Genomic DNA, 54,131 nt, shown 5'->3' on the forward strand with positions numbered 1-54,131 from the left:
GACGGGGGATATGGGAAATTTGGGGAAAATGAACGATTTTGTTTAGGTGAAACCGATTTTGCTCATAGCCAGATTTTGGTCCAATTTGTTGGAAAGTGGTCTGCCACGTTACCAAATACAAATTCCTGTAATAGTTTTATATTTATTTCCAGTATGTATAGACTAACTCATTTTCTATGGAAAAAAGTTACATTGAATTCTTAAAACCTTTTTTCTTCTCCCATTCATTTTTTTTTTTGTGAATTATCATTTTATATTAAATTATAAAATTTCATATAGCAAATTTATAATTAAATTTAACTATATTATTTTTTATTTACTTTTGAAGGTAAATTATATTCATAATATTGAATATTGAACTTTTTTTATCATAGGGAAAGGGAAAGGAAAATTGTGGAAATCACCACCTCGTATATAAGAATTTCACATTATTACATTAGATCTACGTGAATTCTACTTCAAATGAAAGTTTTCAAAAGTCTTTTGAATTTTACAAAAGTTTATAAAAGTTTTAAAATGAAAGTTTATAGAAGTTCATGAAAGACTTTTACTAATTTCATATAAATCTACAAAAAATCCGAGAAATCTACAAAAGTCATCACTTAAAAAAAAGTTCATCAAAATTTTTAGAAGTTTCAATTTGAATACACCCTCTAAGATAACAATAAAAACTTTTTGAGTCTTTCATTAATTAATTGCTCGTTTTAAATTAATTTTTGAAGAGATTCAAGGATAACAAGTACTTTTTATTTACTTTAATACTGGGAGGTTCGGTATAAAGCAACACTATAGCCCATGTTGGTACCAATAGAAATCTAGATTTTACTCTAAGTCAAAATAACAATTTATTTTAACCACATATTTTAAATGAGTCATACAACTTTTCAACCATATGTTTCACCAACTTCCATCAAAATCTATTAAAATTTTGATTTTATCCCCACCAAACAAGGCATACATTATAGGAAATAGATGTGCAATTTCTTGTGATATTTTTGTTTCTTACTTTTTCCAATTCATCATAGAAATATAGTTGGATTGTAAGTAAAAATTATTTTAATTTTTATCTGGAGAGAGAAAATTAAAATATAAGGAATATATAACATAAAGTAAGTATTGATTAATAACAGATAATTAAGGATTAAAGTAGGTAAACAATGGTGGATAGAGATTTAGTACCTTTCATGCTTAAACTCCAAGACTTTGTTGTTTAATTTTAGTGGATAATTAGATATTCTCAAAATCATTAATTGTGTGTTCTATAATTTAGTTCGGGAATTTTAATTGGTTTTTCTCAAAATTTTTTACCTTTTCCCACTAAATTTTTCATTTTTATTATCCCCAATATGCTGTATGAAGGTTTAAAAAAAAAAAAAAGAAAAAAGAAAAAATGCACTTACCCCGGAGTTTACATATATTGGTACAGCATATTGGGGGATAATAAAAATAGATTTTCGTATCCCACCATTATCTGAACTCAATTTCCATGTTTTTAATAGAAAACTTTTATATCAATAAACAAAGAAATTAAAGGCTAGCACGCCACTTCGCATTCAATTCGTATCATGATGGGATCTTTGTTTAATTATTTGACTAGCTGTAATTGTGAAGGGTCTTCTTATGAGTATATGGAGGTTTACATGTTGGTTGACACAGGTTCACCTCCCCTCTCACATAGGGAGGTCGGACCCACACATTTGGGCGTGGACCCCGATCTCTCTCATGTGAGAGGTCGGGTGAGACCTTGTCTACCAACATGTAAACCAATAAGTACAAATGACATAATCCAATTGTGAATGTGTAATGCTAAAGACACGGGAATTGGAAACAGGGATTTGATCCAGGCCGATTGTGAATACCCATAAGCAAAAGACAGAATGGATCTAATTCGATCCCCAAATACAAGCAGACTCCATTTACGGCAAAATCTAACCAAAACACTGAATCTAACCACCTGACATTGGAAAAAACACAATAATTACCGATCGCTATAAATCCATATTATATTACCTTTCCTATTGGACGAAGGAGAGGTTGGTTGGTAGTCAACTCTAAAGTCTGTCATCTGGTACCAATATATATTAAAATGAAAAACATGTGTGGTCCATGGAGGCCTCACCTTCCAGCACCTAGTCAAACAACAATATTTCAAAATCACACGAGGACGGAACCAGTCTATTTGTCTGTAGGTTATTGCCCTGTGGCACTCTTCTTATACCTTCCCAAGATTGCCGAGTATCTTAATGTTATTTAATAGATCTGATCTAACAGATTTGATCCCCTGCCTACAGTCGACAGGATAGAAATTTGTCACAACTAACGTAGTAAGAAAACTTTGCTTATGATTATCTGTAACAGTCATACATTCAGACATCAGAATTGAGAAGTTTTATCAATTCTATGTTATTTTATGTATCTTAGGCTTTTTATTCTTCTATATCCACCTTCCACGTTGTTTCAAAGGTAATACCAACCAACAATACATCCTGAACCTACTGATGCCATTCCACCGCCGGCCTCCCTTTTATAATCCATCACTCGTCTTTTGACCTCAAAGTTTCCATTCCAATTGGCATTGTTTTCACTTCAAAGTTTCCATAGCAATTGGTGCATAGACATTGTTTCTTAAAGAACTCTCTGTCATGTGTCTCGCGTCGTTTCTTAAGTTCCTCAAATTCAAATTGAGGCGTAAACGCTTCGTTGATAAAGTTGCATCCATTAAAGATGGCAATCATCTAGAAGGAAATGACAGCATCAAGTCTGGCGCCAGGAGATACACCTGGGACCAGATGCAGAAGTACACAATGAATTTCTCTTCGGTGATCGGGTATGGAGGATTTAGTACTGTCTATCTTGCTCAATATCCCGACTCAACTATGGGGGCCGTGAAGATCCACAGCCAAAGTGACCGTCTCAATCAAGCGTTCAAGCAGGAACTGGAGATCTTGCTCCACCTAGAGCATGATAATATAGTGAAGCTGCTTGGTTATTGTGATGATCAAGGTGCGGTAATTAATTAAAACTTGGACATTTTTTCTTTTTGTAATACTAGTTCTTGGACCTTAGCATATACTAATACTAATGACTTGCTTTTGATTTTGATTCCAGATGAAGGATTTCTGATACTCGAGTACGCACCCAATGGAAATTTGCAGGAGAAACTTCACTGTATAGGCAAATCGACGGGAAGAAAGACGCCAGTGCTTCCTTGGAAGAGACGCATGGCAATAGCATTCCAACTTGCTCTAGCAATCGAATACCTCCATGAAAAATGCGCTTTACAAATCGTCCATGGTGACATAAAATCTTCGAACATATTGCTGGACGAGAAACTGAATTGCAAGCTATGCGATTTTGGGTCGGCAAAGATGGGATTTTCTTCCACAGTGCTTCCACAATCTTCCCATGGAAAAAACAGGATGATGCTTGGTTCTCCGGGCTATACAGATCCTCAATATTTCAGGACAGGGCTTGCCTCCAAGAAAAATGATGTATACAGCTATGGAGTCGTTGTATTGGAACTCATAACGGGAATGGAAGCCTTCAGTGCGCATAGCGGAGAGAGATTGACAAGAAAACTTGACCCAATGCTGCGAGACGCAGAGAAGGTGGTGGAAATTGTGGATCCACATCTCGGTGGGGACTTTGACTTGGAAGAAGCCAAGGTCATGACTTCCCTCTCAGCAATGTGCCTTTGCGATTCTCCCAGCCTCAGGCCTTCTGCATCAGATATCTTAAGAACTATGAGAAATGGAATTCCCTCCTTCTCCTTCTTGCTCAGAGGAAAGGCTTGCGATTATCCTGGGTGTACAAAAAGCTGTGAATAACTTCACAATTTGCTATAGTTTGATTGTAGATGAAATTCTGTAACTGGATATATGTAGCTAGGTTGTTAGGAACGTAATTTTTGATCGGACTGGTCAAGGAGTCTTATGGATTGTTCATTGGATCGTATCGAGAATTAAAAAAGTCTACTAAATGTTAATTATTTAATATGCAGCGAGCCCATTAGAATAATACATACATATAACACCAAATGACTTATCTAGTGTGATAAACATGTGCTCAAATAGAAATAAAGTTTACATGAACTGAAGAAATGAGTCATACAACTAATTCTAACATGTATCTTGAGTCGGTGGATTAATAGTTTCTAAATGTTGCTCAACGTAGCTACTATCTGATACAAAAAGCGTGACAGAATATATGATCTTTATTAACCTCAAAAAATACACCAACGAAATCTCAACCACCTTCCTCTGACATAGACATTACTAGCATATTCAAACACCTCATTAGGAAGCAAATGCCGTTAGTCCAAAGATTGTTAGCACTTCAATGGTCAAATCAACGACCAAAAGAGATAGAAGTGAGTGCAAGAAACGGGAGAGGAATTTGGCTAAGGTTTAAAAACATACCTTATATATATATATAGAATGCACCCAATCCCAAGACCGATTGCTTAGTTTAATAAGCCTAATCCAGTTAAATAATAGATGTCGAGTCGAACAATATGAGACCTCCTCCGTCATGCATATGCCACATAATTTATAGGTATAACAATAGTTCCTGATGCAAACCCACATAGCAATTGTAACTATGGAACCCACATGAGATTGATAGGAAACCCAGAAAAGCCAATTAACCGGTTTGTGAGTTTGAACCCAAGAAAAGTGAACCAAGAAACCCAACAATAACGGTGATTGAAAGACCCCTTGATTACAGGATCAACGACTCGCACCCGGATTTGAGAACGTCACAGAATGTAATCCTTGATAAGTTCAAAGTGTTCACTGTTCAAAGAAAAACAAGAGTTGAAAGCAAATAATCTTGCTATTGAATTCTCTCAAAGTAATAATGTAATGTTTGTTTACAATGAAAAAAGGTAACATATTTATACTAATCTCAAAAGCCCTAAAAATCTACAAGAAAATGGAAAATAATCGTCCAAGATTACAAGAATTTGACCAAAATTAGAATTCTACTAAAATATGGCAACTAGAGAAAAAAGGAAATTTTGGACCGGAGTTTGAACCATGCGACCACATGGTTGTTTTCTGTGCAGCCGCACAAATCAATCAAATAGCCCCCTTTGGCTCTCGGACTGCCACCATGCAACCACATGGGGTTTTGCAATGTGCGGTAGCACAGTTCATTGTGTGGTCCCATGTTCGTCCGCGCATATCGAGTTGATCTAATCGCCTTCGGCCTTCGACCCCAACATTGAACTTGTGTTATTTTGCACCAAGATCATTGCCTCATCAATTGTTGATTAAACTGATAGCCCTCGAACGCGATATCGATCCACCTTCGATAATCAACGGGTCTCGTCCTGGACTTGTCTTTGCTGGGTCAGCTCTTGGATCACATTATCCCCTCCCTCTTCAAAATGATTCATCTTCGAATTTGAACTTGCATAAAAAAAGAGAGAGATCAGACACATTGAATGTAGCTGAAATATTATATTCACCTGGGAAATCCAGCTTGTAAGCATTGTTGTTGATCTTCTCGATAACTTGAAATGACCCATCTCCCCGTGGCTACAACTTTCCTTTCTGAAATGCACCCAAACTCAATCACCTGGTTCGAAAGTCACACGTTTCTTGCCTCTGTTTGCCTGTGATGCAATAAACTTACTCTTGTTCAAATTTGCAACTTAACCTTTTCATCGAGTGACTTTACCAGTTCAACCTATCTTTTACCATCTAAACTACTATGTTCATTCACAGGTAACGATATTAAGTCTAATAGAATTAGTGGATTAAAACCATAAACAATTTCAAATAGAGAAAATGAAGTATAGAATGAACAGCCTGATTATATGCAAATTCAACAAAATGTAAACACTCCTCCCAACTTTACGAGTTCTTATTTATCATCTTGCACAACAATTAAGTCATAGTTTTATTGACTACCTCAGTTTGCCCATCGATTTGTGGATGACAAGTTGTAAAAAACAACAATTTAGTGCCTAACTTACCCCCACAAAATTCGCCGAAAATGACTTAAAAATTTTACATCCCTATTATTAGGGACCCCATATAAGTGCACTATCTCCTTAAAGAACAAATCCGCTATGTGAGTGGCGTCATCAATTTTATGACACGGTATGAAATGTGCCATCTTACTAAATCTATCTACCACCACAAAATGTGAATCTCGTCCTTTCTTAGTCCTAGGTAAACCCAATATAAAATCCATTAAAATGTCAATCCATGGTTTACTAGATGCAGGTAATAGTGTATATAGTCCTTGGGATAAAACTTTAGACTTAGCCTTTATACAAGTTATGTATCGACTACAAATTTTCTCAACGTCACTTTTCATCTTAGGCAAATAAAAATGCTCCCCTAACATCTCTAAAGTCTTTTGTACCCCCAAAGTGCCCAATTAGTCCAACACTGTGTGCTTCCCTTACTAGCAACTCTCTCATTGAACAATTAGGAATACACAACCTATTCTCTCGAAACAAATACCCCTCATGTTTATAGAACTTATTTATAGCCTCTTTACCACATGATTTGTGGATTTTGAAAAAGTCCAAGTCATTTTCTTACATATCCTTAATACATTCAAAACCAAGTAATTTAGCACTTAGTGAATTTAACAATACATACCTCCGAGATAAAGCATTTGTCACTACGTTTTCCTTACCTTCCTTGTATCGAATGACGTAGGGAAATGTTTCAATGAACTCCATCTATCTGGCATACCTTTTGTTTAACTTTCCTTGACCCCGCAAGTGCTTTAACGACTCATGGTCGGTGTATATCACGAACTCCTTAGCCCGTAATTAATGCTGCCAGGTCTCCAATGCCCGAACAAATGAGTGTAGTTCCTTATCATACGTTAGGTAGTATAGTGCAAACTCTACTAAGCTTTTCACTGAAATAAGCTACAAGCCTCATTTCCATTAACACTGCTCTAGTATCTATTCCTGATGCATCACGCTTAATCTCGAACATTTTGTCAAAGTTAGGTAATGCTAAAACATGTGCTTTACACAATTTATTTTTAATGGTGTTAAATGCATGTTCTTGTTCATTGCCCCAATGAAAATCCACACTTTTCTTAACTACTTCCATAAGTGGTGTAGTGATTGTACTAAAGTTCTTTACAAACCATGATGTGATCTGGAGAAGTTTTATTTTGGTCCAATTTTTTATTTTTGGTAATTTAGATATTTTAGGACTCTATTTCCAGTTTTACTAGATTTCTGGGTATTATAGAATTTTATTCCATTTAAACTTTATTCTAGGTTTTTAGTATGAATAGGCTTATTTTTCTACATTGTATTTCAAGACTTTTGAGATTAAATTAATGGAGATTTTCTCTGGAGGCTTTATGTTTCAAATATTATCAAACTTATCGGGATGATTTCTCGTGGCGTTCAATCAATCAAAGTGAGATTCGTGGATTGTGTAATCAATGGGTCAAGGTATTCTTGTAATTGTTTTGGTTTCTTAGTTCATTTAATTTTCGGGTCGATCTTTAAATTATCCCAGTTAGATTCATTAAATTGTGTGATTAAAAGGTCTACATGTCCTATTGACTGTGTGGGTTGCTTAATCCATCGTTTTTTAGTCAAAATTCATAAACCTTATTGTTTGAAACTTTCTTGGGTCCGATTTCATTCTTCTGCAGGTTCCGTAATGTTCATTGCTATGTGGGTTCGCATCAGGTGGTATTAGAGATTGTGCTCCAACAAATCAAGGTTATACCCCTTTGTTTTTGTGTTTGAGTTTTTGTTCTTTTGTTTTTTGCGTTTTTTTGTGTTCTTCGTGTTTTCCATTAGTTTTGAGTTTTAGATCTAAAATCTTAGGTTGTTTAATTGTATTTGTGTTTTTCTAAAAAAAAAAAAAAAAAAAAAAAAAATTTTTTTTTTTTTTTTTTTTTTTTTTTTTCTTTTTTTTTTTTTTTTTTTTTTTTTTTTTCTTTTTTTTTTTTTTTTTTTTTTTTTTTTTCTTTTTTTTTTTTTTTTTTTTTTTTTTTTTCTTTTTTTTTTTTTTTTTTTTTTTTTTTTTCTTTTTTTTTTTTTTTTTTTTTTTTTTTTTCTTTTTTTTTTTTTTTTTTTTTTTTTTTTTCTTTTTTTTTTTTTTTTTTTTTTTTTTTTTCTTTTTTTTTTTTTTTTTTTTTTTTTTTTAATTTTTTTTTTGTTTTTTTAAAAAAAAAAAAAAAAAAAAACTGTTCACGTTGACAGTACTGTTCATAAAAAAAAATTTTAGTCCCTCTAAAAAAAATCTTTTTTAATTCATTTTGAGTCCAATTCAAAATTTGTCTTGATCTTTAAGGTTAGAAAATCTCACTTGGTTTGAATTCTGCGAGAATAACTCCTGGTTGAGTTTTGATTGTTCTTGAAGCGCTTTGGAGAAAGTTTGAGTGGTAAAAGGCTGAGTGGTGAGAACAACAGAGGGAAAAGGCCAAATTTGTGTGATTCCAAGTGAAATTTGTGAGGCAGAAAATAAATTGAGAGTTAAAAAAAATGTTGGAAAGAATGATGAGGGGGTTTGAGATGACGATTGAGAATATATGGAAAATAAGATGGATAGGATTGACTCGAAATTGGCTAAGTTACATAGGGATCAATGTGATGAGGTGCAAAATGTTAGGAGACGGGAGACTAGAATTAAAATGTGTGATGCATATGGATATGGTTGTGGTATTGATGAGGTACGGAGATTGAGGAATAAATATAATAGGTTCGAAGGAAGGGATATGAGAGATCGGCGTGAACTGGAGTTTAGGGAGAGACCTAGAAACCATTATGGGAATTATCCAGTGGAGAAGAAAACATCCTTTGTGAGAAAAAAGAAGATGAGCCACAAGAAAGTGAAAAGAAAATAGAAAGTGAAAGGGGCAAAGTGGTTAAAATAGAAGTGGAGTCACATAATGAAAATGAAGTAGAGTCTTTGGAGATCGAAAAAGAGTTGGGAGTGAACTTGCATGAAGAAGAGGTTAAAATTGAGGAGGCGTTGGCGAACACTAACATTTCCCTCCCTATTTTAGATAATTTTGTTTTGCAGGTTAACGACAACTTAATTCGAAAAATTAATTCAATTGGAATCCTTTACAATCCGGGTATTAATTACCAAATGGTGGTTACAATTCAACAACAACCACATCCTAGTTTGGACATCACTATATTATCGGAGATTGATTTTGTTATCCCTGAAGAGACGAAGGAATTTCAAAAGCAATGGAATGAATTAATATGCAAGGAGTTGAGCTACAAATTCAATATGTTGGGAAACATGCATCCAGTGGAAGTAATATTGTCACCATCACCTGGACCGAGTAAAGCATGGAAAATGAACGGTGATTTATCAGCTGAAATCATTCTTGGAGCATCAAAAAATGGCAAAAAGAAACCGTCAAGGCGTACACACTTTGATCTGTGTAAGGGTGATTGGGTCTACATTCAAAAGAGGAGAGTTTAAGGTCAAAAGAGGTCCAAATTGTATCCAAGAAGTGAAGGGTCATTTCATGTGCTTGAGTTGATTGAAAGTAAAGGCTATAACTTTGATCAAGATTCGAGGACGAATCCTCTTGAAAAGAGAAGGTTTGATGTGATCTGGAGAAGTTTTATTTTGGTCCAATTTCTTAGTTTTGGTAATTTAGATAATTTAGGACTCTATTTCTAGTTTTACTAGATTTCTAGGTATTGTAGAATTTTATTCCATTTAAACTTTATTCTAGATTTTTAGTATAAATAAGTTTATTTTTCTACATATATTTCAAGACTTTTGAGATTAAATTAATGGAGATTTTCTCTGGAGACTTTATGCTTCAAAAATTATCGAACTTATCGGGATGATTTCTCGTGGCGTTCAACCAATCAAAGTGAGATTCGTGGGTTGTGTAATTACTGGGTCAAGGTATTCTTGTAATTACTTTGGTTTCTTGGTTCATTTAATTTTTGGGTCAATCTTTAAATTATCCCGTTAGATTCATTAAATTGTGTGATTAAAAGGTCTACATGTCCTATTGACTATGTGGGTTGTTTAATCCATCATTTTTTAGTCAAAATTCATAAACCTTATTGTTTGGAACTTTCTTTGGTCCGATTTCATTCTTCTGCAGGTTTTGTAGTGTTCGTTGCTACGTGGGTTCGCATCAAACCGCCTATAAAAACTAGTCAAACCGTAAAAACTCCTAACTTCAATTATGCTTTTAGGTGTCGGCCAATCCTTAATAGCTTTAATTTTCTCATCATCTACTTCTACCACATTAGCACTAACCATGAAACCTAGGAAGACAACTCTTTCCATGCAAAACGTACATTTCTTAAAATTAGCGTATAGTTGTTCTTTCCTTAACACTACAAGCATACATCTTAAATGTTCCACCTACTCAATTAGATTTTCGCTATAGACTAAAATGTCATCAAAAAAACCATAACAAACTTTCCTATAAAAGTACGCAAAACATGATTCATTAAACGCATAAAGTGCTTGGTGCATTAGTGAATCCAAACGGCATTCATATAACCCATATTTAGTTTTGAATGGTCTCTCATGTAAATTTGATGGTAACCACTCTTAAGATTAATTTTGCTAAATATACAAGCACCATGAAATTTATCTAACATGTCATCTAACTTAGGGATAGGGTGACGATACTTTACCGTTATGTTATTGATAGCTCTGCGTCCATGCACATCCTCCATGATCCATCTTTCTTTGGTACAAGAAACACTGTACAATGCATGGACTCATGCTCTCCCTTATATAACATTTGCTCATCAACTCCTCTACTTACCTTTGAAGCTCTTTTATCTCATCGGGGATTGCTCCGATAAGCTGGTTGATTTGGAATGACAACTCTAAGTATGAAGTCAATTTAGTGCTCAATGCCTTAAATGGGCGGTAATCCACTAGGTATGTTCTCTGAGAATATATCTTCAAATTCCTATAGCAAAGATTTAGCCAAACTAAGGATGAGTGGGTTAGATTCCTCAAAATTGAGGAGTGATTCTTTATACAATAGTAAAATCAACTCTCTCTTTTTTCAACAATTGCTCTCTTCAACTCACTCCCTTTCACAAAAAAATTCGCTCTCAATTTTTTCCTCTTCTCGGAAGTCTCTCTTTCTTTTAATTCTTGTGGCTACACTTTCTTTAACTCTTTACAAACCACCTCACTATTTTCTCTCTTACTCACAACCTTACTATTTTCCCTCATTTTCTCTAACTCTCTCACTATTCTCTCTTCTTCATTTTTAAATTTGATTTGGTCTTCATACCCTTGTGCGGCTTGTTAATGGCGCAAGGGTAATGAACCTCCCGTCCTTGACAAAGCTGTAACAATTATTGCTTTCGTCATGAATAACCTTCCTATCATTTGCTACGGTCTTCCTAACAAGAGATGCCTTGCATGCATAGGTACCACATCACATACTACTTTATCACAGTAACTACTAATTGAAAAGTTTATTTGCACCCTTTTATTCACCCTAACCTCTCTACTTTCATTCAACCATTGTAACTTATAAGGCCTAGGGTGTCTTAACAATGTTAATCCTAATTTCTCTAAAAGTGTTGTGCTAGCAACATTCATACAAGTCCCACCATTAATGAATACGCTACATACCATATCGTTAAAATGGCATCAAGTATGAAATATATTTTTCCGCTACTACTCCAAGTCGTCCGCCTTTATTTGAGTGTTAAGAGTTCGTCTCGATACCAATAGCTCTCCAACAACAAATTTCAATTTCTCACCATCGCCAACCTTGTCCAACGCTGACATGTCGTTCTAATTTTCTTCACTTTCGCTCACCACTTCTCCATTGTCCTGTAACACCATTTCCCTTTTGTTTGGACATTGAGAAACGATGTTCTCCGATCCAAAGCAACTAAAACTTTGATGTCCCGACTTCTTGATTATTGTAACTCCACTTTGGGTATGGTTTTGCTAGCGCCTTTCTCTTTCCCTTTTTGCCATTCATTATTTCCTTTAGGTATAGCTCCATCTCCTATGTTATTATCCCACTTCGGTTTTCAAGATGAATTAGAAGCCGAAAACCCCAATAGCTGCCTAGCTATCTTCTTCCTCTTCGTGCAACATGTCTTCTAACTCCACATAATACTGCAACTCTACTACATTAGCAATTTCCTTATTTAACCCATTCAAGAACCTTGCCATAGTAGCTTCCCGATCTTCTTCTACATTCGCTCTAATTATTAGTATTTTCGTTTTCTTGTGGTAATCTTGAACACTCTCTGACCCCTGATACAAACTCTACAATTTTTTATGGATTTTCCTATAGTAGTGACTAAGAACGAACCGTTTTCTCATGATCGCCTTCAATTCATCCCAAGTATTAATTGGTCTCTCCTGGTTCCTACGCTGCGAAGTAACCACTTGATCCCACCAAGTTATTGCATAGTCAATGAACTCGAGAACCGCTATCTTCACCTTTTTCTCCTCCAAGTAGTTATAACATTCAAAGATCAATTCAACATTTCTCTCCCATTCTAAATACGCCTCAAGATCACGTCTTCCCTTAAATTGTGGAATCACCATTTTGATGTTTTTCATGTTCCTATCTATCTCATCTCCATGATTATTCCTACCCTGACTTTCGAACCTATCACCTCTATTCCTCATCTATCCCATCCCAACTCCATTAAACTCATCCTCATCCTCATCCTCATCCTCATCCACATCACTACCATACTCATACTCCTCTTGCCTTTCTCTCTCAGTCTCCCATCTACCCAGTCCCCCAGCATTAGATAATTCAACTCGTTGTCCTCTACTAAGATTAGCCACCAATGTACCTAACCTTATCTTTCAAGCTTCCTGCTTACCCGTCCAAGCTTCCTGTCTATCCATCATATCTCTCACATCCCCAAGCGCCCTTTTAAATCGCAATATCAAATCTTTCGACGCGCTGTTGTGATTGCCGTTTCGACTTGAATTAGAATCTTATCTTTTAGACATCCTAATTCTAGAAAAAAAATTTTGCCTCACCGATATTCACTCGGAAGCACACAATTGGCTTTTACCCTCTATTAATCTCACCACTCTACCTTTTACCACTCAATATTTTCGTTCAAGTGATTCAACGAACAAGGTGAACTTAAAGAAATTCAAACCCGTGGATTCTCAACCAGATGAAAAAAACAAGGAATGTGATTTAAAGGAACTCGAACGATTGTATTGCAACTAGAATGGAAACTAGAGAAAATTCAAAAGATTAATTGGCACCAACTTGAACTAATTGACACTATTTTTAAAGTGATTAGAAACAATAAACTTGACTCGAGACAAAATTAAAAGATGTTGGTAGTAAATTTAACAATAACAATAATAATTTCCTTTTTTCGGCTCTTTCCTTTTCTTCTTTCTTTTTTGAATTTCCCTTTTTTTTTTACCTTTTTCGTTTCTTTTTTTTCTAAATGAATTAAAAGACTCAAATAACGAAAGTAAACAAGAATGCGAAGAAGAAACGAATGAAACAAGGGTTAAAAGACTCAAACTTAACGAGTCACAAAGAACACAAGGAAAGATAGGATAAAATGCGGCAACAAAGAATAAAGACTAAATAAGAAAAAATAAAAGGATATAACTTGTTAAGTTGAAGCCTATGTTTTGATACCAACTGATGCAAATTCACGTAGCAACGGTAACTACAAAACCCACAGGAGATTGATAGGAAACCCAAAAAAGTCAATTAATCGGTTTGTGAGTTTGAACGCAAGAAAAGTAAACCAAGAAACCAAACAATAACAAAGATTGAAAAATCCCTTGATTACACGATTAAATGTAGTCATTGATAAGTTCAAAGTGTTTAATGAAGAACAAGAGTTGAAAGCATCAAAAGTATCAACTATAATTTATCAAAAATTCGACAGCATTTCCTCTATAATATGGACGAAATCAACATTTAATACAATATATATCCACTGCAAATATACAAAATAAATTGGGGTCCATTTGCTCCTCCAAATAAAGTAAAATGATGATTGATAAGTGTGTTTTTACACACTTATTTAGCTCACAAACATGATTTAAGTATGGAAAAAGTAGTTGAATTGTGACTTAATCTCATTAAATTCATGCAATGTAGGTGTTTCTATGGAAAAGATGGAATTCAAAAGAAAAGAGCCGAAAAAGGACCCAAAATGGAACAAAGCGATAGTTCGGGGACCAAAGGTGCAAATATTGAAAAGTTGAGCTAAAGTGCAGAACTAGAATGAAAATATACCAAGTATGAGATTGAGGACGATACAAGAAGATTGGAGGAAGAAAAAAGTAACATTGGACTGAATTGAAGAAAAGTGAAAGATGAAGGACTAAATTACAATTAATCAAAAGATGAGCCGAACAAGTGATCAAGGAATTGATTGACCCAAACATCAATTAGGATAATGGAACAAAGGAAAGAAAGAAAAGAGATCAAGAAAAGAGAAAACGGAGTTTATGGACTAAAATAGCAAGGTTGTAAAGTTACAACCTTGCGGCAGCATGTAACAGTGCCATGCAGCCGCACATGAACTAGCAGGGATTTTATTGGGGCATATAACTTGAACCATGCGGTCGCATGGGTTAACACCATGCAGCCGCATGGATTAAAAATTCGACGAAAATTTTGAACTTCCGTTTTTAATTGAAACTCTTTCGGGGCTCCGTGAGGACATGGTATAAAAGTCAAAATTCATCAGAAAAAGGGTACAACATCGAGGGAGAAGAAAAATATAACTTTTGGAGGCAAGGAACACGAACTTAAAGCCGATTTCACAAGAATTCAAGCGAGTTTTCAAGATTTTATTCAAGATTTCAAGGAATTTTCATATAGGTGCTATTCTTTCTATTTATTAATTTTGTTTTTTCTGTAATTATGAGTATTCTAGGCTAAGTTTTAAATTACTAGGTGATCGATGAACCGTTGTTTGTATTTTAATTCCATATTTCATGAATTTAATATAAAGACTCGTTTGGATAATTTGATTAGTTTACATGCATTAATTTTCTTCCGCAATTAGTGGCCAATGATTGTGTGAGTGTTGATGACTTATTTTTTACATTCAAGAGAAGTGGAATAGTTCGATAAGGTGTAAATTAACATAGGGTCCTATAGGGGATAGAGATATACCCCTATGCTTTATGCAATTCTTAAATTGTTTACAAAACCACATGCATTCTTATATATTTGCATCATCCATAGAGATATAGGCTAGTGGTGTGCAAGAATAGGTCTAATATATATCGAGAGAATATATTGGATAGAATTAGGAACATTGAATTAGCAAATTTCCATCGGGTCATTAATTTTATGAAATTAGGATTTTTATAACTTCAATTGGGGATTCGTGATCCTAGTGACTTTAGTTTGATTAATTTTCATAAATTAACTTTTGAATTTGCATAATTTCATTTACTTGAGTGTTTGAGTCGTTTAATTAGAGAAATTTCGAAATTAGAGTTTCTAATTGAGAAATTAGGGTTTTCAATAGAAATTAGGGTTTTTAATTGAAATTAGGGCTTTTTGCATTTGGACCATATTTTCACTCAATTAGATTCGATTAAGGCTAGATTATATAGAATTGAACTACTCAATCTCTGAGGGACGATATTCAGACTCTTAAAAATTCACTTTATTACTTGTTACGAACCGTACACTTGCGGTAGTTTTAAATCGAAAGAATTATTTCGTGACCAAGTTTCTGGCGCCGTTGCCGGGGAATGAGTATTCGTTTAATTTTATTCAATTTAGCACTAATTCAAAATTTTTTATTTTTTTAATTTATTTTAGTTCATTTTATTTTATTGCTATTTAGTTTTATTACATAAATACAGATTTTAGTTACTTAAGTTTTTAGATTGAATTCTATTGCAGAAGTGCATGTCAAGATCTGCTGAAGGAGATCTACTCCCAGCCGACCCAGAGATTGAACGAAGCTTCAAAAGAAGGCAGAGAGAAAACAGAGCAGCGAGAAATCAGATGGAGAACGTACAACACAATCCTGTTGTACAAGCCAATGAAAGAGGGGAAGAAGAAGAAGGAAACATGCTCGTTGGAGAGTTCATGACCCCTCAAATCATTCAAAGCCAGTCCAGCATAGTGTATCTACCATTCGGACAGCCAAATTTTTAGTTGAAGACAAATGTGATACAACTGTTCCAGAACGGACATCAGTTTTATGGAAGAATTGAAAAGAATCCGCACACGCACGTCTCGCGCTTCTTAGAGATGTGCCAGCACTTCAGATATCAAGGAATCTTTGAGATGCCATAAGATTAAGACTATTTCCACATACTCTGCGGGACAAGGCGATTGAATGGCTTGATTCTCAGCCGATAGCGAGCATTACTACCTGGAATGACCTAGCTCAGAAGTTTTGTACTAAGTTCTTCCCACCGGCCAAGATTGCAAAGCTAAAGCATGACATATCTATCTTCAGGCAAGGTGAATCTGAAAATTTTGATGAGGCTTGGGACAGATTCAAAAATCTACTAAGGAAGTGTCCACACCACGGGATTAGCAAGGGACTTCAGGTCCAATATTTCTATGCAGGGCTACTTCCAGCTTTCAAGAGCATGGTCAACTCTTCAGCTAATGGGTCATTGTCCACAAAAACAATTGATGAAGCATTGAAGTTACATGAGACAATGGCTACAACCTCAGCAATGTGGACCATGGAACGAGCAGTACCAAAGAAGATACCAGGAGTTTATGAAGTGGATGTATATTCAGCGTTATCCGCTAAGATTGATTCCTTATTTCACAAGGTGGAAAATATTACCCAGTCAGCTAATGCAGCGCAGACAAAGAAGGCAAATTGCGAAGAATGTGGAGCTGAGCATGTGACAGCAGAATGCCCAATTTTGATACAAGGAAAAGAGCAAGAAGATTTTGCTCAATGGGGACAACGCCAGTAGAATAACGTGTATGGAGAGACCTTCAACCCAAGCTGGAAAAAGCACCTCAATTTTTCTTGGAGCAACCAAAATCAAAACAGGCCACGGGGGCAATATCAACAGCAAGAGAAGAAGCCTCAATTGGAAGAAATGTTTGGCAAATTCATGGAACAGACCAACCAATATATGGATGCGAACAACCAATTCATGAAGAAGACAGAAGCCACTCTTCAGGACTAGAATGCAGCCATTAAGAATTTGGAAACTCGGATGGGACAGATGACAGTTGCATTAACAGGTAGAGCACCAGGCAGCCTGCCAAGTAACACAGAAGTCAATCCAAAAGAGCATGCAAAGGCTATAACAATGAGAAGTGGAGTGGAATTACCTGAGAGACAAGTGAATAATCCCGTGGCAAACAGAGAAGATGTGTCTCCTGAAGTAGAAGAGATTTTGGAGCAAGAAGAACAGACAGAAGAGCCAACACCGAGAGCAAATAAAGGAAACTCAAGGGATAAAGAAACTGTAGCTGTGAACCCCTATGAGCCACCCATACCGTTCCCACAGAGGCTGAAGAAGCAAAAGACGGAACAGCAATACAAGAAGTTTCTCGAAGTCTTCAAGAAGCTCCATATCAACATCACATTCGTTGAAGCACTGGTTCAGATGCCTAGCTATGCAAAATTTCTGAAAGACGTCCTATCAAACAAAAAAAAGCTAGGAGATCACAAGACAGTTATGCTAATAGAGGAGTGCAGTACCAGGATTCAGAGAAAGCTCCTACCAAAATTGAAAGATCCAGGGAGTTTCACTGTCCCTTGTACCATTGGTGAATTTTATTTTGATAAAGCCTCATGTGATCTTGGTGCAAGTATTAATTTAATGCCTTGTCTGTTTTCAGGAAATTAGGATTGGGAGAAGCTAAAGTTACCACGGTGACCTTACAGCTGGCTGACAGATCATTGACACATCTACGAGGAATAATTGAAGACGTATTGGTTAAAGTGGAGAAGTTCATATTTCCAGCAGATTTTCTAATTATGGATATGGAAGAAGATAAAGATATTCCTTTAATACTGGGCAGACCATTTTTAGCCACAGGCAGAGTTTTGATCGACGTTCAGAATGGGCAATTGATACTGAGATTGGGAGAAGAACAGGTTTTATTCAATGTCTTCAAGGCCATGAAACTGCCAATAGAGACTGACAGATGTTTCAGGGTTGACATGATTGATAAAATGATTGAAGAGTCATTTACACTGCAAAATCCATCAGATGCATTGGAGGCCTGCATTGCACATTCTAAATCCACAAATTTTGATTCTGTAGACATAGAAATGTGTGCAAGATTTTTGGAATCCAACCCACCTTACACGCGGAAACGATACTTTGAGGAGCTTGGGACAGGGCCAGAGAAATCACAGCCATCTATTATGAAGCCGCCAAAGTTGGAACTTAAGCAGCTGCCCCCACACTTAAGATATGCATTATTTGGGAGAGTCCAATACACTTCCAGTGATAATTTCAAACATGGTTAGTGAAGTGGAGGAGGAAAAACTGCTTAGGGTGCTTCGAGATAACAAGCAAGCCATTGGGTGGACCATAGCTGATATCAAAAGGATCAGCCCTTCCTTATGTATGCATAAAATTCTCATGGAGGAGAATTTTCAACCAACAGTTGAAAGTCAAAGGAGGCTAAACCCAAACATGAAGGAGGTAGTAAGAGCTGAGGTGATCAAACTTCTGGATGCTGGAATAATCTACCCGATATCAGATAGTAAATGGACTAGTCCAGTGCAAGTTGTGCCCAAGAAAGGAGGAATTACAGTGGTTCAGAATGAAAAGAATGAGTTAATTCTGACAAGGACGGTAACAGGGTGGAGAGTTTGCATTGATTACCGCAAACTAAATACCGCTACAAGGAAAGATCATTTCCCTCTTCCGTTTATAAATCAGATGTTGGAGAGATTGGCAGGCCCTTCCCACTACTGCCTTCTGGATGGGTATTCGGGTTATAATCAGATACCAGTGGCACCGGATGATCAGGAGAAGACCACCTTCACATGCCCCTATGGTATCTTTGCATACCGAAGAATGCCATTTGGACTTTGCAAAGCTCCTGCCACATTTCAGCGATGCATGATGGCAATTTTCTTAGATATGGTAGAGAAATTCATTGAAATCTTTATGGATGACTTCTCTGTCTTTGGGACCTCATTTGATGAGTGTTTGGATCACTTAAATTTGGTTTTGCAAAGATGCAGAGAAACGAACTTAGTATTGAATTGGGAGAAATGTCATTTCATAGTTCAAAAGGGAATAATCTTGGGACATAGAGTATCGGCAAAGGGGATAGAGGTGGATAAGGCAAAAATTCAGGTTATTGAGAAATTACCACCACCTACATCAGTAAAAGGAGTTCGAAGTTTCATTAGGCTTGCAGGGTTTTACAGGAGGTTTATAAAGGACTTCTCCAAAATCACCAAGCCTCTATGCAACTTGCTAATGAAAGAGGTATCTTTTGAGTTTGATGAGGAATGTTTGATAGCGTTCAATACTTTGAAGGAAAAACTCACAACAGCGCCTGTGATTGTGTCACCTGATTGGGATTTGCCCTTTGAGCTAATGTACGATGCGAGTGATCATGCAGTTGGTGCGGTATTAGGACAAAGAAAGAATAAAATCTTTCATGTGATATACTATGCAAGTAGAACTTTGAACGACGGCCAAATCAACTATGCGACGATTGAGAAGGAATTGCTAGCTGTGGTTTATGCATTCGACAGGTTCAGATCGTATCTTGTTGGGTCTAAGGTCATCGTCTACACAGATCATGCCACTCTGAAGTATCTTATGACAAAGAAGGATGCTAAGCCGAGATTGATCCATTGGATCTTGTTGTTGTAAGAGTTCGATATTGAGATCAAGGATAAGAAGGGCAGTGAAAATGTGGTAGCCGATCACCTATCAAGATTGGAAGGAATGAACCTGAGATGTCAGTAGACATAAATCAAATCTTTCCAGATGAGTAAATTTTTGGAGTAGAAATAGTCCCATGGTACGCTGATATTGTTAACTACCTTGCTAAGTCCATCCCGCCACCAGAGTATTCTAGCCATCAAAGAAAGAAGTTCTTCGCAGAGCTGAAATATTACTTTTGGGAGGATCCCATTCTCTACAGAAGAGGCGCAGATCAAATAATCAGAAGATGTATTCCTGGAGATGAAGTACCTGAGATTCTAGAACATTGTCACTCTTCTGCATATGCTGGGCATTTTGGAGCTTCAAAGACGGCTGCAAAGATGCTACAGTCGGGTTTCTATTGGCCTACTTTATTCAGAGACACGTTCGAGTATGTGAAGAGATGCGATAAAAGTCAACGAACCGAAAATAGCTCAAGAAGAAATGAGATGCCACTAAATTACATCTTGGAGGTTGAAATATTTGATGTATGGGGAATAGACTTCATGAGACCTTTTTCCCCATCGTACTCAAATCAATATATCCTGGTGGCCGTTGACTATGTCTCCAAGTGGGTGGAAGCTGTTGCATTGCCTACTAACGACGAGAAAGTGGTGATAGAGTTCTTGAAGAAGTACATATTTACAAGATATGGCACACCGAGGGTAATAATAAGTGATGGGGGCAAACACTTCATAAATCGTCAATTAGAGCAGTTGTTGAACAAATATGGGGTAAAACATAAAGTAGCAACTCCATATCATCCACAAACCAATGGGCAAGTTGAAGTTTCGAACAGGCAGTTAAAGAGAATATTGGAAGTTACAGTGAACTTATCCCGAAAATATTGGTCTAAGAAGTTGGACGATGCACTGTGGGCATACAGAACAGTGTTTAAGACACCAATAGGAATGTCTCCATACCGCCTGGTTTTTGGGAAAGCATGTCATCTACCATTGGAGTTGGAGCATCGAGCATATTGGGCTATGAAACAGTTGAATATGGATCTCAAGGCTGCTGGTGAAAAACGACTGCTGCAACTTAATGAATTGGATGAGATGAGAATGGAAGCTTACGAAAACTCAAAGTTGATCAAAGAGCGCACCAAGAGATGACATGATTTAAACATTTAGAGGCGAGAGTTTGAAGTTGGGCAGAAAGTGTTATTGTACAATTCTAGACTCAAACTCTTCCCAGGAAAGCTAAGAACAAGGTGGTCGGGTCCCTATACCATAACTAAGGTGATGCAATATGGGGCTATTGAAGTGAGTCACGAGACCAAAGGCACTTTCATCGTCAATGGGCAAAGACTGAAACACTATTGGGGCTGTAATTTTCCTAAGTAGAAGTCCATTGTACAACTCAACAACCCAACGTGAAGAAGATACAGGAAAGTCGAGCTATCAACTATAAACTAGCGCTGGGTGGGAGGCAACCCATTGTATCCTTCAATTTATTTTATTACATTTGTTTAGGAATTTGTTTACATTTCATATGTTTTATTAGGTCATCGATCATTCACGCATGATAGTCTAGGCACTACACGTTTATAGTTGCATGAGTCGGAGTTAAAGAAAGTGTTTTGGGTGTTTGAGTGTGAAGTAATGAATTTCGTGGTTCAACGTCATTCGTTTTATTTTTCAAGATTTAAAAAAAATTAATTTTCGGAATATGTAGAGTCGAGTCAATTTTGAAATTGAAAACCAATTTCGGGGGATTTTTAAATTTCAAGGTGTGTTTGAGGTATAATTTTAAGTTTGCTTTAGATTAAAAAAAAAATTGGCTTGGTCCATGCGGCCGCATGGTGTCAAAGTGACGGGTTTTAAACCCGTCACTTGCTAAAACAACCCATTCCCCCCTCCATAAACACCTCCACACGAACACACTTCTCCCTTGTCCATGGGGGGAAATGGGTTGTTTTAGCAAGTGACGGGTTTAAAACCCATCACTTTGACACCATACGGCCGCATGGTGTAGGAAGTTTGGGGGATTTGATTTTCGGTTAGGGTCCATGCAACAGCATGGACCAAGCCAATTATTTTTTTTTATTAAAACTAAAGCAAACTTACAATTATACCCCAAACACACTTTGAAATTTAAAAATCCCCCGAAATTGGTTTTCAATTTCAAAATTGACTCGACTCTACATATTCTGAAAATTAATTTATTTTTTTTAAATCTCGAAAAAAATAAAACGAACGACGTTGAACCACAAAATTCATTACTTCTCCCTCCCCCCAAATCCACCTTCACACACAACATAAATCACCAACACACTTATCAAATCCCGACACCACACTACACTACTCACATCATTGGCATTTTTATCAAGAATTGTGAAGCATAATTATCCACCTTCCCTTCACAAAGGTCTAAAGGTAAGAAATTTAATTTCTATACAAAGTTTGAAGCTATTCTTTGATTTTATTGCCATTTTCGAATTGGGTAAGTGTTGAATTGTGATTGAATTGTGATTTGTGGACTAGCCCTAAGTGTAAATTAAAAACAAAGTGAAGGAAATTCCCAATGTACACAACGTGTTCGATTAAATGTCAATGAGACATATGATTCGAAATTTTGAACTTTTCATTTGTGCGATGATTTACATTGTTAATGTGAGGCGTACTAGACGAGAAATCTCATGGAATTTCATTAGCAAATGTTAGCCTCACATTCTTGTGCACATAACCACATAATTGCTAAGCCATGTCAACTCACGTCACTAAATTCGTCCATGTATTTTTCTAACCAAACAACATCCGATTGTAGTGAAATTTGGATATATGCTAGACCATAATGAGTACTTTCATATGCCTGGACCTTGTCCGGGGAAATTTTAATATTTCTCTGTGATGCTTGGGGCTGAAGTTGGTCACTTAATCATGGGTCGAATTTTCAAAAAGTGCATGTTAGAGCCATAGTTTTGAGTTTTTCTCATTAATGCAATATTGATGTTACATTGACTTCCATGCGTTGAATATTGCACACATTTTGAAGAAAGTTTGGGGGATTCTTGCATGAGAATGATATTCTTTATCGTTTTCTTATTTCAAGAACTTGATACACTTTGTTCCTTATTTGTGTAGGATGCCGCTGAAGAGAACATCAAAAGGTAAAGAAAAAGTTGGTTCCTCCTCCGGCACAGCCCGCACCAGAGAGCTAATAGGAGGTGTGCGAAGATTCCGTGATGTAGAAACATTAGCTCCGTGATGCAGAAACATTAGCTCGATATGAGAACATAATACGCCATTGGGGCATGATACCAGAGAGACAGGTCCGGTTAGATGATTTTCGTGGTTTTGAGTTGACAAATCTGATACAAATCTGTGGATGGGAGAAGATTGTAGAAAAGCCACACCCGGTTTATGAAAGTATAGTCCGCGAATTTTATGCAAACTTCAACAGTGAAATTGAGACTCCGGATTCTGAACACTTACACCAAACGTGAGTACGAGGTAAGTGGATAATGTTCTCCCAAGCCGTCATTTATGACTTCTACAATCTTAATTTGAACAATGTGGTCCCGATTCCCACTCAAAGATAAAATGTGCAGGAAGAAGGACAAGCTGCTGAAGATTTACACTTACCACAAGCCTCGCCACAACCAGTTGAGATGGATTCATAGCTACTTCGACAGATATTTGCCACAGCCACTGGAACTAGCAGGGATATACAAAATCTCCAGCAGAGGTTCGAGACGATGACCACCACTATTAAAAAAGTACAGAGAGACCTCTACTCTTCCTGAGACTACACAAAAAGGTGCTTTGAATGAAGCTACAGCCGTAAGAAGGGAAGTAGAGACTATGAATGGTAGGTTCAACATGTACGCTGGGAGAATAGATGGCATACAGTGGCGTGTGAATGAAACTTGGGATCGCTTGGGAAATATGGAAAGTAGTCTTCAAGCCATTCAGGCCGAGCAAGCACAGCAGTTCGAGTTGCTGAGACAAGTCCTATCTCGCCTCCCACCTCCTCCTGAAGATGATGCTGCGGGTCCCAGCTTCACACCACAGCCATCGAATTGATCAGGGGAGTTTTGTTAATCTCTTATTACCAAGTTGTGTCCATGTTTTAAATTCTGCCATTTTAACTTTGCATTTTACATTGAGGACAATGTATTGTATAAGTTTGGGGGATGGTAGCATAATTTCAAACAAGTATTCGGCATGTAATTATTCTGCATATTTACAATTCATCGTTAATTTTGACAAGTTTTTGAATGATGCATGCTTGATGAGTGAATCTTGATGAACATTTGCATGCTTGTGTGGGTTTGGTAGCCTTGCCGACTATGATGTGATTATTGGACATGTATAAGCTAGAAACTGTGGATTTAGTGCAGGATTTAATCTGCTAATACTTGTTGATGATTGCTTGACATTCTTTTGCACACCACTCATGCTTCACGTGTTAAGTTATTGATTCGAATTTTAGAATAAATTAGGAGAAACCTAGAATAACCCTCTATAACACTAACCTGTAATACCACTTTAAGTTAGTTTGGAGATGATTGAGCCATTGTAGGGGAACATGGAGATAAGTGGGGGCTCCGTGCATGAAATTATAATGTGTGGATTGTTTAAATCCAGAAGGTGAGAAATAGGTGAAAGCTTCAAGTGAGGATGGTTTTGGAAGTCAAATGTCTAGGAAAACAAAGAAGGGGCATAAAGTAAAAAGTGGAAAATTATCACTTCTCTCAAAAAGCTTTTATGACTCGAGCAAGTAAGTCTGTAAGGGTTTAAAACCTGATGCCCTAATACCAACTGGTTTGGGAGTCATCAGCCTAAAGCTCGTTACAAGGGTCATATAGAAAGCAAGAAAAAGGAGAATTGATAAAAAGTCATCTTATCGAGCCTTTATAACTCGAGTGAATAAGACTACAAGGGTTTAAAACCTGGTGCCCTAAAGCCAACTGGTTTGGGAGTCATCGCCTAAAGTTCGTTACATGGGTTATATAGAAAGCAAATGAGAAGATGACAAAAAAATAAAAAATAAATAAAAGCCCTCGTTCGACATTTGGTTGATAGAACTATAACCTCAATGCGAGGCAAGTAGCTTAGTTTAATCCCAAAGGTTGAAGCAATCAAAATAAGGAGAGTCTCTACTTGTTGATATGTGAACTTGTAATGGTAAAATCTATTCAAACTAAGAGAGGGTAAGAATTAGAATTGTTTAAATTCCTAACCTTAGAATACACGTCGGAGAAATTGTGTGAAAAGAATACATTTGGGGATTGTGTATCTTTCGAGTGACGTAAGGATAAATTTGACCACTATGGGTCAGGAATAAACTAATCATAAACTTGATATGTTGGCATGAGTTCACACACACACGTTGAGTATTGGATTTGATGAGTAAATGTTAATTCAATTCTCGCACTCTTGATATTGTTTCTATTATTATTACTAAGTCCAATCCTAAGACACGGCAAGCTATTAAGCCATGTTTGTTTGGCATTAAGTCACTACATTGTTTGAGGACAAACAATAGTTTAAGTTTGGGGGATTTGATAAGTGTATTTTTACACACTTATTTAGCTCACAACCATGATTTAAACATGGACAAAGTAGTTGAATTGTAACTTAATCTCGTTAAATTCATGTAATGTAGGTGTTTCTATGGAAAATATGGAATTCAGAAGAAAAGAGCCGAAAAAGGACCAAAACGGAACAAAGCGATAGTTCGGGGACCAAAGGTGCAAATATTGGAAAGTTGAGCTAAAGTGCAGAACTAGAATGAAAATATACCAAGTATGAGATTGAGGACGATACAAGAAGATCGGATGAACAAAGAAGTAGCATTGGACTGAATTGAAGAAAAGTGAAGGATGAAAGACTAAATTGCAATTAATCAAAAGATGAGCCGAACAAGTGATCAAGGAATTGATTGACCCAAACATCAATTAGGAGCCAATATTTGATAATGGAATAAAGGAAAGAAAGAAAAGAGATCAAGAAAAGAGAAAACGGAGTTCAGGGACCAAAATAGCAAGGATGTAAAGTTACAACCTTACGGCCGCATGTAACAATACCATGCGGCCGGACATGAACTAGCAGGAATTTTATTGGGGCATATAACTTGAACCATGCGGTCACATGGGTTAACACCATGCGGCCGCATGGATTAAAAATCCGACGAAAATTCTGAACTTCCATTTTTAATTGAAACTCCTTCGGGGTTCCGTGAGGACATGATATAAAAGCCAAAATTCATCAGAAATAGGGTAGAACGTCCAGGGAGAAGAAAAATACAACTTTTGGAGGCAAAGAACACGAACTTGAAGCCGATTTCACAAGAATTCAAGCGGGTTTTCAAGGTTTTATTCAAGATTTCAAGGAATTTTCATACAGGTGCTATTCTTTATATTTATTAATTTCGTTTTTTTCCTGTAATTATGAATATTCTAGGCTAAGTTTTCAATTACTAGGTGATCAATGAACCATTGTTTGTCATTTTAATTCCATATTTCATGAATTTAATATAAAGACTCGTTAGGATAATTTGATTGGTTTACATGCATTAATTTTCTTCCGCCAGTGATTGTGTGAGTGTTGATGACTTATTTCTTACATTTGAGAGTAGTGGAATAGGTTCGATAAGGTGTAAATTAACATAGGGTCCGATAGGAGATAGAGATATACCCCTATGCTTTATGCAATTCTTAAATTGTTCACAAAACCACATGCATTCTTGTATATTTGCATCATCCATAGAGATATAGTCTGGTGGTGTGCAAGAATAGGTCTAATATATATCGAGAGAATATATTGGATAGAATTAGGAACATTGAATTGGCAAATTTCCATCGGGTCATTGATTTTATGAAATTAGGGTTTTTATAACTTCAATTGGGGATTCGTAATCCTAGTGACTTTAGTTTGATTAATTTCCATAAATTAGCTTTTGAATTTGCATAATTTCATTTACTTGAGTGTTTGAGTCGTTTAATTAGAGAAATTTCGAAATTAGGGTTTTTAATTGAGAAATTAGGGTTGTCAATAGAAATTAGGGTTTTCAATAGAAATTAGGGTTTTTAATTGAAAGTAGGGCTTTTTGCATTTGGACCATATTTTCACTCAATTAGATTCGATTAAGGCTAGATTATATAGAATTAAACTACTCAATTTCTGAGGGACGATACTCGGACTCTTAAAAATTCACTTTATTACTTGTTACGAACCGTACACTTGCGGTAGTTTTAAATCGAAAGAATTATTTCGTGAACAATGATCAAATTTCTACGAAATATAATATGCAGAGAGCCTGTCATGTATCATAGTAGATCATATGCTTGAACAGCTTAGTCTAACAGTGTTACTATATAAAGCAAGTTACAATCTGGAGAAAATAAAATGGTGATGTAGATAACGTGTCATACGTACTAGCTGTAATCAATAGTGTCATGGCGTGCTAATAGTGATGTAGCTTGCATATTTGGCGTTAATCCTAATAGGCGAGGCCTTACGAATTATCTTGAGAAAATATGCCACTCCAATAAATAAGGATTTACGCACTGCATTGATAATATCTGTGTGAGCTTGAATAAGCGATAATTTACAGATTACCTCGAAAGATGTCACATATAATTATCAAAACTTCGACAGCATCTTCTTTGTAGTATGGACTAAATCAACGTGTAATGCAATATAATATCTCCACTGCAAATATTCAAAATAAATTGGGGTCCATTCGCTCCCCCAAATAAAGTAAAATGACGATCAAATTTCTACGAGATATAATATGCAAAGAGTCTATTATGTATCTTAGTAGATCATATGTTTGCACAACTTAGTGTAACAATATTACTATAGTGAAGCAAATTACATGCTTGAGATAATAAAATTGTGATGTGGATAATATGGCATATGTACTAGCTGTAATCAATAGTGCCAGGCATGCTAACGTTGATGTGGCTTGCATATTTGGCAGAAATAATATAATGTATATTCTAGCAGTAATAATGTATTTCTAGTAAGATAATAGTATCATAATAATCTTCCGAGTTCACATAATAAATGGATTTTTGGGTAGAGACGAGGCTCTAAATATGAGCAGTTGCGATGAAACTAATGCAATGGCATGGCTTTGAATATATGCAACTATGATAAAATCAATGCGAATGTGAGACTCTATATATAAGCGGCTTGTGATAAAGTGAGTGCAAAGGCCATACTCTGAATAAAAGAAGTTGTGATAAAACTAATGCAAATGCGAACTCTGAATATAAGCAGCTGTAATAAAGCTAACGCAAAGGCGAGGCTCTGAACTAAATATAAAATCCTTGTATGAAATTGGTACATTAATGTTAAGGACTTCTTCCATGGTGGATGGTTCATCCATGGAATACATCATCTTCGAGGGAATCAAAGGTGACCCTCTATGAAGGTGTCACACATCTTGTAGTTTGAAGTGGACATCCTCACAAGAGGCTGACATGCCTCTTCAAGGGCTTTTTTCATGGTGGATAGTTCATCCATAGAAGGCACTATTTTTGAAGGAATCAGAGATGACCACATGTGAGGATGTTACGCACCTCATCAAGGGTTTCCTCCATAATGGACAGTTCATTCATATAAGGCATCATTTTTAGAGGAATCAGAGGTGCCGTTCACCTTGCTATTTGAAGTGGACATTCTTACAAGAGGCTGATGCGCCTTGCTAAGGGTTTCCTCTATGGTGGATGGTTCATCTATGGAAGGCATAATGAATAGTAGCCCAACTAAACCGATGCCCTTAGGAGAATATAAGCTCGACTAAGTGAGTACGCTTAGGAAAATACAAGCTCGATTAAGTAGGTACACTTAAAAGAATACATGCTCGACTAAGATGATGTACTTAGGAGGATATAGGCACGACTAAGTCGGTGCAATGAAGAGAATACTGGCTGGCGAGGTACTTTTGATTGGGTTGCAGTTGATGTAGAGGCATGATGAACTCTGAAAATAAATGTAGCTGTGTTTTGCATGAAGGTGCGTCTCGGACTATCAAAGTCTTATAAGCTAGCCTCTAAAGGACGAGGTGTCTAAGTTATACTCGAAGATATTGAGAATCACGGATTGGTGGCATAAGTATAACCACCTCGTGTGGCGAGTCATCTTGCAGAACAAGGAATAAACATCTTGCGTGATGTGCATCTCGAAGAGTGAGTAAACAATATTAAGCTGGTGGCTCGTCTCGAATTATCAAAGAGTTATAAGCTAGCTTCGAAATGCTATACTCAATGATAGTGAAAAACAAGGGATAAGCATCTCACAAAGCTAATGAATTTGACTGGGGAAGTGGGGAATAAACATCTTGCACAACGAGGAACAAACATCTCGTGAATGACTCTCTCAAACTATTAGGTACTTATAAGCTGTCCTCAAATGGACGAAATCTTATAGTTGTGCTCAACAATTGTGGGGGGTGAGGAATAAGTATCTCATGAAGCCAAATCTGTTTGGTGAATCAAAGAATATGAATCCTGCTGGTGGCTCGTCTTAAACTATTGGAGACTTATAAGCTGCCCTTTGCTAATCTGGTGTTGCAACCTCCATACGCTAAACTTAACTTTCTTGTACCCTTTGCTAAATCTGATGTTGTAAACATTGCATATGAGGGTAAAGCCTTATAGACCATGCCATCAACAACAATTCATCCACTGCATCTGCGAAATACTAAAAACCATCCCTATCTACTGCTAATAAATGAAACTTTAGGCAAATCAGCATCCTTAACATCACAAAAAAAGATTGACCTTGATTCATTCACAACATATAATGAGTCTCTGTATCTTGCGTATTGCAAAAGGGCAAGAATTGCTAAAATACGAGTCATGGATGATTCGTGAGAGAAAATGAATTTTTTCCAATAAAACGGTCCAGCATTCTCTATACGGCCAAATTAAAGACTTCACCGTTAGGATACAAAGCTTGTATCCTCCGTCCACTCTATGATTGAAATTTAAGATAACTAGGATAGTTAAAAGCGATGGAAGATTCATTTTGGTTTGAGTTAGGAGATTAATGACAGGAAAATTGAAGAGAATTCATCGATGAGAGCTAGCCGTGTGGTGGAGTTGAGGCAGCAACGTCCTTAGGAGGCTTCTGGTAGCGTGAGGAGGTGAAATTTATTACTAAGAGCATTGAGGAAGCCACATCGTTGATCGAAAAGGCTCATTTTGAGGGAACATGAGTCGGGGCAGGGACAGATAGGGGGGAGGGAAGATGCACTGAGCTTCAGCCCCGTACAGCCTTGGCTCAGATCCTATTTCGATTTGTAACTTTTTTCTTAATAGGTCATATTTTGGGTCAAATTTAGGATTATCCCACTATCCGCTTTCTCTAATATTTGCCTTCCAGCCTAATTTCTTAAATGGACCAAATTTTAGAATTAGACCACTTCCAAATCTCTTGCTCAAAATAATAGAACTTCTTTCAAAATATAATACTAAGGAAAAGCACAACCTTATTTTTGCTGCAGTAGACTAATGAAATAAAATCCAAAATTAATTATACTTATAAGTTAAAAAATAATTATTGACCATGAAATAGATGTTATTATCGAAAATGGTTAACTTGCTCTACATTTAATTTTATTGGTGAAAATAATATTTCTTTAAAATTTATATATTTATAAATTAATATTATTAAAAGTATATCATTGAAGTATTAAAGTGAAATAAATCCAATTTCTTTGAACTCTCGATATTCTCGGTCAGTTTTCCCCACTTCATGGAATTAAAATGTGTCGATATAGAATACTAATGCTCATATTATTTTCAGAATGGTGTGTTTTGACTAAAAACCTTTAATAGCTAAGATGACTTTTTCTATTTAAGCTTTGAATCTCATAACGGTGCAAATAGGATATTCTTAATTTTTTATTGGTGGGTATACGTCATTTGTTCATGTCTATCATGCTATTGCACATTTTATATTTTCTAGGGAAATGTCAATTTTTTGTTTGACAAAAAACATATGAAGATATAGTAAGATATTTAAAGGATTAATATGTTTATACTTATTTGAGTATCTGACTTATTTCATGAGCTTAGCCTTTCAAACTATATTTATTGTGGCATGGTGCATCTCCCGTGGCGTGAGTTCATTGATTTTTTTTTTTTTTATATTTCAGCTCACCTCAACGCCTTTTCTTGGCTCCCTCCCTGAGTCAAGGGGTATTCACGGGTATGTAGTGGGTAGTTAGGGGAGTAGCCGCATGCCAGCTTGATTAGACGGCTCTGAATCGGTTGTAATCGGCTACGGTATGGAGGTTTCTAACAATAATTTGAAGGATTTCCGGTGGACACGACTGGCTTGGCAGAGATCATTCCAACCTCAACAATTCGCGAAAATTAACTACTACTTTATAAGCCAAAACCTCTTTCAATTGCACTTATCTGTTGCAAAATCTGAGTTAGATTTTCGTTGGCACAATGAAACATTTTCCTTTTTTTTTTCTTTTTTTAACACAAAGTTGAACATAATTTTTGTCTCATTCAATCGACGTGGTGCTTTGAGGAGTTCTTAGCATCCATAACATAATAATTTGATTAAGCACCGAATCGACAGTTTGGAAGCAAATCGAGACCAAATCTCTTACTTCCCAAATCACTTCATTATGGCGAGCCGACATATCTAAAGATGGAGAAGTTAGCATTTGTCTTTGTAGTGTCGTCCAAAAAACTGAACCACACTTCCAAGCTCAAGCAACTGAGGCGCCAACCATCAGGTCATCTAGAAGGCAAAATCCCTTTAGACAACCTTTGAACTAGACGATAGAGCTCGAAGATTTTGATATTAGCTGCTAAACAACAATAGAAATGAAAAGCCAAATTCCATTGCATAAACAACCACTTATCAGCTGATTGTAATCTTCAAAGCAATAATATACAAAGACGACTCGGTGGAGAGAAGACTACTGGCGACTGCAATACTTGCACGCACAATTGTCATTTATTACATTCAAGGCATTATTGTGGCTAAGGACACACACAAGTTTCTGCTTACATTAATACAACAACACAGTACTCCGCTCACAGCAACTGGAAGATTTCGTGTACTCTCATTGCGTTTACATTGTTGGCCTTACATTGAGACGAGAGGCGAGCTTCTGACCAAGGGACCTGTCAGCCTGCAGCATAAAAATCGAAACCTAAGTACACGAATTAACCTTCAAAACTAGAGTACAAATATAAAGAAATGTTCGGCACATAATACTAAAGAGAACTGAACAATATAATGAATAAGATTTTGACTTCTCTTTCTTATTTAATATTGATCAGTCCTACCAACCCTCCGTGCCAAACACGAGAGAAAGATAAGGGTATTAGACCTGAGAACAGTATGAAATCCAGATGCTACGGATCTCATGAGTGACCCGGGGATCGGATAAAGCATCTACCCATTTTCGGATGAATCTCTCTTGTCTGAAAGAGAAACAAGATCAAACAAATAAATCAACTTGCATAATAAGCATTTTATAAACTGTTGAATGACCAAAAATCAGTTACCTGGCTGGATCCCACGAACGGTATCTCTCTCCTGGTTCCTTAAAGTTATTCTCCTTCTCAATGATGCGCTGAAATAATTAACAAAAATACCATTCAATTCACACGAAAATTCTCCCGCTAGTCGGCTTCACTCTAATGCTACCAGTTCGATCAATGTATCTGGAGATCACTTTTTGGGCCATATCAGGAATTTAATCCTAAAGGCTTGGGATTCTAACAATAAATACATTTTTCTTTCATCAGAAACTAGACAACCTAAATGAGATAAGAAAAAGTAGAAGGGAGGGATGTATCGGCGTCAAACCAATACCCTTCTTGAAAAACTAGTTGTAAGCACCAAGCAAACCCGAAGTTTCAACAAATTTAAGAATTATCATAAAATGAAACAAGCAACAAAATCAAGAACACAATAAATACATACCCTTTCACGCCTCCCTGTTAAGATCGCAGAGGGAATGGGGTACCTCTCAGCATTACGACAAGGATCGTATCTTGACGGGAAATAATCGACCTGAAAACCAGTTAGAACGTCTGATTAAAACATATGATGATAACAACAAAGAATAACACATACCAGTTTAGACTACCCTATCCATTTATCAAGATACAAATCTCATGAAAAGAACTCAATGACAAAAAAGGTTCACATCCCCAATATTTTTTCCTAAAAATGCTATCAAAAACAAAAGAATATATAAATCTGGGAGCATTTTTAGCAGCTCCCAAGGATATTCATTAGGAACCAAGAAATTGAATGTAAGTGATCTCAAATATAAACAGTATAGAACAGAAAAATCGTCAGTGTACCTCGTCGTCCCTGTGCATGAAATTCATGAAACCGTCATAGTGGTTATTGTGATGTGCGCACTTTGGAGCATTAACTGGGAGCTGCTTATAGTTTGGCCCTAGACGGTGCCTGTGAGTATCAGCATAAGCGAATGTACGAGTCTGGAGCATCTTGTCATCAGAATAGTAAATCCCAGGGACCATATTACCAGGGTCAAATGCAAGCTGCTCATTCTCCGCAAAGAAGTTATCGATGTTCTTATTTAATACCAAGCGACCCACTGGCTGCAGGGGCACAATGTCCTCTGGCCAGGTCTTGGTCAGATCAAGTGGATCAAAATCGAATCTATCTTCATGATCAGGATCTATCGTCTGAATAAAAAGTTTCCACTCTGGATAGTTACCAGCAGCAATTGAATCGTAGAGATCCTGGGTGGCATGGCTGTGATTGGCTCCTCCAATTTTAATAGCCTCTTCGTCCGTCAAACACTTGACACCACAAGTTGGCTTCCAGTGGAACATCACGTAATGTACTTTCCCAGCCTTGTTGATTAGAGTATAGGCGCTGACGCTAGAGCCTTCCATGTGTCTATAATCCTGTGGAATACCCAGATCATCATAGAAGAAAGTGAAAGTGTTCAAGCTCTCTGGATGGTGAGAGAAGAAGTCAAGGATTCTCCAGTTTTCCTGAATGTGGGATTTTGGATTGGGTTTGAAAGCATGAATCGCATCTGGGAATTTCATCGCATCGCGAACAAAAAAGACAGGGAAGTTGTTCCCCACCAGATCAAAGTTTCCCTGTATCCACAAGAAGAAGCTGTCGTTATCAACACAAAGTGTCAAAAACACTAAGCCTATGTTTAACTGATATCAGAAGTACATAATCCAACGCCCAAGATAAAATCTAGCTACTGTCATCAGAAATGAGATAAAGTTTCAGCAACAAAACAATTAGCAAAAGATCTTGACCTCTCTGGTGTAAAATTTAGTGGCAAAGCCTCTGGGGTCCCTGATGGTTTCAGGGCTTCCACGCTCATGGATGACCGTGGAGAATCGAACGATGACAGGTGTCTGAACTCCAGGGGATCGAAGAAAATCAGCGCAGGTAAGATGAGATATATCATGAGTAACCTCAAAAAACCCCTTGGCACTGGCACCTCTGGCATGGACAACACGTTCTGGGATTCTCTCACGATCGAAATTAGCAAGCTTCTCCACGAGATGGTAATCTTCAAGAAGAACCGGGCCTGCCAAAAGACAATTTCACGTTATTGGTCTCAGTCTCAAGCCAAAATCAAATTTTGATCTTCAAATGTAACTTCAAATATAAACAAATCTTGTTAGTTTTCCGAGGAAAAGGTAAACAGACAGTAAAGCCTGAGAATGTTGCATATATGATCAAAGAATTATCATTCTGAAGGAGTACTATCTTCCATGCAACAGAAAAAAGAAATCGTCACTTGGGTAAAGCGACTCCAGTATTGACTAACAAAACTTTAATGTAATCACAAAATTAAATACATAAATTGAACCAAAAAAAGGAAAGATAGAGAATTTATTTACCTCTACTTCCAACTGTCAAAGAGGAGTCATTGTTATAAATTGGAGTTCCAGAATTTGTGGTCATAAAAGGTGAATCGAAAGCACTAGATGGACGGTACTGTATCATCAAAAACATTTAGAAAAACGAATTATTTACAAAAAAATCGTAAACAAATAATTCTATTGCAACAAACAAAAAATTCGTACTATAGGATCAGACTTAGGGTCGTATGCAAAAATCATCAAACGGTTTGAACCAAATCGAACCGTTTGAAAACAGTATGTATGGTTTCGGTTTTAATACTTTTATTGCGGTTTGAAACTAAATCGGACCTCTTAAAAAATTAAAAATTGAAATTTTTAACTTTTGGTGGAAACTAATCCAAAATAGACCCAGGATACACTCTTAAATTACTGTTTTATCCTTAAAATGAGTTATAACTTAATTAAAAAATAAAAATTAGATATAACCCAACTAAGAAAAAATAAAACGAAATTTTAGTCCAACTAACCAGCTAGCCACAATCCAAATAGCCTAAATTGATTTATTTATTTTTTGGGCCCATAAACTGTTACGCAATACCCGAAACCCATTTGTCAATGTTGAATTTTGTGCCAAATGATTTTCTATGGGCCGATGATTTAAATCGAGTCAAACTTCAAATAATTTTGGAACTTAATTGAAGAAAATAAAGTGGCCCAAATATTTCACAAAGGTTAGTTCATTAGCCCAGCTCAAACAAGATTGAAAGTGCTATTTTTGACGTTTTAACACTTTTAATGAAAAGTTGCTCAAATAGCACTAAATTGGAATAAATCCAGGTCCATCATTTGATTTAATTGACCAATTGAGATTAGGAATAATTATACCAACCCCCACTCTTTAAATTTTTTCATTTCAATAATCTGATGTCAAGAATTTCTTTTCAAAAATCAGGTGTACTGTCGCTATCCTATTCCTCACTTACCCACTTCGAAAACCTACGCTAACCCATTTTCAATCAACCATCACGACAGAAACATCCATCGTCTTTATCGCTGTCGCAGCAAAACACAACATTGTCCACTTGACTTCACCCGTCAGACCAATGCCGAAGAACGTTACGAACTTGGATCATTTGATGGATGCGATGGTAGTGATGCGGTGGATGTATAATGCGCTGTTGTTTGTGTAGTGGTGGGTTGTAGATTTGCGTGATGGTGGTGCAGTGGATGTGTGGAACAATGTTGTTTGTGTTGTAGTCGTACGGTGATGATTAACCGGTGGATGTACAGATCTACGTGGTGGTTGTGCGGTGAACAAATCTACGCGGGGTGGTGGTGCAAAGGTGGGATGGTAAGGTGGTGGTCGTGGATTTCAAGGAGGAAGTTGGAACTGAAACGACGACCATTTTTCTGTCTTTATATGTTGGCCGAAAGTGGCACTGGGGTGAGGGAGTTTGAGGTTTGGTAAGAAGAAAATCAGTGGCTACCGCACGACAGCCGTTTGATGGTGGTGTATAGGAGAAAAAGCAGGTGAAGAAATGGAAGAGAAGATGTGGGGTGAGAGAATAGTGCTTGTGACCAATTAATTGGATAATTATGATTAATATATAATTTATGATTTATTTATTGTGTAATTTGCGATTACCCACAAATTATGTCATGACTTTAGATAATTTGTGATATATTAAATATATTATTTAGTAACTAAAATACATATTTCGGATCTTAAAATTGTGTTTTGTGATCATGATTTCGTGTGATTTCTGACTAGTACGTGATCATAATCATAAATTGTGAGGGTGTTTGACACCCATAGGAAAAAATGAATTTTAGAATAATAGATTGTGGAGAATGTGTAGATGAAAAATTAAAAAAAATTATTTACATATAATATTATTTTAATGAAGAATATATATGATTAAAAAGAATAGAAAAAAATTATATTTTGATAAAAATAAAAATCAAACGGGACCAATACGTCATTTTGATTGTGACCTAATTAATTAAATTATAAATCACAAAATATGATCAACTTTTTATCGGTGACCACCTGATTTTTTTTTTTTTTTTTAAATTTGAAAATGTACATAAAAAAACAAAAAGCAGCTCCTTTGTGAATTATTTAATATATCCTTTGTGGATCGATGATCTTGTGTTCTTTGTGATCCAAGAGTTACTGATTCGGGTTGGAGATTGAAGATTTGGGTCAGGTCGTTGAGAATTCCTTCTTTATGGAGATAGTGATACTGAGCCCTAATGGTTGTTTCCCCCATTGTTGTCAAAGTTCATTCGTGCAAGATTCTTGAAGAAGAGTGCTGGAATTTTTGGGTTGTTTTCTTGGATGAACTTGTTTCAGTCAGCCTATTTTCCTATCTGCATTTTAACCCTTCTTTTTTAAGTTGCATGGATAGTAAATATATTCTTAAAAAATAATATTATCTAGCATCAATACTCTAATTTAGGTATTAATGTATCTAAAATATGCCAAAGTTTCTTGTATTTAATTGAATATGTAATTTGATGTCACTAATATTACCATCTAATCTTATGTTAAACATTACTGGTATTAAATAACATTATTCAATAGATTATTATCTTTTATTTTGCAAAAAATGAATTGAACACTTATTTTGTACAGATTTAGCTTTTATTTTGCATGGATCGTGAGGATTTATTGCAACTTAGAGTTTTGTTTGTATTTAGATTTCTATGTGATATCTATGTTTTGTTTTATTTAAAATATTATGGATCAATAACAGTGACAGTAAAGAGAATCAGAAGGAAATAGCAAAATAGCAGTTTAAAATCAAATTGAAATCGTCGATTTAGATTTGAGCTTTTCTCAAACCGTTTAAAATCATTTTAAATAGATTTGAGTTGATTTTAAAATATGTTAAAAATCGTCCAAATCGAACCGCTTACCCACATAGTCGGACTCTCTATTAATACAAATAATTTGGAGTCAGATCATCAAAATCAAAACTTTCAAATAGGAAAAAAAGAAAACAGGAATCGAATGTAAACGAGTACCTTGTAGGGATCCATGGCGAGAGAGAGAGAGATTTTGGAGGTAGAAGAGAGGAGGAGTGTGTTGGAGTGTGGTGACCATGTTGTGTTATCTATTCATTCTTTTATAGCCAGCATTTCTACTTTTAGTAAACCGACTTTTAATGATTATTTCCATTCCAAAAAAGTTTTTTTTTTTTTTATAAAATATGTTGTATATCTGGAGTACAAATTAAAAATTTTTTTTTTTTTTTCAATTAGGTTTAACACCATGCGATTTAAGATTCCAGTGATATCCTTCCAGATCAAATATTATCATTTGACTAGTTGCCAAGAATACAAGTATAAGAAAATATTGAAAAAATTCATACCGACATTAATGTAACAACGCATGATTGACCTTTTTTTCTCTCTCCATCTTTCAATAATATCACGCTATGTGTTTTTTATCAAAAATTTTTGTAAAAATTCCCTATACTAATAACATGATTGAATTTTTATTTGGACAGTGCTACTTGTACAAATAAAATGTACAACCTGTATTACATATACAACCGAAAAGCATTGATAGATGTTGCTGCCCCCCCCCCCCCCCCCCCCTCTCCTCCTCTCTTCTCCATATATATATATAAAAGTGATTTTGTAAACGAAACATGTCACAAAGCTCTCACTGGAGATAGTTGACTCTACAGAATCCACACTGATATACTAAACAGTATTTTTAATTAATGTCAATCTGAAGGGCATCTCTAACTAAAAAAACCACCAACTTTTATGTAAAATTTGGTGTAAAATTTACATCAAATTTCGTGTTGACTTGAAGATGGCTTTACAAGAAATTTTACATCAAATTGTATTTTAAATTATTTAATTAAAAATTATTCTATTACAAAAATCGTTAAATTAAATTTTATATTTAATGAACTAAGATAATTTGTTTATAATAAATTAAAAAATATTTTGTAATGAAATTTATTGTATCAATAACTATTACTTATTATTTGATTAGAATTTAAAAATAAATGTCAAATAAAAATAATCATCACATTAAAACAATTATATATCAATTAAAATCTATTAATTCCAAAATATAAAAAATGGATATAGATGAAAAAAAAAACATTTTTTATAAAGGGGAAGGGAGGACAAAGTGAGAATCATGAAAATTCTCAAATTTTACACTATATTTGGTGTCTCGTTGAAAAGCATTTTACACCAAATTTGATGTTTTATACTAGATTTGATCCCTCATTGAAGATGGTCTAACTTCATGAAATAGATCATTTAAATTTTAATGAGTTGGTCAAATGCGTACAAGTTTTAGCATGGACTCATTCAACACGAGATTTTCATATGAAATAATTTAAATTTGATTTTAATATGATATTATTTTAATTTTATATAATATTACGTATTATATTTCATGGTATATTAAAAAGGATTACAAAAGTTAGGGATCTTTTTAATATTTTAATTGGACAAATATTTTAAATAAAATAATGGGAAGGTAATGAAAATAACTGAGGATGAATAGAGGGTTCATTATTTTAATATTTTAAATAAAATAATGGGAAGGTAATGAAAATAATTGAGGATGAAGGGGGTTCATTATTTTAATATTTTAAATAAAATAATGGAAGGTAATGAAAATAATTGAGGGATGAATAGGGGTTCATTATCCATCCTTAATCCTTATCCATATTTCGGATTTGTCTCTGTTTTATCTGCCACGTGTCAGATGAATTATTGCGTTCTATACATGAAAGTCCTGACTGGCAACCCACGATAAAGGTCAGCAACGAGCATAATGCCCACAAAGATTCCTTATGATATTCTAATTTAAGGAAAATTTTCAGTAGGGGTCTTTAATCTTTGTAAAAAGTGATAATAAATCCCCAACTTCATATCTTGGCACCAAAATCCTCGAACTTTTATAAATATAGCGGTACAAGTCCTAGACTGAATCCATCCAAATGTGCCCCATTTTCAAGGAAGAATATGTTTTGTAATAGTAATTTTTTGAAGAATATAATTAAAAAATAGGAAAAAGTTTGGGTTTATATGTAAAATTGTTTTATCGAAAGAATATATGGTCGAAACGAATTTTAAAAAAAATGAATTTTATTGAATATAGTTCAAAGACGAGATTTTCATATGAAATAATTTAAATTTGATTTTAATATGATATTATTTTAATTTTATATAATATTACGTATTATATTTCATGGTATATTAAAAAGGATTACAAAAGTTAGGGATCTTTTTAATATTTTAATTGGACAAATATTTTAAATAAAATAATGGGAAGGTAATGAAAATAACTGAGGATGAATAGAGGGTTCATTATTTTAATATTTTAAATAAAATAATGGGAAGGTAATGAAAATAATTGAGGATGAAGGGGGTTCATTATTTTAATATTTTAAATAAAATAATGGGAAGGTAATGAAAATAATTGAGGATGAAGGGGGTTCATTATTTTAATATTTTAAATAAAATAATGGGAAGGTAATGAAAATAATTGAGGATGAAGGGGGTTCATTATTTTAATATTTTAAATAAAATAATGGGAAGGTAATGAAAATAATTGAGGATGAAGGGGGTTCATTATTTTAATATTTTAAATAAAATAATGGAAGGTAATGAAAATAATTGAGGGATGAATAGGGGTTCATTATCCATCCTTAATCCTTATCCATATTTCGGATTTGTCTCTGTTTTATCTGCCACGTGTCAGATGAATTATTGCGTTCTATACGTGAAAGTCCTGACTGGCAACCCACGATAAAGATCAGCAACCAGCATAATGCCCACAAAGATTCCTTATGATATTCTAATTTAAGGAAAATTTTCAGTAGGGGTCTTTAATCTTTGTAAAAAGTGATAATAAATCCCCAACTTCATATCTTGGCACCAAAATCCTCAAAGTTTTATAAATATAGCAGTACAAGTCCTAGACTGAATCCATCCAAATGAGCCCCATTTTCAAGGAAGAATATGTTTTGTAATAGTAATTTTTTGAAGAATATAATTAAAAAATAGAAAAAAGTTTGGGTTTATATGTAAAATTGTTTTATCGAAAGAATATATGGTCGAAACGAATTTAAAAAAAAATGAATTTTATTGAATATAGTTCAAACAGAGGCTAATTAGACATATCACTAGTACTTATGTACGACTTTTTCTTGGGTGTAAAATATGTGAAAATCGAGCCAATTAGATAAATAATGTAATCTCTTCCCTTTAAAAAAGTTAGATATGTGAAATTCACATGCCACTTTAACATTTATTTGGGCAGACTCAATCTAAAAGGATCTCCTCTACTACATTTATTAAAAGCTTGTTTGGTACAACTTAAAAGTCAAGTAAAATCAATTTTGTGACCTTTATTTCACTATTTCAAATGTCATTTTTGAATTATTCTCTCACAAATAAAATTTACTTTATCTCTAACGATCAAAAAATCAATTATCAAAATCCCTACCAAACAAGCACTAAATATTGACGATGGCACTTTCAAGATTTGAAGGTAGTGGACCAATTTGCACTTTTCCTTAAGTTGAGGAACACCAACTGCAATTATTTCTAATTGCACTACACAAAGGCACGGGTGAAAATTAACAAGCCATCAAATAACCAATCATTTGACGACACGTTAGCACTTCCATCAAGATATGTATGACTACTCATGGAGAATCATTGTCAAAGTTTTGGAGTCGTGTGGTCTATTATTAGTGTTAGGTTAAACGTAAGTGCGTCTGTGTAACATTATTGTCAAAATTTCGGAGGCAATCGGGCAAGTGGTTGATAATTAGTGTGTGTCAAGTTGTGTGTTTGACGAATACTTCTCCTCGTGCTGGATTAAGATAAGATTATTCGATTTAGATATTTGTAAATATATATAGACAAATATGAATACGATTGCTTTGACCGTATCAATTTAACCCTTCTCCAAAATGAGGTGACAATATCAAACGTAACAATTCCGCTACTTCTCTAGCATATCCAAGGAGAAACCCTCTCATCGTGTTTTGCTAAGCTTAAAAATTATAAGCAAAATGAAGTAAGATTAAAATAAATATGTGTTATTGATAAAAATTACAAGTAAGTAAGTTATTTATTTTTATTTTGATGGTAAATAACTATTTTGCTTAAAATTAAATTACTTATAGATTTTGTTATTCGAAAAATAATTTTTTTTCTTAAATTTTATATAACACGTTATATAAAGTGATTGGTTTGATTTAAATATTATTATTCCCGGAAAAAAAGGGGGATAACGACGACCAAAAGAAACCGGCGTTCGGTGGTGGTGGATTCCAAACGATGTTAATTTCCACTATCATCAATTTCCAGTAAAATCCAAATCCATCATCAATCTAGGGAAGGAAAAGTCATATTTATTTGGTTCAATCCTCATCTCATAGATGATAGCTTTGTTTGTTTATATCAGTTTAAAATTTTAGAGAGTAAAAAATTTTGAATACTCTCGGAAGCTCTTTATATTTAATATTTAATTTTACTGTTTTAAAAAAATATTTAATTTTTTCTCATCTTTTATTTTTATTAACTTCTCTTAAAATTATTATATTATTTTTCTATTAGAAATTTAAAATACTTCGAATACATTTAATTATAAAAAGTAAGTTCGCTAACCAAATTCACTTTTTAAATTAAAATATTAATTTAAATAATCACTTGAAGCGTAATTTTAATGGATGACTTTTTAAAATAGAAAACGTCTTATATTTAAAAATAACTTGAAGATTTGGTATACTGTAAAGAGACAGTTGCATTTATTGACTAATCCTAACAAAATTACATAATTGCCCCTTCACATGAAATTCATTCTGAGTGAAGTGATGGAAATTTCGTCTTTATACTTCCTGTGCAATCGGAATGTACTGCTCCACTGGGTCCCACTGACAAAAAAAGCTTCAAAAATGAATCCGCTTTTGGGCCAAAATGCCGGCCAACCAGGGCTAAGTAATGTGATTTTGTAACTGCAATTAATGAGTAGGGTCATTGGTTGCTAGGAAATTGTTTAGGCTAATAATTTTGAAAAGTACATTAACCCCTGTTTGGCCCCCACTATTTGCTCATTTTCCATCCCCATTATCATATATGTGGTCCCCACTTCTGAAAACGTTTGGTGATTTTGATCGAGGCAGCTACATTTTTTTGACTTTTCTATGGAGCATTCCACATCATTTTACAAAATTGACCTTGACAAATGCTAGGTAATGGCGTCAATAGCTTGGCTAGGCGAGTGTAAATGTGAGGCAAAAAAGAGTCTGACAAAGCAGGTGTAACTTTTGCATTGTTTATTAGTTATTTACTGTAGATTAATGAAATTTCGTACAAAAAAACTTAGTAAGACCTGTTTGTGGCCCTTTAATTTCCAAAATTGAAGTATGGAATAGTGATTAATATTGAAATGTGTGGTTAAAAAGAAGAATTTTTTTTGATATATATGTAATATTATTTTAATGAAAAATGTGTGATTAAAAATGAGTACTATAGAAAAAATAATGTGGTAAAATATGATAGAATGATTGACAAACAAAAATGAGGGCCAAACGGAAACTAAATAAACTGCAATTTAGAAAAACTTGCATGTTACCACTTTTCATTTTTTTGACATGTTGTCCAAAGTATCAGCTTTTCCGCATTTATTGAATTTCCAAGATTTCATGAACTACAAAAACAACATAAACCGTCAATATTTAGAAAAATATGTGGTTGAAACTGTAAAAGAGGTTTTGAGGCGTCACAATAGGATATCAGAGAAGGAATTATTTTTACAGACAAAATGTTATATGTGTTATATATGTTCGAATGGTTATAGGTACGAGAATTTCTTACAATTTTTCCATTTGTATAGAAGCAAGGTTTATAGAACTTTGCCAGAAAACTCACAATCGCGTAGGATTCACCCAAATAAAAAATGACCAAAAAATAACTCACACACCCCTCCACGAGGTGTCGGTAGGAACCCTTACCTGTACACTAATAGCATGTTTGAGAGTGATTTTTTGGTCCAAAAAATTGATTTTTTGATCGTTATTTCACTATTTCAACCGTCATATTTGACTTCTTCTCTCACAAATAGACCCCACTTTTCTCGTAACGGTCAAAAAATCAATTCTCAAAATCACTCCCAAACACGCTCTAAACATTGCTCATTTTCTTAAGCATTAAAGATGCTCTTCATCCTTATTGGTGTGCATGTGCGCCACTGACTTTCCACTGGCCAAGGATGAGGGACATGGCCACATGGGTATGGGTGGCCATAACTGCACGACATTTTTTAAAATTTTTGGATTTGTATGATTTTTCTTAGCTTAAATTGACATTAGATTGGGACCATAAGGAACTTTTATTTTTGAAATACACTTTACTACGTATATGCTTAAACTACATTGTTATTCCTTTTATTTATTTATTTTTTTTTTTTTGGGCAACAAACTACATAATTTTTTAATGCTCATGAAGGTTAATTCATTAAATTTTTTATTAATAATGACATTTTGCTTTGTTGTGCCAAGTTATATATGATTTTAATTATCTGCATGAATTGTTCAGATATAATTAGATTGAAACCAACTATTTTGCATAATTTTTGGGAAACTACACATAATATTCAATTCTTATGTATTCGAGACACTAATGGCGTAATTTGGTTTGCGTTTCTATTTACTATTTTCTATTTTGGGAGATTATTTTAATATGGTAGATAACATGTTTAGTTTGTTATTGTAAAAAAATGTATTTCAAAAGACTCAATTTTAAGCTAATATGTGATTAAAAAAAAAAAATTTAAAGTTGCATTTGGGTAGGTTTTATGTGATTTATTAATTATGTTCATTTTCCTTATTTAGAGTTTTTTTTAGTATTTTCATTAAATGTCAAAAAGTCATTTTGAGTTTTTAATGTTGTAAAATTTTCCTTGTTTTCGAAAATATATTTTTGAAAATAACATACCAACTACATTTTGAGTGTTTTAGAAAATTGAAAATGACATTAAAACAACAAACCAAACGCACTCTAATTTATCTAAATCCGATTTTTTTTAATGCACCAACACATTGTAAGATCAATGCCAAAGCAAAAACTTTGATACATAAAAGAAACACACTACGCGTACTGAGACATGTGAAATTACATGTACAAGGATCCCCGCCAGGCAAAAAACAAGTGGGGTGGGCCCCATAATTTATTTTTTATATTTATTTTTAGATACATGTGCCCCCACTACACATGTACGTACAGGTTTTTTTAAAAAAAAAAAAAAAAAGTTGAACCCCAATCCTGAGGGCCTACATGGCCCGCCCTGAAGTTTTGTGAGAAATGTAAATCGCAAGATGTGCCCCAACAAGCCAGGGAACAAGAGCTGACTGTACACTGCGCCTACAAGGAGTCCATTCCATGTCTTAGAAATCGAACCCCCACACTGCAGTTGTCAGCAAGGCGTGAGATAACCTCACTCCTGTCCTTTGCACCACTGGGATATGCCCCGAGAGGCACAGTGTTTTTCTATATACAATGACAAGTTGTGTATTTGACGAATACTTCTTCTCGTGCTAGATTAAGATAAGATTATTCGACTCAGACATTTGTAAATATATATAGACAAATATGAATATGCTTGCTTTGACCGTATCAACTTAACCCTTCTCCAAAATGAGGTGGAAATATCAAACGTAACAATTCCACTTCTTCTCTAGCATATCCAAGGAGAAACCCTCTCACCGTGTTTTGCTAAGCTTAAAAATTATAAGCGAAATGAAGTAAGATTAAATAAATAGTTTTTATTGATAAAAATAACAAGTAAGTAAGTTATTTATTTTTATTTTGATAGTAAATAATTATTTTGCTTAAAATTAAATTACTTATAGATTTTGTGGTTCGAAAAATAAATTTTTTTCTTAAATTTTATAACACGTTATATAAAGTGATTGGTTTCATTTAATTATCATTATTCCCGGAAAAAAAGGCAATAACGACGACGTTCGGTGGTGGTGGATTCCAGATGATGGGAATTTCCACTATCATCAATTTCCAGTAAAATCCAAATCCATCATTAAGAAGGAAAAGTCATATTTACTGGGTTCAATTTTCATCCTATATATTATTGCATCGTTCGGTTATAAAGTATGTAATACCACGAACTTCCATCTTCTATGCTCAAAATTTCACTATGAAAATTGTAACATCCTTATAATATAATTTCGTAACTGCAATTAATGAGTAGGGTCATTGAGTTGCTCGAAAAAATTTTGGTCTGATTTAATAATTTTGCAAAAAGCATTGAGTAAAATATAATTTAGAAAAAGTTGCATGTTTTCACTTTTCATTCCCGAAGTATCACCTTATTTCATTTTTTGACATGTTTCGTGTTAAGGAATAAAAATCTCACATCGATTAAATATCGAAATATTGATCAACTTAAAAAAATTTTAGTCTACTCTTCTTAATAAGATTGACATTTTAAGATGAAATCCCAAATTTTAACATGGTATCAGAGCTCATTAAACTCCAACAAGTAATTTGATCCAGTTAAAACTCTAAAAATGAGCACTCGAATTTCAAGATTAGTCTGCTCAAAGAGCCACCATTTTGCGGGGGCATATTAAGAGATAAAAATCCTACATCGATTAAATATAGAAATGTTAACCAACTTAAAAAGATTTTGGACTACTTTTCTTAATAAAGTTGACATTTTAAAATGAAATCCCAAATCTTAACAATTGGAGCCATTTTGCATTCCAAAGTGATTAGATTTTCTGCATTTATCGAATTTCCAAGGTTTCATGAAGTACAAGAACCAATAAACCTTAAATATCTAGAAAAATATGTAGTTGACATTTGTGAGAGGTTTTGAGGTGTCACATTAGAATATCAGAAAATGGATTATTTTTACAGGCAAAATGTTATACGTGTTACATATGTGTTTGAATCGTTATGGTTATGAGAATTTTCTTAAGCATTAAAGATGTTCTTGATTCTTATTGATGAGCATGTCCTCCACCAAGGACGAGAGACATGGGTGGCCGTCACCCCACTACATTTTTAAAATTTTTGGTTTTGTACAGACTCTTCCTAGTTTAAATTGACATTAGTTTGGTATCATAGGGAACTTTTATTTTTGAAGTACACTTTACTATGTATATGTTTAAACAACATAGTTTTTCTTTTTCCATTTTTTTTTCCTTTTTGAAACAAACAACATAACTGTGCCAAGTCATATATGATTTTGATTATCTACACGAAGTGTTTGGACATAATTAAATTGAAAAACCAACAATATTGCATAATTTGGAAGATTATACATAATATTCAATTTCAAATTATGGATTCAAGACACTAATTTGTGGAGATCTCAAATTGTTTGTTTACGCGCCAACACATTGTAAGATCAACGCTGAAACAACAAAAATGTGCCAATCAATGTTGTAGTCGTGCCATGGCACTTCTATTCACCAATTCTCTCCTTGAACTCTTCATTGTGCTTTATAATTATTGGGGAAAAAACGAGTAATTTGTATATAGATACATTATCAATTAACGCAACAAATTAAAATAACATAAACACAAGAAATTAAAATAACATAAATAAAATAAGAGAGTTAGAAAGCATAGATTAGGGAGTCGCATCAAGAGCACTGTTCAAAAGTCGTGTTACTTATCATCCGTGCGGGTACTTTTGGTACTATATGAGTCATGACTCCAAAATAAAATTCATATAATTCACATCCGATTATTCTTCTTTGGACAAAATCACAAGGAGTTAAATAACAAACATTTATCGAATTGCCAAAATTGTAGAAACATTATATGAAAATGTATAAAATATAATCCTTCAACTTTTTTTTTTCTAGTTACACTTTCCAATGATTTATCACCTCCTTTTATAGGTAAAATCAACCCCCGCATTAATTCTTTCAAAATAAGTTATACTATACAATTGAATATTTTAGTTTTGTATTCAATCAATATTTAAAACCAACACAAAATTGAAAACTGAAATAAAAGAAAATTTGAAGATCAAATCAATTTTATTTTCAAAGATTAAAGCTTTAATAAAATTGTTACAACAATTCCCAAAAAGTTTTAAACTTTCAATAAAGGCAAATATATAATGTATATAGTGGTAATCTTATATTATATAATGGGTGTAGGTGTCTTTCGTACTTAAACCTCACTTAGTAATAACAATTTTCATTTAAGGGAGTCATAAAGCTTTGAATTGTGTCCCTTTAGCCAAACTTCAATTGCCACATACAAAATATTAATTTATGCTCAGTTCATAGAGGATGGCATTGTTTATGGACATGCACTTTTATATTAATTCTAGTAAAAGTCTTTAGAGAATAATAGCTCAATCTCATAGTCACAGTCTCATCGCAACTCTTACATAGGCAAGCCTCCAACAAAGCATGTGACCCACACCTCGCAAGAATTCTCTCCTTGATGCATATTCAAGGTTAAACCTTCTAGGCACTACATCATTAGCCCTTAACCATAGAGATGAACACAAATAATATGTTGTTACGATTCACACGATACGCATTGTGTCTATCTCATTGAATTTGTTTTATGGGATCTCCAATCACATAGATTGAGTTACTCCTGGAGGTAACTCCCTTATGGGCTTAGTCACTCCCTTGATGATTTATATATGTTCATCATGGACTACAATTTATCTATGTCCCTCTTGAATAATAATTTGATACCCACAGTTGCAAAAATCTTATTCGCCTATACATCTAGAGAGTCTTCTTTTCTAAATATCAATATCACTTATTTAAGTATAATAAGATAAACACATAAGATTCATAATATTAATTTTTAGTAATACATTTGAGCAAATGCATCCATCTAAGCTCTTTCACCTACAAATCTACAATTTATTTTTTTAATACTTTTCAAAAGTCAATTTCAAAATAAAGAAGAATAATAAAATATAAGATTGTTATAAACTAGAGAGAACAAGGAAAAAAGCCAATAATTTTCTTGTATGTCATTGTCTTTAATATTAATATCTTGTACGTCAATGTCTTAAATAACTCTTACTGATCTTTTCAGGACTCAGAAGTCTCATATATATATAAGCATTATTTTGAGGGTAAATTTCTTGTATATTATGGACATTCATTAACAAAAAATATGTCTCATTAAAAATTATTAGAAAACTCAGTGTAAAAAATTATAATGAGGGAAAATATTACATTGTTCTTTTAAGTATGCCACAAAGTTGTTTCGTTAAAAACCTTGCCAGGAAAATTCTATAGAACAAACCTTGATCAATGGAAAAAAGAATACAACGTGTATTTACTCTCTCTCATGATAATATTAAATCCTTTAGGAATAATATTAAATTTATATAAGATAAGTTGATTATAATCATATTTATTATACACTTACCAAATTCATGTATTGTCACTCTAACAAGATAAAAACTTGTTATTACACTCACAACATGATAATTTATCTATTTATATAATTTTCGCAAAATTCATTATGTAAAGAGTCGTACATTTCATATTATCACCTTTTTTTTTCCATTTTCATTTCATATAAGTATACACTTTTAGCTGTTCCGACTATAAATCCAAAAATTTTATATTTCTCTAATAAATTCAATTTTGCTAGGATTGCATCCAGAAATTTCAAGTTCTTCTATTAAATTCAATTTTAGTATGATCGTGTCATTTTATTTGGCATATGATTATTTCAATCGATATGTTTCAATGAAATTATTTTGATTCTTCAGTATTCATAATAAGATGCAATGCATCATGTATAAAAGCATTGTCGACAACTTTTTCAATTCAATTATATTTATTTTCTATAATGACATAACTTATCGAGATATCTCAGTTTTCAACATATCAAATACCTGAATCTCTTCTCAGATTTTATGATTTGTTATATCTATATACTTATCAAGAATATATATCTCATCAGCGAGACCATCTTTGCTAATTGCCCCATTTTTGTTTGAAATTTTTTGTACTGTAATCAAATATCATCACGCTTCTAGTGTACAACAGATATATCAAATATAATGCTAACAAATTATTCTTCTAGGACATCAATTCATGTTGAAGTATTTAAAATTGGTGCGTGGGACATTGATTTCTTTGGTTCGTAAATGCATCTAAAAAAAATAACCTTTCGATCTTATGATTCAAATTATCTTTTGAAAGGACAATGATGAATTTGTAAATTATTTAGCTTCTTAACTTTCCTAATACTGAGGGAGTTGCCCAATCAAATTGACAATCATTGTTAAGATAATATAAAATATCACTCGTTTGAGATAAATGTTCAAACTCTATATTTATTTTCAACATTCTTTAATTTTCATCTTAGTGCATTGTGGATGGATCAATTTTATATATACATACTATCAAAATAATTAGATGGCTATAAGCATAAACCAATTATAGTGGAGGAACTATGATTTTAGCATGAAGGTTAATAATATTCCCTAAATAGAAATGAAAATACTTTTTTCTCAATTAAATATGAATGCGTTTAACAAGCAATATTGTTAAATTATTTATTGACATCGCAATTAATACTTATTAAAATGTTGAGGTTTAGTATCACTAGCGTTAACAATACACATGGTTTTGATTGTATAATCTGAAAATTATGTCACAATTTAAAATTTAAGCAATAGTTTTGCCAACTTCAAGTTGCGAACACTATGAAATCATCTAGTATATATATCAAATTTATAAATACAAATAATATTTCGATGGTTAACGTAATGGATGATGTGGCCTCATTTATCACCCTAATTAATTTTCAGAAATATCGAAAATTCAGTCACTGTTTTAACTAGTGACATTTAATGATCAATTGTCGACAAAGTGGACAAATAATATATAGGAATTCATTGGATTGAAAAATCTTCTAGCTCTTCTTGAATACTTATTTGAATTTTTAATTTCACATCATTATTGATTTAATGATAGGCCAATTGATCATGACAAACAATAACATCAAATTGAACTCCTGGTTCAATATAGTGATTGTTTCAATTGTACCACACATTTTAGAAACTTAGCATGTTTCTCTTTAATTTAATAGATAATAAATTACTATCAATAGTAAAGTTTTATCCTTCCACATAACACAATGTTTACTCTTTTGTAATTTAAAGAAATATTCTTTTGGAATATTAATATACACATAGTTATGAATATCCAAAAGTAATAGAACAATATTCGTCACGAATATTAATACATTTAAATTAATCATAATATTCTTCTAAATTATTAATATGTATAAATTTGTGTTTCTTCGGGAGCACAATACGATATTCTTCAAGAAGATAAATATATATCAATATCTTTTAAATATATATTATTTTTACTTCTTCTAGAGTAGTAAATCAATATCTTTTAAAGTATTGAAATCATAATGACGTGCTTTTCAGGAGCGAATAATATTATTTCTTGAATATTTATATAAGGTTGGTTGTATTTCTTCTAGAACATTAACACTATTTCATTTAGTACAAACACAATATGTAGTGATGCTTATTCAGGAGAATAAGTTAAATCAAAATATTCAAATAATATAATATATAATAGAAATAGTAATAATTTCAAGGAATATACTTACTTGAATTTGAAAACTTTAGAAAACCTTGCTTAGTTCATAAATCTCATATTCTTCAAAGATGATTTTTTAACAAGAATCTTTGGTACTTAGAAAGCTACTATATTGTTCACATTTCTTATAATGAACCGGTTGATTTCGATGGGAATCGTTGGATTTAAAACAAAGTGAGTTGAAAATGCATGCCTAAATTTTATGACGATTGGTCCACCGCACACTTATATATCAATATTTCTATTACAGCTGTGCAAGCTATCTAGATTCTACGAGTTTTTGCACTATTGATTCCCAAAAAAATAATACAATTCTTCCATAGTATATAGAGTCACTACAGGATTAATGAAATTCGGGTTCGTGTTAATGTTTATTCAATTATCTTTATGAATGAATAGTACATGCTAAAATGGAGTGCTATTAATTTTTCTTCAATTTGCTTCTAGCCATATACAAAAGAAATGCAAAGATATTTTATATTATTTTCTTGCATCGTCTTAATGTGATATCTATTTTGACGAATATCTTAAAACTAATAGATAAAGTATATTGTTAATAAATAATTTTGTATTATTTGATATAACAACACAAGCTCTTTTGAAACTTTCAACTATATTTGATATACCTGATATCATTATTAACATTATTTTTTGATAATGTTAAGAGACAAAATTATTTTTCATTTTGAAAAATAGTATGCACATTTGTATTATCAACAATCAGATATTTTGACAATTCATCTCGAATTTTGTGATATTTGCCTTTGAATAACTTCACAACAAAATAGAATACAATTAATTTCAAAAAATATGATTAAATATTAGATATATATTGATTAATAAAGCGTTCAAATCCTTCACAGATAAACTAATATATTTTTCGAAATGTATGCTACTCTGAATGCACATTTATTTTATTATTGTTTTTTCAAAAGCAATATGTCAATATTCTTATGAAATATTGAAAATTATAAGTAATGCTACTCGGGAGTAATAACATATTATTATAATAAATTATACAAGAATTTACTTTTTAGAAGTAAAAACATAATTTATATTAGATCGTATTTAATTATATTCTTCAAAAGTAAGTAAAATCTAACTAGGATATTTGTAAATTATCTACATCAAGAGCACCAACGAACTATTAGTTAGAAACATTAACTATTCAAGAGTGTGTTTTCTGACAGAAAATTAATATTTGAAAAGATGTGCTTCTTCAAGAACAATAACATAATAATTATGAACTTAAAATTTATGAAAGAACATCTAAAATATTTAATCAAATTAAATGATATTTAATAATCATGTTAGAGGAATTATATAATGAGTACATACAAAATTGATAATTACATACCGTGCACCCATCTCATAATCAAACTGGTGTAATTTTTAATTCTAGTTGAATATTAAATTTATACCAAAACAACAAGAGTCTTTGAAGATCGTGAAATTAAAAAAGCATTATCTTTGTATCATCTTGGAGACCGTTTTCCTAGCAATTGAAGCAATCAAGCCAAAAAAAAAAAAAAAAAAATTAAAAAAAATTAAAAAAAAAATAATAATAATTAATGTACGCACAGAAAAAGAGGACGTCTTTTACCTTACAATTATTGTAAAAAGTTTATGACAGAGGAGGAGAGGCTCAGGTTTATGGAGACGCACAAAAACACGTTCAATGAATGGACATAAACAGATTTATCAACAGTAAGTTACTTCTATTATTTGACTAATTAAATTTTGACAACTGATAACAATATATAAGAAAACATTAGCCCCGAGGCATAGTTCAGTGGTGCAAATGACAGGAGTGAGGTTATCTCACGCCTTGCTGACAACCGCGATGTATGGTTCGATTCCTAAAACATGGAATTTAACTCCTTGTAGGTGCAGTGTACGGACAACTCTTGTTCCCGGCATGCTGGGGACCCTTAAAGTTGAGGTTCAACATTTTTTTTTAATATATAAGAAAACAAGGACATGGATACAGAGAAGCAATGTAAATTAAATGAGATTTAGACATCAGATGGACCCTGCACAGTGGTATATTTATTGTAATGTAAGATCTAAATGAAAGGGACCCAAGATAAAAACATTATGTAGACACTACTATGCAGAATAATTTATGTAGTTTGTTGGTGCTGCAAAAAAATTCATGCCTATGGAAAAAAATCACATGTTACTAAATTGATTTCGGTACATATGATAGAAGTTATGCTTAAAAAAGTTATTACCTTCTACCTAATTCAATTTAATTTTCAGATAATTGAGAAAACAAAAAACTAGAATATGTGTTTGATTTAAAAATTTTACAAATAGTTTTATGACTTTTTTTTTTAATTAATTTGATTGTTTAGTAAGACATCAATTTTAAGCTAATATGTGATTAAAAAAAAAAGTTATATTTGGGTAGGTCTTATGTGATTTATTAATTATGTTAATATGAGAAAATTTTTAGGGTCTGTTTGATTGTAAATATGGAATTTGGGTGGAAAGAAAACGAATTCCAGGGAATTGCATTGATGGGAAAATGTTTTCCCTGAAATTGTAAATTATTGTGTTTGATTGGTATAATTTTACACGTGAAAAATGTTTAAATTAAAGTGTTTTTTTATGTCCGTTTGATTTTGTTTTACATGAAGATTGTCAATTAAAGGGATAAAATTTATTGGTATTGGGAATGAAATTTATTTTCAATGCCAAAATTCAAAAAAAAAAAATATATTCAAAAAAATCATCTATCTTTGGGTGTTCGTTTGGCTTTGTTTTACATGAAAATTGTCAATTAAAAGGAAATATTTTTTTACAATAATTCTTAGAATTCATTTTCATTGCTATAAAAAAAAAGGGACCAAAAAA

The 54,131-nt window shown here is 33.8% G+C and overlaps 2 protein-coding genes across 2 annotated transcripts; one reads left to right on the top strand and one right to left on the bottom strand.

The window, feature by feature from the left end:
- The first annotated feature begins 2,308 nt into the window (after positions 1-2,308).
- On the top strand, positions 2,309-3,938 carry LOC111371245 (probable receptor-like protein kinase At1g33260). Its single transcript, XM_022993132.1, has 2 exons — positions 2,309-3,003; positions 3,109-3,938. Exons 1-2 carry the CDS (start codon positions 2,643-2,645, stop codon positions 3,825-3,827), a joined length of 1,080 nt encoding a protein of 359 aa, XP_022848900.1. The 5' UTR covers positions 2,309-2,642; the 3' UTR covers positions 3,828-3,938.
- A 27,691-nt stretch (positions 3,939-31,629) lies between these two features.
- On the bottom strand, positions 31,630-37,764 carry LOC111371766 (catalase isozyme 3-like). Its single transcript, XM_022993913.1, has 8 exons — positions 37,666-37,764; positions 34,672-34,768; positions 34,078-34,355; positions 33,130-33,906; positions 32,744-32,833; positions 32,323-32,390; positions 32,145-32,238; positions 31,630-31,943 (listed from the first exon to the last, which is right to left on the bottom strand). Exons 1-8 carry the CDS (start codon positions 37,678-37,680, stop codon positions 31,884-31,886), a joined length of 1,479 nt encoding a protein of 492 aa, XP_022849681.1. The 5' UTR covers positions 37,681-37,764; the 3' UTR covers positions 31,630-31,883.
- Positions 37,765-54,131: the final 16,367 nt, after the last annotated feature.

This window comes from Olea europaea, chromosome 22, assembly GCF_002742605.1.
Source record: "Olea europaea var. sylvestris chromosome 22, O_europaea_v1, whole genome shotgun sequence".
In the NCBI taxonomy this organism is placed as follows: Eukaryota; Viridiplantae; Streptophyta; class Magnoliopsida; order Lamiales; family Oleaceae; genus Olea; species Olea europaea.

Coding starts and splice junctions, on each gene's coding strand:
- LOC111371245 (XM_022993132.1), top strand. CDS start 2,643: ATGTGTCTCGCGTCGTTTCTTAAGTTCCTCAAATTCAAATTGAGGCGT. Junction 3,004..3,108: donor TGGTTATTGTGATGATCAAG/GTGCGGTAATTA, acceptor TTTTGATTCCAG/ATGAAGGATTTCTGATACTC.
- LOC111371766 (XM_022993913.1), bottom strand. Junction 32,239..32,322: donor CGTTCGTGGGATCCAGCCAG/GTAACTGATTTT, acceptor TTTCTCTTTCAG/ACAAGAGAGATTCATCCGAA. Junction 31,944..32,144: donor GGATTTCATACTGTTCTCAG/GTCTAATACCCT, acceptor TTTATGCTGCAG/GCTGACAGGTCCCTTGGTCA.